Source organism: Nannobrachium achirus, assembly GCF_963921795.1.
Source record: "Nannobrachium achirus genome assembly, chromosome: 14".
Classification (NCBI taxonomy): domain Eukaryota; kingdom Metazoa; phylum Chordata; class Actinopteri; order Myctophiformes; family Myctophidae; genus Nannobrachium; species Nannobrachium achirus.
In genome coordinates this window covers 63,319,408-63,391,496 of record NC_137821.1, presented here as the reverse complement: position 1 = coordinate 63,391,496, position 72,089 = coordinate 63,319,408, and the positions used below count along the sequence as shown (strand labels likewise).

The 72,089-nt window shown below is 41.9% G+C and overlaps 1 protein-coding gene across 1 annotated transcript; it reads right to left on the bottom strand.

Moving 5' to 3' along the window:
• Positions 1-16,261: 16,261 nt before the first annotated feature.
• LOC308298177 (uncharacterized protein) lies at positions 16,262-28,440 on the bottom strand (the record flags this gene model as incomplete). The annotated part of the gene is made up of 5 exons (XM_080741733.1): positions 28,206-28,440; positions 25,164-25,261; positions 18,331-18,535; positions 17,175-17,824; positions 16,262-16,777 (listed from the first exon to the last, which is right to left on the bottom strand). Exons 1-5 carry the CDS (start codon positions 28,411-28,413, stop codon positions 16,262-16,264), a joined length of 1,677 nt encoding a protein of 558 aa, XP_080597859.1. The 5' UTR covers positions 28,414-28,440.
• Positions 28,441-72,089: the final 43,649 nt, after the last annotated feature.

Sequence of the window (72,089 nt, the reverse complement as noted above, 5' to 3'; positions counted from 1 at the left end):
CTCGGCCTCAGGTGGTCTAGGTTAAGATTTGTACTATATTTGTTTTGTTACTGTAGTAGCATTTTACCCTCTCTTCATTCAACACTTTGTCTAATATTGAAGCATAAAGCTATTAATATACTATTGTACTGAATAATATTTGGAACTCCAGGCTCCTATTCAAGGGGTGAGTGAGGTAAGGTTAATGATGGTTTAATAAAAGGCAAACTAAGTTACAAATTAGTGTAATAAATATGGTATGGGTAAAACCATTCAAACGAGACAGATGCTGTAGTAGCAAAGGTTGTAGTAACAGAAATGTGATCGGAGCACCCCTAATTTCTGGAGGACACAGAGACAATACAGACCCATCTCATAACATTTGAATATTGTGTAAAAGTAAATTTTCTTCTGTAATATAATTTTCTTTAATATATATTTAGATTCAATGTGAATGCAGTGAAATCCTTTTTTGTTTTAATTTAGATTTTTATGGCATACAGCTCATGAAAATCTAAAAATCCATATGTCAAAATATTTATTCCACACGACCACTCAAAAGAAGGATTTATAATACAGACATGTCAAACTTCTGAAATGTTATGTTAATTCATGCACTCAGTACTTGGTATGGAATAGTTTTTAACTTTTTAATGAATGTCAATGGGGTGTGGCATGAATTTGATCAGTCTGTGGTACTGCTGAGGTGTTATGGAAGCTTTGATAGGCCTTAAAGTGATAGTTCGCCTATTTTATAAACGCAGCTGTGTGGAGTACTCACCAGTAATGGACTTGTTCCGAGGGCATGAATTGGTCAGCAGAATGCAGTGGACAGAACTGTGGTCATTTTTGTGCTGAATTAAAAGTAGTTCCATTGAGATGCTAACACCCAATTCTTGTAATAAACTAATCCACAAACCCGCCGTCATTATTATTGTTGACATATTTCTACTTCATGGAGAAATGCTCGTTCAACTTTGACCCCTCTGTAACATGGTACTATTTCTTCTCTGAGTAGATCACTGCGCCGCATTCAACTCAACGGGCGCATCCCGCGGCAGCCGGAGCACACGCCCCCAAAACAGTCTGAACTGATAGCTGCCTGGTCGCTCCTGAAAGCTGAAATCTCGACTTGGGTCCTAACTATTAGCTGGGGACCCCCTTATATTCCCTCAAAGACCCTGCCCTGGGGGTCCCCGGATCCCACTTTGAGAACCAATGGTACAGACGATATATTTTATTAGTCCAGTGTTGTTTTACCCTCGGAAATCGGTAGCTCTGGTCCATAGCGTAGCGCTTTGTCACTGATGAGCCCTTGCGCTGTAGGAAAGCCTGCGCACCCTCTCCTCTGTAGTAAAAATACAAAGTACAGTTTCGCTTCTCACCAAAACAAAGACATCTCCATAGAGTAAAAAGCCTACTTTCAGAAGTGGGGGCAATCTGTCTAAATGTCACGTATAAAATGCACTTTTTGCCATAAAAGAAAAGATATTTCACCCGAAAGCAAAATCTGGTCAATGGACTTTTCTATTGACAAAATCTGTAGAGGGCGGTGTGGAGTAGCTAAAACTTCCAGTGAAATATTTTCTTTTCTGGACCAAATGTGTATTTTAGACGTGAGATGGGGGGCTACGAGTGTTGCCACTAAGGACAGTAGGCTTTCGACATCTTAGAACCGCCTTTTTTTGGGTGAGTAGTGAAAGTGTATATTTTATTTTATTTTTACACTGCGGCAGCCTGTGCTGCCGCGGCTCTGCGCAAGTGCTCACGAGTGACATAGCGTAGTGTTAGATATGGGACCAGAGGGGAAAACTCGCTGGCTGTCTTTATCCTTGGGGAAACGGTGAAGAAGTTTTTTTCTGTTACCCAGAAATGCGTGGATATATCTCCCTTGTGTTAACAATGGCAGATAAAGGTTAGCTAAGTTGCTATTCAAGGCTAGTTAGTATGAGCGATCAGCAGCGACCACACAACAAATAAACAGCGTGTGCTACAGCAGCTCACAGAAGCACAGAGCCTACGCCGTGAGTGATGCGGCGCCATAGAGTTATAGTGCGGCGCAGTGATCTACTCAGAGAAGAAATAGTACCATGTTAAAGAGGGGTCAAAGTTGAACGAGCATTTCTCCATGAAGTAGAAATATGTCAACAATAATAATGACGGCGGGTTTGTGGATTAGTTTATTACAAGAATTGGGTGTTAGCATCTCAATGGAACTACTTTTAATTCAGCACAAAAATGACCACAGTTCTGTCCACTGCATTCTGCTGACCAATTCATGCCCTCGGAACAAGTCCATTACTGGTGAGTACTCCACACAGCTGCGTTTATAAAATAGGCGAACTATCACTTGCTCATCTGTGTGGTTGAGTCTGGTGTCTCTCATCTTCCTCTTGACAACACAACACAGATTCTGTGGGGTTCAGGTCAGGCAAGTTGGCTGGTCAGTTAAACCCAGTAATACCATGGTCAGTACACCAGTTACAGTACTAGTAGTTTTGGCTCTGTGGGCAAGTGCCATGTGCTACTGGCTAAAGGAAATCAAGATCTCCATAAAGCTTGTCAATATACAGAAGCACAAAGTGCTCTAAAATCCCATGGTAGATGGCTGTGTTGACTCTGAACTTGTTAAAACACAGTGGACCAACACCAGCAAAACAACGCAATGCTGATATTGCCCACACTGTCTTTTCTCAAGTTCAGAGTCAACACAGCCATCTACCCAGGGATTTTAGAGCACTTTGTGCTTCCGTAGGTTGACAAGCTTTATTGAGATGATGCACCTGCCCACAGAGCCAAAACTACTAGTAACTGGCAGGGCCGGATCTAGCCTTTAGCACTAGGTGGGGCAGGAAGAAATGATAGGGGGGGTCACCTCCAGCCCATGCCGCGAAGTGGGGAAAAAATGGGCGGACAAATCCCCTAAAACACCCAAAATGCATAGAAAACTAAGCATTTTGGCACACTTAAAACTATTAACACGCAATACAAACAACAGGTCTTAGACCTATCTATCTCTCTCTCTCTCTCAAATATCTTATCAGTGTATTTATCCATCTACCTAGTTGTAGCATAACATTTCAAATAGTTTAATATTTTTGAAATCTTACATTTTTGCATGCCATCATGTTTGGTGGGGCAGACAGGGCATTTCGGGGGGCATTGCCCCCCTTGCCTATGCCTAGATCCGGCCCTGGTAACTGGTGTACTGGGTTTAACTGACCAGCAAACTGCCCTGACGTCAACCGCACAAGAGAATCTGTGTTGTGTAGAGGAAGATGAGAAACACCAGAATCAACCACACAGATGAGCTTAAGGCCTCTATCAAAGCAAACCTGGGCTTCCATAACATCTCAGCAGTACCACAGGCTGATCACCTTCATGCCACGCCCCAAAGATGAAGACTTTTGTTAAAAAGTATTCCATACCAAATACTGAGTGCATGAAGTAACATAACCTTTCAGAAGTTTGACATTTCTGTATTATAAATCCTTCTTTTGAGTGGTCGTGTGGAATATTCTAATATTTTGAGATATGGATTTTTGCATGCCATAAAAATCTAAAATTTCACTGCATGCACATTGAATCTAAAATATATGAAAGTTTTAAAAAAGTAATTATATTATAGAAGAAAATGAACTTTTACACAATATTCAAATTTTATGAGATGGATCTGTATATTACAAACGCTTACAGGTGTGTTTATGTGTGTGCGTGCGTGCGTGCTTGCGTGTGTGCGTGCGTGTGTGCGCGTGTGTCTGTGTGTGTGTGCACCTATCTACATACGCATATGACGAAATATTTAGTTGATGAAACAAAATCAAACATTCCTTGTTTGCGAGAATATACTTGGAATAACTGATGTGAAGTTGACGTGTGAAAACATGTAAGAATTACACTCTGATCTGGAAGCTCAATGTGGGAATTGTGAGGTTATGGCATCAATTCATGTATTTACATAACATAATTAGTGTGATTATGGCTGGCAACATACCGGTACATCATGGTTTACTCAATCATGTTTCTCTATAAATACTAGAGATAAAACAGCAGATCTACAAGCTCAAAGTGTGATTAATTGTCAGCTTGCAGATGAACAAGGATCCCTGGCACTCACTTGACTACACAGCCTTTATTTTAAAAGGCCCAAATGCTTTTTATTTTTTTTACAAGCTCACAATGCGTCGCGGTGCCTTGTGAGCTTGTAGATCTGCGATTTTCGAATACATTTTTAACTTGTGAAATGGGACATTGTGCACAATGATCCTTTTACTTTTGGTATTTGTAAGTATATTTTGATGCTGATACTTTTACTCAAGTACATCTTCAATGTGGGACTTCTACTTGTAACAGAGTATTTCTACATTGCAGTATTGATACTTTTACTTAAGTAAAACGTGCGAGTACACTACCTCTTCTATCACTGCTTGCTGCTATCGCCTTACACAACTCAACCACCTTGATGACCGCATTCCCCATCACTCATCGCACATATTATGGCAACTTAAGCCCCTTTTCCACTGACATGGCCCAACACCACACCACTCCACACCGCCCACTTGTGCCAGGTTTTCCACTACAAGGACTTGGGTAGAGTGGTGTGAAAGTGGTACTAAACATGGTACTAAAACGTATCCAATCTAGAGTAGGTCTGAGCTAGGCCAAACAGGGCCAAACACTTCATAATGACTAATCACTGACTGACTTTTCATTTAGACCACCAGGATATAGTTGTAATACATGATATTAGATTATATTGTGTTACAACCACTATTATATTCTATTATAGTGTATCATAGTAATACATGAATACTTTATAGTGCATTATAATCACAGTTATAATCCATTATAGTATATTATAATTAGGATAGTTGTAATACAAATTGATATTGTGGGTCAATTTGTTTCTTACAGATAGGGGTACTTTTGGTAATGAACAATGTAGATATTTGTATGTGGTGCGGTGTGGTGCGGTATAGTGTCATGTTTGGTGCTTAAACTGCAGTCGAAAAGGGGCTTAAATGAATGGCATGAACCGCTTAACACATAATTCACCGTAACACATCCCCATTATATTGTTCCAATACAAACAATTACACGATACAATGATAAAAAAGCAAATATGAGCCATTGAGGGCCACTTGAGTGTGTGTGTGTGTGTGTGTTGTGTGTTGTGTGTGTGTGTGTGTGTGTGTGTGTGTGTGTGTGTGTGTGTGTGTGTGTGTGTGTGTGTGCGTGCGTGTGTGCGTGCGTGTGTGTGTGCTTCAAGCAATAGTTAGAGGGGGTATGGAGTGACACCTAGTGGGTTAACTACAGCATTGGTTCTCAACCTGTTAAAGAAATGTTCATTTAAAAAATAATGGAAATCTACAAGTTCTGGAAATCAAATGAAATGTGATCGGGGGTTATCCCTTTAAGGGAATGAATATGTTCACATACTACCAGGGTAAAAGGACTGACATTTTCTCTGATATAATTTTCTTGTGATATTATTCTACAGGTGCTCGATCTCAAGTGAACATCAGACCATGGCAATCAGCACTGCAGGAACACTGCCGACCGACAGCGAAAGTGCGTCTCTTTCAGCTGACGAGGAGGAAATAATCATCAACGAGTACTGGCAGCCTAATAAGGAAGACATTTTACAATATGTAAGGCTGAACGAGAAATCCACAAACACGGCGCTGTTCTCTTTTCTGGCCCTGCTCAACGCGTACGTTCCCGAGTCCTACCTTCTGCCCTCTGAGTGCCAAGAGGTCCTTGGACCTCCAGATCCGATCCACGGGGGTCCCCCGTTTGAAGAAAGAATGCAGCCGTTCACAGCTTTGATCCACACATCGACCCCCGAAACAGGTCAAGATGACAAACGGGTGCAGTTGATTCATCCAGCCGTTGCGCAGATGTCCGTGCAGGAGCTGGGATTTTCCAGGAGCGCCCTGGTGAAGAACTTAATGACCCATTTTTCAGGAGATCATCATGCCATTCAGTTCATCAAAGATCTGCTAACGAAGAGGGAATTGGGAGAGAATGGTCAAAGTACGTTCTCAAGGCTGATCGTGGAGATAGGGGAGAACGAGAGCACATCTGTTTTGTCGATTGCGTCAGAGAAATTTAAAACATTCCCAGTGTTCCCACAAACCCTTGCTCGTCTCTACTACATCAAAGGCAGCCGACCCAGCCGTTATGACCAAGCTGAAAGGTGGGCAACGGTGGCCATTCAGAGAGCACCAGAAAACTCCTATGTGGCCGACACCCTTGGGCAAGTGCACAAGAACCACTTAAGGATGTTAGGGAATGCCTCGGATGATGCTGTCTTAGACATGGCGAATAGGGCAATGCAAGCATTCAAAGCAGTATGTGAGAAAGCAGAGAAAGAGGTTGGGCCAGAAATGGAGGACACGGGAGTGGCAAGCCTTTCAAATAGCTTCAACAACAGAGGTCTCTTTGGATGCATTCAAGTGGCGAAGATCATCTTTGACAAACTCACCAGTGGGGCATGGAGAAACACCCTCGTCGGAGATGCCACTAGTTATCCCCCAGAACCATCTAGTTTACAAAGGCACCGCGGTCTCATCTCCAGCCTAAAAGCTGAAGTTAAAGACAAGTACCACTTTTTTGAATGGTTCCTCACTTACTCCAGGCCTGATAGTGAAAGCTTGGAACCATCGTACTTCTGGAAGGATGTTGTGCATTGTTATCAAAAGTACACAAACGAAACTCAATCAACTAGCTTCCCGGCTATTTTTGATAGTCTATGTCATGGTCTGTACACTGCAAAAACCGCAGCCGATTTAGAAACCATGCTAAATGATTTGGAAAGTTCTCACAAGGCAAGCACTACGGACGTCGCAATAGCCGAGAGATACATCCTATCCAACATCATCTTGAGCAACAAGGTACTACATTCTCCCAAGCTCACCCCAATCAAAGACCTCTTAATGCTAATATGCAATTTCTTGGCTGAAGAACTGAGGCCCAGAAGCCCTGAGTTTTACCTATTGGCGCTGTTGCTTTTTTGGCCAGAGAATCAGCAATTGTCAGTACACCATGAAGAAGAGAGTGGGAAAGAGGAAGAGGAAGCTACAAAGGCTGGACCAAACAAAACATGGGAGGATGAAGAGTCAAACGGCAGCGACACAGAGCAGCAAACACAGGAAGATCTAGTGCAACCTTTGTCACTCGACTCAGTGATGAACCGTGACCTCAACGACTACGTTTCATTCATGGAAAACTCATTCCAGGGAAAATATGCCAAGTACCTTCGCGGCCGCTACCTTTTGCCGTTGTTTTTTCTGGGCAAGGGCGACGGATTAAGCAGATGGGTTCACAGATCAAGGCTAGACGTAATCTTGGGAGAACAGGCAAGGATTCAAGAGGAACGTGACAAGAGAGAAAACAACATGAACCAGAGAAAGACTCCACAGAACAGAATCGATGAGATGTGGAACAAGAGACACGTGTGGCAAATCCGGGAGGTCCAGGACATTCTTCTGCCCGTCCAAGGAGAGCTCGCATCTCAGACGGCGATGTCTGCACAAAACGAAGTGTTCGCCTGCACCGGAGGGAAGAGAATCAGAGTTCAAATGCAGGATGATCCCTCGGCCGCCACACCCAACTCAAGATTCTTCTTTTACCTTGGTTTCACCATCCAAGGCCCTGTGGGCTTCAACATGGGACCCCCATGCTAATTATGACTGACTATGATAATACAAATAGATTTCATTGCAGCAGGGTTTTGGCAACCTTTTTAACATGAAGTTCCATGTTCTCATTATCTTGATAGTCACGGCAACATTACGTTTAATTATGACACATCAACATGTAATATCTCCATCTGACTTTGATTGTCTATAGTAGGGGTCTTCAACAGGGGGTCCAGGACCCCTAGGGGATCCTCAGTTACTACAGGGGGTCCTCCAAATCTTTGTTATTTTTTATATTAACCACTTGAACCCTAGTGTCCGGAAAACTTTAGCCAAAAATAGCAGATCTACAAGCTCACAGCGCCTCGCAGCGTGAGGCGTTATGAGCTTGTAGATCTTCCATTTTTGAGCTTGTAGATTGGCTATTTTTGGCAAAGAGGTTTGGTGTAGAGGGGGAAAAGAGCAGACTAAGTACAGAGTGAAAGGTCAAGTTTATTAAGTATTGACGGTTCAAGTGGTTAACTATCTGAAAACACAAATTGACATGAATTCAAAATACGACCTTTGATGATTGTGCTGTTAAACAATAAAACTGTGGAATCTAGGAAAAGGTTGTGGGGGTCCCTGCTTAATCTCTCTCAACTAAGGGGTCCTTGACCTGAAAACGTTGAAGACCCCTGGTCTATAGGCTAGAACAACATATTTAGAAATAGTTTCTCAGTTTTTTTCTCAGGATGTAATGATCATTAGACTCAAAGAGCAATAACTCCCCTCCAGACTCCCTTCCCAGGCAGAGTTAGGAGTTTGAATGCTGAACTATGTGCAGGAATTTGTATAGATGTGAGGGGACTTAATTTAACTAACTTCACCTTTTTGAATATTTAAATTGAAGAAAACAAAAAAGAAAAACCTCTCACACTTATGCCAGGGTGCCACTGATCTAAGGTTGCCTACCCCTGCATTACAGCTTTTGACTTATTGCAGAGGCAAAACACTTAATACAAATTAAATACGCTTTACTACAGAGTGCCTTCGGTTTTATTAATCAATTTTGCATTCAGATTTCTGAGTCAGATGATACACCAACAAAACATGAAGTGCCAATAAATATACAGCAGAACACTTTGTCAGCCTTGAAATAATTTACTGAAAATAAAAGTACTGATTTCAGTTTGTGTGCATGTTTTAATTGCTTGCCTAATGTTAAATTATAGTTTCACATTACACTCTGAAAAGACAGGTTTCTTGTTTGCGTTGAAACAAAATCTTATGGGGCAAAAACCCCACCATAAACCAAAGACATTAGAACAAACATGTCATCATGGTCATTTCAACCAAAACTGATTTGAATGAGAGGCACAGAAACTTATTGAATGGGCAGGTACTTGCTATGGCATGAGCCCCATTTCCACTGTAGGGCTGACCCAGAACTAGAACTTTCCAGAACCTGTGGCGTTTCGGGACCAAGTTCTGCTTACGTTTCCATGTATCCAGACCTAACCAGGAAGAAAAAAAAAAGAGAGTAGTAGCGCTGCTGTCCTCGTCAAACCTCGCCTACCAGGCTTTCTGGGAGAAAGCCTGGTGTTCGTTCCCCCCGTTTGTTTCCCCAATCCCAATTCCCGTATCGATCCCGTCTTTCCAGTCGCTAGGGGTTGGACTAAAAGATGCATATACTAAACTAATTTTTCAAAAGCAAAACTACTCCTACGCATCAAGGAGTTTATTAGGTAGGCCCTAAAAGTATGTCCTTGAGCGCAGGGGAATTATTTAGTGTTAAAACTGTTTCCGGTGGATAGTTCCGGCCAAATCGTAGTCTTTGCTACAACATGATGTGTTGTGGTTTCCGCTCCAGACCGGTTACAAGCCCGAAAAGTTAAGTGATCCCAGACTAGTCCTCGTCCATAGGTTCCCAGAACTCAAGTTTAGTTCTACCTCAGGAGCAGGACCTTAAACAAAAAAAAATAAAAAATGCTCCTGGAACCTCTTCTGTGCGCAATGGAAACAAAACCAGAACCAAAAAGAATAGGTCCAGGTTCTGGAAAGTTCTGGTTTCACCTTACAGTGGAGAGGGGGCTATACTCTCTTAGCTCCAATGCAGTACATCTATTGTAATATACATACCATAGCTAATGGATTAAATTACACATGTGTAACCACTTTAACCATTACTTTATACTTTTGCTATTCAAAAATAGCAGATATACAAGCTCATAGTGTGTCACTTCATGCCACACTATGAGCTTGTAGATCTTCCATCTTTAAAAAAAATAAATAATAAATCACACAAACATCAGAAACGTAACTAAACAAAATAACTGCATCGCTATACGGAGATAATGTGTGCCTGTTTGTTTGTCACACACCATTTTCACTATTTAATACACATAATAAAAAAAAATATCACAATAATCGTTTGAGATTTAAATTTATCGTGAAATGTATCAGTCATACACTAGGATCAATTAGCTTTTGTTGAGCTGCAAATTCAGTACCCCTTAAACCTCAATATTAGCAGATCTACAAGCTCAGTCACAGGGCTATTTTTGGCGAACGTTCTCCCAATAATAGCGATTCTGGGGGTTCAAGTGGTCAACGAAAACACAATTTTCCTTGTTAAGCATAATTATTTTATGGCGACAATATCGTTGATCGCAGTAGTTTTTGCATCAATAATCGTGACATGTCATTTTCATATCCCTAAAGGGGACCAAAGAGTGAAAGGCTGCTCCTTCTGTTAATGGACAACATGATCACAAACAATGGGTCAGGACACATTATTATTTAACTAAATTATTCTTTTGATACAAATAAGATGTCACAACTTATTCAAAGGTTTCTGGGAAAAAAGTCAATAAAAAGACCCGACCTGCAAATGAGGTTTCACAAAATAAGATATCACATAATCTTCTTCACATCATTCAAAAGTTGCTCAATAGTAACTAGTGCATTAATATATTTTGGCACCAGGTGCCACCATGCTTCCACCTCAACCTGGTTTCGAGCAGACAGACAATTTGCCATGTCAGTCAGGCTAAACAAACGTTCAGATTTAAAAAATAAAGTGCTTACTGAAGGCTCACAGGTGTCGGAATACGTGCCGCTCAACCAGAATTACCGGCATCTTCCGCTTTGTTTAATAAAAAGCATTTTAATCTGGTCGTTCTCTGTCTTTACTTGTATTTCCTGCTTTTTTTAAGCGACAAAATCTACAGTTGATTTACGAGGCCTTTATGGCATCGTAAAGACTTATTTTACACTTGGTTGTGTGCTGAAAATAGCAGATCTACAAGCTCACAACGCGTCACAACTGCGACACGTTGTGAGCTTGTAGATCGGCTATTTTCAGCACGCAACACCTGAGAGCAACCAAACATAAAATGACTCTCTTCTCCACTAGTCCCTCCCTAACGTTTTAGTCTAGTTTTTATTTTGTTGACGAAATTGTCAATATATTTAGTCTTAGTCATCACAGCTTAGTTTTTATTTTTATTTTGTTTTTGTCAGTGAAAAAAAATCTACACACATTTTTTGACAGTTTTAGTCGACAAAATCAACACGGGTCCCGAGGTCTTTCAGTGCAGCTAAGCACATTGGACGGATAAACCGATAGACGGGGCTGATGCGCATGAGGAAAAGCAGGAAATACAAGGAAAAACTGAAAATGATCGGATTGAAATGCTTTTTATTAAACAAAGCGGAAGATGCGGGTAATTCTGGTTGAGTGGCACGTATTCTGACACCCGTGAGTCTTCAGTAAGCACTTCATTTTTGAAATCTGAACGTGTGTTTAGCACAGTGGTTCTCAACCTTTTCAGGCCGGCGACCGACAAAATAATCATATTTTAACCGGGGACCCCCCCACCCTGAAGAGCACCAAGAGTTGAGGAATTACATTTTGTAATTGGTTCTTCTATTGTGAAAACTAGAGGTTCGCGGCCCTTCGGGCCGCTCACATCTAGAGATCGCGCCTGCTTCGCAGGCGCTCACAGCTACGTTGCAGCAGTGATCCACCCACATCCATCCATCCATCCATCCACATCCATCCATCCACATCCATCCATCCATCCACACATCCATCCATCCATCCACATCCATCAATCCACATCCATCCATCCATCCATCCATCCATCCATCCATCCACACATCCATCCATCCACATCCATCCATCCATCCATCCATCCACATCCATCCATCCATCCATCCACATCCATCCATCCATCCATCCATGCATCCAACCACATCCATCCATCCATCCATCCACATCCATCCATCCATGCATCCATCCATCCACATCCACCCATCCACATCCATCCATCCATCCACATCCATCCACATCCATCCATGCATCCATCCATCCACATCCATCCATCCATCCACATCCATCCATCCATCTGTCTCTCTGTCTGTCTGTCCATCCATCCATCCATCCATCCACATCCATCCATCCACATCCATCCACATCCATCCATCCATCCATCCACATCCATCCACCCATCCACATCCATCCATCCACATCCATCCATTCGCATCCATCCATCCATCCATCCATGCATCCATCCATCCATCCATCCATCCACATCCATGCATCGATCCATCCATCCATCCATCGATCCATCCATCCACATCCATCCATCCATCCATCCATCCATCCATCCATCCATCCATGCATCCATCCACATCCATCCATCCACTTACTGTACTGTACTTTACTGTACTCTACTGTACTGTACTTTACTGTACTCTACTGTACTCTACTGTACCTTACTGTACTTTAATGTACTCTACTGTACCTTACTGTACTGTACTTTAATGTACTCTACTGTACCTTACTGTACTGTACTTTAATGTACTCTACTGTACCTTACTGTACTGTACTCTACTGTACCTTACTGTATTGTACTTTGTACATTAATGTACTTTAATGTACTCTACTGTACTCTACTTTACCTTACTGTCCTGTACTTTAATGTACTCTACTGTACCTTACTTTACCTTACTGTACTTTAATGTACTCTACTGTACTCTACTTTACCTTACTGTACTGTACTTTAATGTACTCTACTGTACTCTACTTTACCTTACTGTCCTGTACTCTACTGTGCTCTACTTTACCTTACTGTACTTTGCTGTACTCTACTGTACTCTACTTTACCTTACTGCACTTTGCTGTACTCTACTGTACTCTACTTTACCTTACTGTACTTTGCTGTACACTACTGTACCTGACTGTACCGTATTGTACTGTACTGTACTTTGCTGTACTGTACTGTACTGTACTGTACCGTATTGCACTGTACTCTACTTTACCTTACTGTACTTTGCTTTACTCTACTGTACCTGACTGTACCGTATTGTACTGTACTGTACTTTGCTGTACTGTACTGTACTGTACTGTACTGTACTGTACCGTATTGCACTGTACTCTACTTTACCTTACTGTACTTTGCTTTACTCTACTGTACCTGACTGTACCGTATTGTACTGTACTTTGCTGTACTCTACTGTACCTTGCTGTACCGTATTGTACTGTACTTTGCTGTACTCTACTGTACCTTGCTGTACCGTATTGTACTGTACTATGCTGTACCTTGCTGTACTGTATCTTACTGTACTGTAATCTACTGTATCTTACTGTACCGTATTGTACTGTACTCTACTTTACCTTACCTTACTGTACTTTGCTTTACTCTACTGTACCTGACTGTACCGTATTGTACTGTACTGTACTTTGCTGTACTCTACTGTACCTTGCTGTACCGTATTGTACTGTACTTTGCTGTACTCTACTGTACCTTGCTGTACCGTACTGTACTATGCTGTACCTTGCTGTACTGTATCTTACTGTACTGTAATCTACTGTATCTTACTCTACTGTACCTGACTGTACCGTATTGTACTGTACTTTGCTGTACTCTACTGTACCTTGCTGTACCGTATTGTACTGTACTTTGCTGTACTCTACTGTACCTTGCTGTACCGTATTGTACTGTACTATGCTGTACCTTGCTGTACTGTATCTTACTGTACTGTAATCTACTGTATCTTACTGTACCTCTCTCTCTCTCTCTCTCTCTCTTTCTCTCTCTCTCTCTTCTCTCTCTCCTCTCTCTCTCTCTCTAACCCCCCCCTTCCCTCTTGAAACCCGATACTCTTGTGACCATGATGACAAACTCACTCTACAGAGGATTGCGCAATAGGTATTGCGAAATAAGCATACAAACACAAACTGTACGGTAAATATGCATTTTGAAAAGATGACACTAAGTGGATTACGTTCAGCATAGCATGCAGTATATATTTCTGTAATAATGGTGACTTCCAACACGACCGAATGTCGGGAACCGCCGAACAGAATCCGTCTTTGGCCGTTTTGAGTTGGTGTGGCTGAGATAGCAGATCTACATGCTCATGAGCATGTAGATCTGCTATTTTCACAATTCCTACATCTAATATTTGACAATTTGGCCAATGGCTAATTAGTCATATTAAAAAAGCCCTTCAATTGTCACTTTAGAAATGTGCATACAGTATACACTCTATACACTTAAACTTTATGTTGGTTTGTGTTTTAGTCAGAAAACAATGTTGCACATTAAGTTAATCATCTGGGGACCCCCAAAAATAATTTGGGGACCCACCTGGGGGCCCCGACCCACAGGTTGAGAACCACTAGTTTAGCATGCCGTGGCAAATCGTCTGTCTGCTCTGCACCAGTTTGATGGGTGGATGCATGGCAGCCGCTTCATGCGACCGCCATGTTTCGGGGTGCATACCCCAAGTGTTTCAACATGTGCTTCACCAGGTTCTTCTTCAACCTGTAGCGTTTCCTCCGGCAGAAGATGCAGAAGATTCAGTACCCCTTAAACCTCAATATTAGCAGATCTACAAGCTCAGTCACAGGGCTATTTTTGGCGAACGTTCTCCCAATAATAGCGATTCTGGGGGTTCAAGTGGTCAACGAAAACACAATTTTCCTTGTTAAGCATAATTATTTTATGGCGACAATATCGTTGATCGCAGTAGTTTTTGCATCAATAATCGTGACATGTCATTTTCATATCCCTAAAGGGGACCAAAGAGTGAAAGGCTGCTCCTTCTGTTAATGGACAACATGATCACAAACAATGGGTCAGGACACATTATTATTTAACTAAATTATTCTTTTGATACAAATAAGATGTCACAACTTATTCAAAGGTTTCTGGGAAAAAAGTCAATAAAAAGACCCGACCTGCAAATGAGGTTTCACAAAATAAGATATCACATAATCTTCTTCACATCATTCAAAAGTTGCTCAATAGTAACTAGTGCATTAATATATTTTGGCACCAGGTGCCACCATGCTTCCACCTCAACCTGGTTTCGAGCAGACAGACAATTTGCCATGTCAGTCAGGCTAAACAAACGTTCAGATTTAAAAAATAAAGTGCTTACTGAAGGCTCACAGGTGTCGGAATACGTGCCGCTCAACCAGAATTACCGGCATCTTCCGCTTTGTTTAATAAAAAGCATTTTAATCTGGTCGTTCTCTGTCTTTACTTGTATTTCCTGCTTTTTTTAAGCGACAAAATCTACAGTTGATTTACGAGGCCTTTATGGCATCGTAAAGACTTATTTTACACTTGGTTGTGTGCTGAAAATAGCAGATCTACAAGCTCACAACGCGTCACAACTGCGACACGTTGTGAGCTTGTAGATCGGCTATTTTCAGCACGCAACACCTGAGAGCAACCAAACATAAAATGACTCTCTTCTCCACTAGTCCCTCCCTAACGTTTTAGTCTAGTTTTTATTTTGTTGACGAAATTGTCAATATATTTAGTCTTAGTCATCACAGCTTAGTTTTTATTTTTATTTTGTTTTTGTCAGTGAAAAAAAATCTACACACATTTTTTGACAGTTTTAGTCGACGAAATCAACACGGGTCCCGAGGTCTTTCAGTGCAGCTAAGCACATTGGACGGATAAACCGATAGACGGGGCTGATGCGCATGAGGAAAAGCAGGAAATACAAGGAAAAACTGAAAATGATCGGATTGAAATGCTTTTTATTAAACAAAGCGGAAGATGCGGGTAATTCTGGTTGAGTGGCACGTATTCTGACACCCGTGAGTCTTCAGTAAGCACTTCATTTTTGAAATCTGAACGTGTGTTTAGCACAGTGGTTCTCAACCTTTTCAGGCCGGCGACCGACAAAATAATCATATTTTAACCGGGGACCCCCCCACCCTGAAGAGCACCAAGAGTTGAGGAATTACATTTTGTAATTGGTTCTTCTATTGTGAAAATAGCAGATCTACATGCTCATGAGCATGTAGATCTGCTATTTTCACAATTCCTACATCTAATATTTGACAATTTGGCCAATGGCTAATTAGTCATATTAAAAAAGCCCTTCAATTGTCACTTTAGAAATGTGCATACAGTATACACTCTATACACTTAAACTTTATGTTGGTTTGTGTTTTAGTCAGAAAACAATGTTGCACATTAAGTTAATCATCTGGGGACCCCCAAAAATAATTTGGGGACCCACCTGGGGGCCCCGACCCACAGGTTGAGAACCACTAGTTTAGCATGCCGTGGCAAATCGTCTGTCTGCTCTGCACCAGTTTGATGGGTGGATGCATGGCAGCCGCGTCATGCGACCGCCATGTTTCGGGGTGCATACCCCAAGTGTTTCAACATGTGCTTCACCAGGTTCTTCTTCAACCTGTAGCGTTTCCTCCGGCAGAAGATGCAACGGTGGGGCTTCTCGCCCGTGTGGACCCGGACGTGGACCGAGAGCTTGCTCTTGCTGCAGAACTGCTTCGTGCACTGCTCGCAGTAGAACGGCGGAGACCCCTCCACGCCACCGTGCACCGTGTCGTGGTGCTTCTTCAAGTTCGACTTGAGCGCGAAAGAGCGGTCGCACCGCTTGCACGCGTGGGGCTTTTCTCCCGTGTGGAGGCGCAGGTGCCTGCGCAGAGCGCGCCGCAGCATGAACGTCTTGCGGCAAAAGTGGCACGTGAGGGGATTCACTTTCACAAGCTCGATGACGCATGACTTCAAGCGCTTGGTGGCGAGCTCCTCCGACGTCCGATCGGTGTCTGCGCTCTCTTCTTTTAAGGCAGAGGAGGGTCCGGGAAGCTCGTCGTCCTCCTCCACGTTGTCCGGCTGTTAGGGATGCAAATGATCGATTAATTCATGGATTGATAGTTGATAACCTTAGCGATCGATTAACGATTAATTGATAATTTCGATTTATAGGGCCAAATGGAAAATGAGAAACACAATTGCCTATATGTATATAACGTTAATGAGTGTCAACAAGCTTTAGCTGGACACACACACACACACACACACACACACACACACACACTTCCCCTTTGCAGTGCTCAAATGGAGTCTAATTTCTCTCCAAAAGCCCTTGAATATGATGGAATATGATTAAAAATTACTGTGATTTTGTTAAGATCACATTTGACGCACACACCATACCTGTAACTTTGACTAAGCAAAAAAAACGTAAAAATGAATTAATTGATTTTAGATTAATTGTTAACATCCCTACCGGCTGTTCTTCATCCGACACGTCCTTGAAGGGAACATTCCACTGGCGTACTTCCAAGTTTGAGGAGTCCCCACTGGGTTCTGAGGCCACACTGGGTTCTGATGATGCCTGGGTCACGGACGCGGACGCCAAACAGGACATTTGGGACACCTGGGACGTTTCATCTGGATTCATTTCGGTTCCGTTTCTATGCGGGTTACAGCCCGATTTCTTTTTCGGTATATACCCAGGACGCCTGGGTACGCTGCGAGCTCTCAGTACCAACTGTTCACGTGTCTCCGGCCGGGTAGCAGCAACTCTGTGTACGCTGCGAGCTCTCAGTACCAATGGTTCAAATGTCTCCGGGTGGGTAGCAGCAACTCTTTGTTGGGAATCTTCCCTGGAAACGACTTGATCCTGATCGTCAGTGTCTGCGTTCCCTTGTTTTGAGGCAGAGGAGGCTCCATCCTCCTCCTCCATGTTGGCCGCCTGTCGTCCGTCTGATTCGTTCTCGTCAGGAACGTTCCCCTCGGCTGCTTCCGACAAGGTGGAGGAGGGCCCACCAAGTTCCGCCTGGGGAAGGTCATCGCGGCGACATTTCTCAGGTCTGAGCTCGCTGGTCAGCTTTCCGGGATGATCAGCTGCAGCAGCAGGTTGGTTTAACTGCTCCACTGGTGTGCATGGAATAGAGCAAAAATAAATCCCATGACTGAAATATCCATTTTTTTGTCTGGCTGTCATTTGTGAAACAGCACACTAGTGCTCCGTTTCCTAAACAATTATTAGTACACCATAAGACACCACTAGGATTTTAAGGAAAGATGCTTCTGAAAATGGATTCTATCGTTGCGTTTGACCATTTCAAGTCTTCACTGACCACTTCCAAATCTTTCATCTTAAAATGATTAAAAATAGTAGATCTGAAAGATATGATATTTAGTTTTTTTTTATATTATTGTTTGTCTTTAAATGATTAATTGAATAATACTCAGGGCCTTAATGGAAACAAGCCCTGAAGGCTTATCTGGGTTATTGTTTTAGCATTCTTTTGTATAAATCTGTGACAACGTACCTTGTTTTTGCAAACTGTCAATATAGTATTCAATCAAATCAAATGATTTGATTGAAATGAGCTGGCGAATGAGAACTAGTACTGTAATCCACGTGTGTCGCTCACCTGGAACCTCTGCCTGGTCTTGGTCGATCGGCGACGCGCCAATGAGAACTTCCAACAGTTCCTTTTTCATAGGTGCGGCGGACTTGGGATGTTGTGGTTGAAGGGAGGAACTGCCCGTCTGCGTGTACGCATCCCTTCTGGCCAGAGAGGTTACGTGGACAATGGTAGGATGTTGGACGGGGCGGTGGGGTTCACTCACCAATCCCTGTAGTGGAGAGAGAAAATGAAATGGTGAGAGAAAGACAAGAGAAGAGTCAGAAGACGGCTTTGAAACGTCTCAACACATAAGCCCTTGTTTTACAGTACACGTCATTGTGCAAAGCAAAATGGCTGATCTACAAGCTCATAATGCATACTGATCACTTTTTTTGTGGCTATAATGACCAAAAGGATGATTTAAATAAATATTTGATTTATTTTACTGATAAACTGATTACTTTAACTGTTGCGCTTACACAAGGAATATGAGGAAGTTATATGATATTAGTCAGGCCCCAAGCAATGCCATGATCATGCATTTTTTGAGAGGTAACAACATTTTAGATGCAGCGTTTTAGTACTAACCGACCCACACTTGGAATTCAGAGTTAACAATTTAATTCTTGTGATAAACTTTGTTGTCTGCTCTCTCACACACACACACACACACACACACACACACACACACACACACACACACACACACACACCAGGGTTTCCTGCAGGAAAAAGTCTTGACCAGGGGGGGATCTCGCGCGGGCGCCGAATTTTTTTGATAATTAATTAATTAATTCCAGTAATTAATTCACTTAATTTTTAATATTAATTCTTATTTTTGCCCTCAAAATAATAAGAGAACATTTATCATTTTTGGCCTAAAGAAGTAAAGAGAAGTGTCTTAATTATTTTCAAGGTATTTGTACTTTACTTGTCTATTTCCAGTTTTCAGTATTTTGATTCCTTCTACTCCACCACAATTTCGGATCCAAATATTGTACCTTTACTCCACTACAAAAACATACATTTTATTTGCATAGACCTGATTGCTTGTTTCTCTCACAAACAAAACATGGCAACGCTGAGCAAAGTTAGACGGTCGGAGTTGGAGATGTGTTTATCTTAACACACAAACACTTGCAAGCAGGCTGGACACACATGCAGCTCAGTAACATGTGGATATGTGTCGCTGTTGGGAGGAAACGTCGGAAAAGCAGTGTTGATCACCAGCCCAGGAGTTTGTTCTGACTCTTTGAAAACAGACACACACGCGCCTCTCTACCTAGCGCTACTCCTGTGCCTGTTTTGGGGGATTGAGAAAACTCACAGCTAAAGACTAGTTTCTCCATAACAGTCACTTCATGTTCGCACAATGAGGCATGGCGCTTTACGGGTTGCATTGCGCGATTTTGAATTAGTTGCAGGCAGTTGAGCGCTCATCGCGTCCGGATGCACGTCTTTTTTTTGCATAATGTGAGCCTGTAGATTAGCGGTTTTCATCAAGCTCACACGCCAGCAAGCCTGCACTGCACAACGTTCGTACGGGAGGGACTGGGGGGGAGAGAGAGAGAGAGCGAGCGAGAGAGAGAAACGGAACACTATTGCCCCGTTCAAGTAGGCTAAAGAAACATATCCAATGTTAATGCAGGCAGCATGTAGGATCCGCATTTGCAAACTGTTGACTCGCTGGGAGGTGAAGATGATGAAAACTTTTTGTTGTGGTTCTCATCTGGCATCGCGTCCCATCGGACACATAGCGGCACTGTTAGCATGTCGGCTAATAATATAGCTCTCCCTCTCTCTGCAAGTGTGTGTGTGTGTGTGTGTGTGTGTGTGTGTGTGTGTGTGTGTGTGTGTGTGTGTGTCTAATGACGACGACGTGAAGTCTCTTTGCAAAAAAGGGGTATGGTGTATGCTCTGCACGCTGCAGCCATACAGCACAGCACAAAAGAATAAAAAATAACAACTATGTAACACAAATCTATCTGGTGTTAATGTGCGCTGATAGACAGCGCAGCGAGGCAGGATGCATGCACATTCTTGAACACATTCCAGAGCCGTGTCGCCTGCCTGTACGCTTTTAGGAGGAATTTTGCATCATTTTCCCTGGACGTCTGGCCGGGCGGGGGCGATATCAGACCGGGCGGGGCGCCCGGCCTATATAACGGTGGCGGAAACCCTGCACACACACACACACACACACACACACACACACACACACACACACACACACACACACACACACACACACACACACACACACACACACACACACACACACACACTTTTAGCCATATAAATATTGCAACATAGGTTTTTCAAGACTACTCTTAGAATTGAACTGTACTGTCATGAATAGGCCTGGGGCGGTATGGACATTTTGTTACCGCGATTACCGTCTTCCCATTTACCGCCGGTACTGCGGTAATTACCGCACCCCCATATCTATTAATTAAGCTTTGGCGATAAGCCAAAATATTGCAATCATCTTCCCAAAAGTCGCCTCTCCACAGTGGAGAGGAGACACAGCCTGACTGCCCGAGTTATACTTCTCTGTACAGCACAGCGGGTCTGGCTTTCAAAGGAGCAGATCTACAAGCTCACAACACATCGCATCCGCGACGCGTTCTGAGCTTTTAGTTCTGCACTGTCGGGTTACCATAGTAACGTAGGCTAGCTACTTGGGCTTTTCAGACACGAACAGCTGTGTGAACAAACCAGAAGAGGAAGGGTAGTCAGATGATCAGATCGTGTACAGTGATTCTGTAAACTCACGTCACGTCTCAACTCTCAAATAGCAGTGATTGAGTGCTGCTATATACAGGTTTTAGTTACAAGACTTGACAGAAAAGGTTATAAAATCGCCTACGCGCCGTACGGGGCACAACGTGCGACGCGGTGGAGAAAGTAAAATAGTTTCATTTTCGGTTTTACTCCACGCGGCCCGTGCTCCGCCAGTAATCCGTATGAATAAAAAAAGATATGCCACAACACAAGGTATGTATTAACATCCTTGTGTCGAGTGGATTACAGAGAAAGTGTATGCTACCCAGTCATAGAGTTGTGCTCCGTACCCTGCTCTGTGCACTGTGTGCAGGGCGTGATTCCTAAACCCACCAGGATTGAGTTAAGACCCGCCTCACTCCTGGAAGTCCTCGCGTTTCCACGAGGCGGGTCTTAACTCAAGCCTGGTGGGTTTAGGAATCACGCGTGTGCAGGTCTGTGTCTGAGTGACGTATGTGGCTTCCAACGTGTGGTACACGGCCCAGAGCAGAGCTGCATGGAGCGCATGCGGTCCTCGCTTCTCCCCCGTTTTAAAACTCGCTTGTTTTCCAATAAAAAATAGACCTTTTTTTTTGTCTTTTTACCGCGGTAAGCACAATGACACCGCGGTAGACCTCGGTATACCGCGGTACGGCGGTACGGCGGTTACCGCCTCCAACCCTAGTCATGAAACTGTACCTTTTAACACTTCAATCAATCAAAATAGCACATACTGATACAAGCTTGAATATCTGCTATTTTTGTTGGCACAAAATATTTTCAGATTGGGGTCTGTGGCCAAATATACATATCAGGGTTCCCCAATTAGTTTTCCCCAAGGGCCAAATTATGTCTAGGGTACCAAGCCGAGGGCCACAGCATTGCAGGGGGCGGTGGCGGCGTTCCCGCTACTCCAGCGACAAAAACATTATAAATAAATAAAAAGTAGTCACGATTTAAGGACTTTTAAAACCTGTTTAACTCAGTCGGTGCCATATTTAAAGTGGGACCTCTTATATTGCCGTTTCGCCAACAAAGGGTTAAAAAAAACAGTGTGCACGCTGGTGCACACATTCGTGCACAGATCATGCACTATGCATGTGCATGCTTTTCACAGCTTTCAAACAAAAAAAATCCGCTTGGAAATCCGTTCAGGCATTCAGGAGAAGGCAGTAGGGCTGTCACGATATGACATTTTACATGACGATTAATTGTCACTCAAATAATTGGCCATTAACGATTTAATTGTGTTTTTGTCGTTGATAATTACATTTCTGTTTGGCTTTTAGGCTTTGAAGTTGTACATGGTAGATATGACACATAACCTAAATATACAAAGAAATTACTGACATATTTGACAACTTACTACTTAAAAAATAACTTTGATAGTGGAAATAGCCGATCTACAAGCTCACAACGTGTCGCGATGCGACGCGTTGTGAGCTTGTAGATCTGCTATTTCCACAATTTTTGACCTAATATATGAACATTTTTCAACATGGAAACGATTATGACGATTATGAAAAATAATCACGATTATGTAAAAAAAAAAATCACGATTAGACGATTATGTAATAATTGTGACAGCCCTAGAAGGCAGCCCTTATGTTTTCTTCAAATGTAAACAAACATGGCTGCCATGTTTGAAAGATGGGGTTGGTATGGGGGTTAAACATGCAATTTCGCGATCGCGATCATGGCTAGTACACTGTTGGAGGTCCAAAGAATTTTTTTTTCAAAAAATATTTTTGAAAAAAAAAAAATATATATATATATATATATATATATATATATATATGTTACGGTTAGTTTGGGTAACTCGGTTAGACTGTGGTAAGAGCGCTTGTTTTGTCGTTCACCACACACCAATCACCACCAGATGGCGACGACAGCCATTCACTAGTGAAGGCGCTGACGTCACTCGTTTGCGACTCTCTTTCTTTATTTACTAGCCTAGCCTAGCCTAGGTCCGCTGGCCTTCACGCCGCTTGCAATGTCGTGGACAATCGAGCGGCTCCGCCTGGAGGACGTTGTTGTGGCGACCGCTTGTTCCGCCCTGTGCCACACGGCGAGCGCTCCGTTTCTCTATCTAACCGTTTCTCTATCTAACCGTGACATATATATATATATATATATTTTTTTTTTTTTTTTTAAGACGTCCAAAAGACATCTGGCAGGGAAGGCCATAGTTAAAAAGACGTTTTTATTATAGAAAACGTCTTTTTTGGCAGGGTATGTTAATACCTCAAGAAAGAAAGTAAAATAGACCATTACTGCATCAAAAATAATCAACAAACTATATAAAAACAGGTAAAACATTGGCCAAATTGTAAAATAATATAAGAAAAAGGCATACATTTGAAAATAGCCACACACATCATATATCTAGGTGTGCCCTGGGATCTTTTGGCTATGAAAAGTGCGACCTGGCATAAAAAATAAAGTTGAGAAACACTGTACTAGTGTTGTTGCTGCTCTTATACCACCATTATTATTATAATTATTATGAGAAATGCACTCCTTAAAGTTGAAACAAAATAAGTTAAAAAACAATTAACCAGTCTGCTTGAAAAGTATGTGTTAGCTGAGCTGCTAGTTCGAGACATAATTGCCTTCCTTTGATTCATTAACGAGGGGCTGTCAACTACCTATTGGCATCAGCTGCCGGCTAGTGGACACAGACACATACAAACCGTCTCATTTCTCCAAAAGCCCTTGAATATGATTGAACATGATTAAGGATTACTGTGATTATGGTAAGCTTACGTTTCATATCACACTCACCATACCTGTAACTTTCACTACTCCCCGAAAATATATATATATATTTTTTGACTGGGGTTGGTGGGGGCCGGACAGAACCCCCCCGCGGGCCGCAAATGGCCCGCGGGCCGCCTATTGGGGAACCCTGATGTATATCAATATGGGGGTCCTTGGCACAACAAAACTAATGATTTAGAAGTGCAGTAGATTAGAGATTATCATGATTGATTATGTGTGACGTTATAGAGTAGATCATGTGTTCATTGATTATATTAATATCTAGCTCTTATGATACATCATTGATACTGGATAGCTTGTAAGAGTCTAGATGTCTCACTAGGACTGAGTAACTATTGTTTTGTTAAAGCCCATCTTGTTATGGTACAGCTCGTCCCAGAAGCCTTGGAGCCACACAGTATAACTCTAGCATCTGACCATTCATTCTTCTTGGCAGAACTACTTTGCCACTAAACTGTACTTCTTTTTTTTTTTTTTTTTTTTTATCCCACAATTTTGTAACCCATTTTTTCACCCAGTGCTAATTGCCTATGTAATCCTGGGCTCTGCTCTCCCTCTGCCGCGCCTGGGGAGACAACGGACTGACCTCATGCTTCCTTCTATGCATGAGTAGTCCAAGTTGCTTCTTTTCACCTGACAGTGGAGATTTCCCTGGTTTGGACGTAGCGCGTGGAAGGAACACGTTATTCCAACCAGTTCCTTTCCCCTCCATCAGGCGCCCCGGCTGGCCAGGGGGAGGCATTATTGAGACCAGGATTACGTGCATGTTTTTGTGAGGGTATCAACCCTAGGAGACACGGGGAGAACATGCAAACTCCACACAGAAAGGCCCTATCGCCAACCCCACCTAGGGTGTGGGCGCTGATGACGCGGAGGAGGAACACGCCGCCAGCGCCCACAGCGTCCCCCGGCGGGAATCGAACCCAGGACCTTCTAGCTGTGAGGCGAAGCGCTAACCACTGCGCCACCGTGCCCCTACTAAACTGTACTTCTGTCCATGATATCATGTTTACATAAAGCATAACTACCACCACCTAATACATTGTCTTGTCTCCTCATTTTCTCATTGGTTATTGATTGATCTGAATTCCACCACAGAAGCCATTTGTAGAAATGGGCCTCAGGTGTAAATGGGTTAATGAACTCAGTATTTCAGTTAGTTTTCGTGTTTTTAAAAAGCTTAGTTTGTATTTTTATTTCAGTTAACTAAAATGTTTTTTCCATTCTAGTTTTCGTTTTTTAGTTAGTTTTCATTTACTATAATAACCTTGTAATGAACAAACATGGATGAAGAGGTTGCTGTTACATCTCACCTCTGCTTTGAGTGGGACATCAGGTGATATGGCTCTGTGTGGGGGTGGTGGTGATGCTGGGTCTTCAGGGGCAGGGCTGGGAGTCTTGCAAGATGGCGCTGCATCTGGAAAGCACATATGGACGAATACAATCGTATTTTATTTAGTTATGCATCCCAGATAAGTGAAGTGACAATTTAAGGACTTTTTAATGCCTATTAAAAAAAAAAAAAAAAAGCATCCGTGGGGCTAGCCCCTCCCCGGTCCCTAGTTTTTCCCCACCCCTATACAAAAAAGGTAACTAGGGTCCCCAGAGGGGCTACAGTGAGACATTTGATTGAAGATTGAAGAATTTTCCATATTAGAAGTTTGCAATAGGTACACGCGGGTCCCCACTACCCAGTTAAATTTGCAAACTTGAAAAGGTTGAGAACCACTACTGGTCTATGCCTTTCTTTTATAACTCTTTGAATGGTTGAAGTGTTATTTAGAAGTTTTTGCAAAGGAAAAGATACAGTTTCATGACAGTACAGTTCACTGATACAAGGTCTACTAAAAGGAAACTCGGGTAAGGCAAGGCTTAATTCCATTGAGATCCTTCTCTTTAACTCATTATGATCCATCTGCTGCTGGGCTCACTGACGGCTAAACGAAACACACTCACCCCGTAATTGTATTCAGCTGGGTGTACCATAGGGGTGTACCAGTCTCTGCAGCATGTAGCATCATGCAACAGGAGGAGAGCTCAAGCACACACGTGCAACATTAGCTCTGGTCCATCGCTTTCACCTCCCGCATTGCTCCCGGTGAAGCTCTGACAGACCGGTCGGGAAACGCATGGACTCGAGATTGTCGGCCCCGCCGAGCGCTCAATACTAGTGAAAATAAACAAAACCGTTTCACTACTCACCAAACCAAAGGTAGTTTTGCGTTGTTGAAAGTCTATTCTCCACGGTGGTAAACCTCTCAGCACCCCACCTACTCTGTAAAATACATTATTTTTGTCATGAAATAAAACGCACACACCTCAGGCCACCTAGCCTAGCGGCCACCGCAGATACAATGGTTCACAACCCGGAAATAAGCGGCGGTCGAGTTGGATGCACTTTATTTCATGCCAAAAATAATGTATTTTACAGAGTGGGTGGGGTGCTGAGGGGTTCACCACCGCGGAGAATAGACTTTCAACAGCGCAAAACGACCTTTGGTTTGGTGAGTAGTGAAACGGTTTTGTTTATTTTCACTAGTATTGAGCGCTCGGCGGGGCCGACAATCTCGAGTCCATGCGTTTCCCGACCGGTCTGTCAGAGCTTCACCGGGAGCAATGCGGGAGGTGAAAGCGATGGACCAGAGCTAGTGCAACATGTGCCTCTCTACAGTCTCTAGCAGGCTTGCCAACACTCCTGGATTTGGCAGGAGTCTCCTGGATTTACCCCATCTCCTGCCATGCTCCCCGCTTGGGGTGTGTGGGCAAAGCATGCAAGATCAGGGGCGTCACAAGGGGTAGGAAAGTGGGACTGAGTTACTAGGGCCCAAGGTGTTGGAGGGGCCTTAATTATTTTATACTTTAGCTATTGAAAAATAGCAGATATACAAGCTCACAGCGCGGCACCGAGTGCCGCGCTGCGAGCTTGTAGATCTGCCATTTTTGAAAAGTCGTGAAAATGTGCGCAAAACTTTGAATATATGTATTTTTTAAGCGAACATTTGCAACTCAAATTTTGCTTCTGTGGGGTCCCTGGAACTAAATATTTTGAGATGGGGGTCCGTGGCCAAATACATACCATTTTGGGGGTCCTGCACATGAAAAGGTTTGAGCTCCACTGACATCGAAACATAGGTTTTAAAAAAAAAAAAAAAACCTTAGAAGGATTTGAAATATTCAAAGATTTTCATGATTTTTCAAAAATAGCAGATCTACAAGCTCGCAGCGCGGCACTCGGTGCCGCGCTGTGAGCTTGTATATCTGCTATTTTTCAATAGTTAAAGCACAGGGGCCCCACAGTGAATCCTTGTACCCAGGGCCCAGAACTTGGTGCGACACCCCTGTGCAAGATCATAAAGATATTCACTTTCAGTAATGACTTAAAGATGAGAAGTCAATATTAAATATGTCTTACATTGGTCTAGCTAAAGATGTCTTACTTTGTCATCGAATCTGTACACCTACATTTGGCATTTTAAAGGGATCCCTGGTTAATACGACAAATATGCCTTAATACATTATAATTATCCTCTATAACTACACCTTAAAAACACCTTAAATATTTAATTTCTTCTAGAAATAGCTAATCTTTCACTCAATAGGGGGAATGCCCGTCACAAGTTGATGATGTCATAAATGTAATTTGTGATCTATCCCTATGTAATTTTCCCTATTGAGGGAATGATTAGCTATTTCTAGAATAAATACAATATTTAAGGTGTTTTTTAATTTTACATTGTAGTTATAGAGGACAATTATAATGTATTAAGGCATGTTTGTCGTATTAGCCAGGCCCAGGGATCCTTTTAAGGCTGAAATTGTACCCGTGCTAGTAAAGCAAGCCTGATAAAAGACACGCAAAAATAATTCTACACAACACAGGAAAATATAGGCCTATATCTTTTAAGAAGTTTTGGGGGAAGGATCCCCAGACCCCCGTTGTGGAGTTCCACCCTAACCCTAACCCTAACCAAAAAAGAAATCTCCTGAATTCTGACCAATGTTAGAAACATTGCCATTCAGAAGACTGACTTCCATTATTCTAAATAGAGGTGTCACCTAAACCTAACCTTAACCCTAACCTCAGTGGGGGTATTTCTGAATGGGGATGTTTCTAAGTGGGGGTGTTTCTGAATGGAGGTCTGCCCCCAATGTTGGCAACCCTGGTCTCTAGCCTCTTGCATGGACCCAAACGAGGTTTCAAAATGAGCCAAAACTAAGCAATTGTGTGCACTTATTAGTTATGGAACGGGGGTCCTTGCAATTAAAAGGTTGGAGATGACCACTATGTCTAGCTGTGCTGTACAAGACATTTTCGGACGTCTTGGGGACAAATTTTGTTGTTTGTTGAAACTTACACGACTTGTGTTGTGGCGAAGAACCGTCCTCCTCCTCCATAGTAGCGACAACAGTCGTGTCAACGTAGACTTGCGTTATCTCCGTAACGGCATTGTTCAGCAGTTGTTCCAGTAGTTTCCCCATCACAGACTTTAGCTGTGCGTGGAACGCAGACACGCGTGGGTCTTCCACGGCCACCATGACGGACATTATGCTGTCCTCCTGCATAAAGATATGGCAGTTATAGCAGCAGCTGCGACTAACCGTGTAATTGTATATAATCTACTACCACACGGGGCCGCCACCATACCGCCACGGGTCTATTGTAGAGCTGGGAGTATGTTGAAAAAGGAACGGTCATGTGTCACTATGTCAAGCCTCCCCGAGGCTAAGTACAGTATGAGGTTAAGTAAAACTATGCCTAAACCTAACCCTAACCCTTAGTCGAACTAACTAAACGTAGAAATATCGAGATTTCCCCGATACAGCACTGTTTCCCAAACAGTGGGTCGGGACACATTTGTGGAACGTGGACACATTTGTATGGGTCCCTTTATTTAATTTTGTAATTATTATTATTAAAAAAAAGAAAAGTAATTTCATGGAGAAACCACATAACATTCCATGAATTACAACCCAAATGTTAGAGACGTAGTGAAAATAGCAGATCTACAAGCTAACAACGTGGCGCGAAGCGAGATCATTTGCTGTTTTCACTATTATATTTGGGTCCCGGGGAAAAGTCTTTTTCTCTTGGGTCTTGAGCTAAAGGTTTGTGAACCACTGGGATACAGGATAGGGACATAAGACATAAGGATACAATCAGTGGTGCTTTGGGATTTTTTTTTCTGGGCGGACGGTCATTTATTGACGTCACGTGCACGCGCGTGCACGCGCCTCTAGAGGCTATTAGATAGAAAGGATGTCAGCAGATCTAATGGTGGGAAAACAATAGTTTTCTAGTCTTAATTACATTTGCATAATTGTTACTTAAGATTTTATGTTCTACTTTCTTTTAATTCATTTAGAAAATACAGCGCTGCAGTAGGCCTAGGATAGAGAAACTTAGGGGGTCTTTATACCAGGACGATTGGAAACGCTGCCGGTCTCGTTTTGGATTTATTACCCAAAAAACGTCGCGTTTACACCTTGTTGTTGGTTCGTTTTTCTGTGTTTATACTACAAGTTGACAACGCATGAATTCAAGCAAAATGTGTCATGTTCCCAGCCTACATAGGCCTATACTGTGTATTTACCCTTCAACTATAAAATATATATTGTTTTTAATGAGACATGCTTTGTAATTAGGCTATGCTCCCAAATCCATATTATTATCGTCTGTTCGCATATTCAATGAGTCCCGCAAAAGGAGGTTTTTAGCGAGGTGAAGTGAAACACCAACAAAAGTCACCTGGAAGATGAAGGTCGGAACATTTATAGCCTATGGAGCATATTTCTGGACATTATCTACGGGGATGGGCTATATTAAGTGAGTTCTGTCTTCTATCTGCAACACAGAAGTAGGCTATAACGCACCATGCGAGGCAGCTAACGGAGTAGCCTACAGAGGCACATATGGGTATGGTAGTCTACCATACCTTGATTACAAGGGAAAATAATAAAATGTAGCCTACTTCTTAAAATAAATTCATCATGCCTGTTGCTAAGTATTGGCAACATGACTGTCTTGCATGCGTGCCTTGCACGTGCAAGACCAGACAACAGTCATGTTGCCATACCTTAGCTCTTACTGAACTGACGCACTGCACTGGGATGCGGCGCAATGGAGGATGATGTGCCGTCGCCGTCGCAAAATAAACTAACGGAATAAATTAATGAACTGACGCCATACGCCACTGGCAGTCTGTTATTTCACTGGAAGTCACAATCATAGCCTTCCGTTATGGCTTTAAGTAAATTGCCTAGTTTGGAAGCAACATGCGTGCCTTAAGAGGAGGCTAGACGCACTGGAGAGAAAAAGCGACATGATTTCTTTGACTGGAGGAGAGGGAGCGAGGATATGGAGGAAGTTTTTGTGATGGTCTCTGACTGACTGGACAGTTATGTTTATTCTGTCTGTCTGTCTGTCTGTCTGTCTGTCTGTCTGTCTGTCTGTCTGTCTGTCTGTCAGCAAGACTCAGCATATTACAATAACTCACTCATTACCTGAAGTCCGCTGCGTCTGTGATGTGGCGCGGTGCATGAAGAATTAATCCAGTATTTTTTGGTGAGAAGTTGAAAAAGGGGAACGCAAAATAGTCATTAATCATTGGTTTGCTTTGCTTAGAATGGAATACCATAGCCTAATGGTTTAATTTAACTTTGCGGAGAGGAGAGCTGTTGCAACTCCGACAGGCCAGCTAGGGTACCAGCCCAGGTGCGACGACTTGTGCGTAATTAGACATTTTTAAAAGGCTTTCATATAGACTACTCCTGACATTCTTCAAATGAGGTTTGTGCTAATAGATCACTGGGCTATTTTCTGGGTTTTAATTAGGCCTACAACAACACAAATAATAATAATACATTTTCGGTTAGTCTGACAGACTGACACTTTATGCAGAAGGGGAAGGGGAGCAGAGGAGGGGGTGCTATGACATCATCGCACTCTCCCTCACGGCCGAATTCCGATATTACACCGTTGCGAAACTGATGCGAAACCGCAGAAATGCACTTTCAGAGCCGAATTCCGAAAAGTATCGGTTAGGGTCATGAAACCGCGTCTCCGTGTGTCAAAATGGCCGAATCAATAGTAAAAACTATCGTCTACAAAAAAATCGACCTCATGTAATGACCCCCAAAGTTTGGCTTGAACGAATCTCAAACACTAAATACCACAGTAATGGATGAGGACACAGACACATCACTGCGGTCACGCCATCTACTCTTCAGGAAAAGCTGGTCGCGCTATCCTCACTTCAAAATATGTTGCGCTTCTACACGGCTGTTTACGGTTTGACAAGGGGATGGTGCGTTCAACGCGAGCTGGTAAATTAGAATTTCTAGACTTTCGAGACCAAGGGTGTATAAAATATGGAACTACATACTATTCAATCAACAGATGCTTTAAATTAGACCCCCCCCCCCCCCCACGTAGTGATGTCAGTAGCTCATATACTGAATGAATATGATGCATAGTAGTGATGTCTGTAGCTCATATACTGAATGAATATGATGTATAGAATAGTGATGTCTGTAGCTCATACACTGAATGAATATGATGTATAGAGTAGTGATGTCTGTAGCTCATATACTGAATGAATATGATGTATAGAATAGTGATGTCTGTAGCTCATACACTGAATGAATATGATGTATAGAGTAGTGATGTCTGTAGCTCATATACTGAATGAATATGATGCATAGAGTAGTGATGTCTGTAGCTCATATACTGAATGAATATGATGCATAGAGTAGTGATGTCTGTAGCTCATATACTGAATGAATATGATGGCATAGAGTAGTGATGTCTGTAGCTCATATACTGAATGAATATGATGTATAGTGATGTCTGTAGCTCATATACTGAATGAATATGATGTATAGTGATGTCTGTAGCTCATATACTGAATGAATATGATGTATATAGTAGTGATGTCTGTAGCTCATATACTGAATGAATATGATGTATAGAGTAGTGATGTCTGTAGCTCATATACTGAATGAATATGATGTATAGAGTAGTGATGTCTGTAGCTCATATACTGAATGAATATGATGTAGTGATGTCTGTAGCTCATATACTGAATGAATATGATGCATAGAGTAGTGATGTCTATAGCTCATATACTGAATGAATATGATGCATAGAGTAGTGATGTCTGTAGCTCATATACTGAATGAATATGATATAGTGATGTCTGTAGCTCATATACTGAATGAATATGATGCATATAGTAGTGATGTCTGTAGCTCATATACTGAATGAATATGATGCATAGAGTAGTGATGTCTGAAGCTCATATACTGAATGAATATGATGCAAAGAGTAGTGATGTCTGTAGCTCATATACTGAATGAATATGATGCAAAGAGTAGTGATTTCTGTAGCTCATATACTGAATGAATATGATGTATAGAGTAGTGATGTCTGTAGCTCATATACTGAATGAATATGATGTAGTGATGTCTGTAGCTCATATACTGAATGAATATGATGTATAGTGATGTCTGTAGCTCATATACTGAATGAATATGATGTATAGTGATGTCTGTAGCTCATATACTGAATGAATATGATGTATAGAGTAGTGATGTCTGTAGCTCATATACTGAATGAATATGATGTATAGAGTAGTGATGTCTGTAGCTCATATACTGAATGAATATGATGCATAGAGTAGTGATGTCTGTAGCTCATCTACTGAATGAATATGATGTATTGTGATGTCTGTAGCTCATATACTGAATGAATATAATGTATAGAGTACTGATGTTGTCTGTAGCTCATATACTGAATGAATATGATGTATAGTGATGTCTGTAGCTCATATACTGAATGAATATGATGTACAGAGTACTGATGTCTGTAGCTCATATACAGAATGAATATGATGTATAGTGATGTCTGTAGCTCATATATCTTGAGTGGGACTTGGAATCACAATGTCTGGCTTTTGTGGGGCCTTCGCAGCTCCACTCGCATCCGACCAAGGGGCCTCCGCCTCGGACTACAGAGTGGCAGACCCTTCACCCAGGGACCACCTCCAGGGACCCCTGGCGATATACCAGCGCCCCTGGGGATATAGAGACTGAGAACCGGGTGGCGAGGGGCCGACGCCGCTCCTTCTCGCATCCGACCGAGGTGCCTCGGCCGAGGGACCAACCGGGGACCCCCTGGAGCTCCGGGGACCCCCTCGCGCCGCGCCGATTTTTGGACCTCCAATGTTAACTATGATCGGACACATTTTTTTTCGGGACTTTGACTTCGTAGACCCCCTCGCTATACAGCTAAAAGTATAAAATCTGATAAAAATTAAGAAGATTTGTTACCATAAAACAACTATGTCACCTTGTTCATGATGTTTCTAAGTACCTCTAAAAAATATTCCCAACCTGTTTTACTGTGCCAATAATTTATAATAAATTCGACAAATATTACCATAAACCTTTGCTATACAGCAAAAACTATAAAAACTGATAAAAATTAAGAAGATTTGTTACCATAAAACAACTATGTCACCTTGTTCATGATGTTCCTAAGTACCTCTAAAAAATATTCCCAAACTGTTTTACTGTGCCAATAATTTATAATAAATTCGACAAATATTACCATAAACCTTTGCTATACAGCAAAAACTATAAAAACTCATAAAAATTAAGAAGATTTGTTACCATAAAACAACTATGTCACCTTGTTCATGATGTTCCTAAGTACCTCTAAAAAATATTCCCAAACTGTTTTACTGTGCCAATAATTTATAATAAATTCGACAAATATTACCATAAACCTTCGCTATACAGCTAAAAGTATAAAATCTGATAAAAATTAAGAAGATTTGTTACCATAAAACAACTATGTCACCGTGTTCATGATGTTCCTAAGTACCTCTAAAAATATTCCCAACCTGTTTTACTGTGCCAAGAATTTATAATAAATTCGACAAATATTACCATAAACCTTCGCTATACAGCTAAAAGTATAAAATCTGATAAAATTAAGAAAATTTGTTACCATAAAACAACTATGTCACCTTGTTCATGATGTTCCTAAGTACCTCTAAAAATATTCCCAAACTGTTTTACTGTGCCAATAATTTATAATAAATTCGACAAATATTACCATAAACCTTTGCTATACAGCAAAAACTATAAAAACTGATAAAAAGTAAGAAGATTTGTTACCATAAAACAACTATGTCACCTTGTTCATGATGTTCCTAAGTACCTCCAAAAAATATTCCCAAACTGTTTTACTGTGCCAATAATTTATAATAAATTCTACAAATATTACCATAAACCTTTGCTATACAGCAAAAACTATAAAAACTGATAAAAAGTAAGAAGATTTGTTACCATAAAACAACTATGTCACCTTGTTCATGATGTACCTAAATACCCCTGAAAATATTCCCAAACTGTTTTACTGTGCCAATAATTTATAATAAATTCCATAAATATTACCATAAACCATTCGCTATAGAGCAAAAAGTATAAAATCAGATAAAAATCAAGAAGATTTGTTACCATAAAACAACTATATCCCCTTGTTCATGATGTATCTAAGTACCTCTAAAAATATTCCCGACCTGTTTTACTGTGCCAATAATTTATAATAAATTCTACAAATATTACCATAATCCATCCGCTATAGAGCAAAAAGTATAAAATCAGATAAAAATCAAAAAGATTTGTTACCATAAAACAACTATATCACCTTGTTCATGATGTACCTAAATACCCCTGAAAATATTCCCAAACTGTTTTACTGTGCCAATAATTTATAATAAATTCCATAAATATTACCATAAACCATTCGCTATAGAGCAAAAAGTATAAAATCAGATAAAAATCAAGAAGATTTGTTACCATAAAACAACTATATCCCCTTGTTCATGATGTATCTAAGTACCTCTAAAAATATTCCCGACCTGTTTTACTGTGCCAATAATTTATAATAAATTCTACAAATATTACCATAATCCATCCGCTATAGAGCAAAAAGTATAAAATCAGATAAAAATCAAAAAGATTTGTTACCATAAAACAACTATATCACCTTGTTCATGATGTACCTAAATACCCCTGAAAATATTCCCAAACTGTTTTACTGTGCCAATAATTTATAATAAATTCCATAAATATTACCATAAACCATTCGCTATAGAGCAAAAAGTATAAAATCAGATAAAAATCAAGAAGATTTGTTACCATAAAACAACTATATCCCCTTGTTCATGATGTATCTAAGTACCTCTAAAAATATTCCCGACCTGTTTTACTGTGCCAATAATTTATAATAAATTCTACAAATATTACCATAATCCATCCGCTATAGAGCAAAAAGTATAAAATCAGATAAAAATCAAGAACATTTGTTACCATAAAACAACTATATCCCCTTGTTTATGATGTATCTAAGTACCTCTAAAAATATTCCCGACCTGTTTTACTGTGCCAATAATTTATAATAAATGCTACAAATATTACCATAATCCATCCGCTATAGAGCAAAAAGTATAAAATCAGATAAAAATCAAGAAGATTTGTTACCATAAAACAACTATATCCCCTTGTTCATGATGTATCTAAGTACCTCTAAAAATATTCCCGACCTGTTTTACTGTGCCAATAATTTATAATAAATTCTACAAATATTACCATAATCCATCCGCTATAGAGCAAAAAGTATAAAATCAGATAAAAATCAAGATTTGTTACCATAAAACAACTATATCACCTCGTTCATGATGTACCTAAATACCTCTGAAAATATTCCCAAACTGTTTTACTGTGCCAATAATTTATAATAAATTCTACAAATATTACCATATTTCTCCCCTCACCCCCTCCCCCTTCCCCCCAAGTCCCCCCTCGACCTCGAACCCGGAACGACGCCGGGACATAAACTCCCAAAACGCGTGGGGGCCGCCGTTCGCCCCATGGCGCCGCCGAGTGGGTTCATCCCAAACCCCGACCCCCCGATACCCCACCCCGAACCGGGACCGACGCCGAGACACAAACCCCGAAAACGCGTCGGCGCCGCCCGCCCGCGTCTCGAACTCCCGATCCCGCACGCACGCCGGAACACGCCTGCCGCTCCGAGACCGCCGCCGGGACCACGGGACGACGGCGCCGCCCGAAACCGAAAAACGCGCGGGTGCCCTCACCCGGCCCGCGACACCGCCTAGCCGGGCCACCCCCATCCCCCAACAACCGACCCCGCACCTCCAAACCGGGCCGACGCCGAGGCCACGACTCCGGAAAAACGCGCGGGTGCCGGCGCTCTCCCTACGAAGTCGCCGAGCCATACCGTTCCGGTCCCGAATCCCCCCCTCCGACTTCCAACCCGGACCGAAGCCGGGGCGCAAACTCCCCCCTAACCAAACGCGTGGGCGCCGTCGCTCTCCCCACGGCGCCGCCGAGCCGTACCGTCCCAGTTCCCTAAATCCCCCCCTCCCACTTCGAACCCGAACCGACGACGGGGCTCAAACTCCCCCTTAACAAAACGCGTGGCTGGCGCCGTTCGCCCAACGACGCCGCTAAGCCGGACCGTTACAGTCCCCAATCCCCAACCTCCCGCTTCGAACCCGGACCGATGCTGAGACCTAACACTCCCCCCCACCGAAACGCGTGGGTGCCGTCGACCGCCCCAAGACTCCACCGAGCAAAATCATCCCGATCTCCGATTCCCAACCCCCTACCGACAACCCCCCAACCCCAAAACCCATCGCCAGGAAGTCCACGGCCGAGTAGGTGGCTGTCAGGGAGAGCGCACTCTCCGGGTGTCCGAGGCGGTGCTACACTGTTTTTTTCCCCTTCCAATTTTTCCGTTTTTCCTTTTTTCTTTTCGGTGGGCACGCTGAGGCACCAGGGAGCCCCCTCACATAAGAAAAATATTTTCATGGGTACTTAGGTACATCATGAACAAGGTGACATAGTTGTTTTATGGTAACAAACTTCTTAATTTTTATCTGATTTTATAGTATTTGCTGTATAGCGAATGGATGGTATTATTTGTCGAATTTATTATAAATTATTGGCACAGTAAAACAGGTTGGGAATATTTTTTAGAGGTACTTAGGAACATCATGAACAAGGTGACATAGTTGTTTTATGGTAACAAATCTTCTTAATTTTTATCAGTTTTTATAGTTTTTGCTGTATAGCAAAGGTTTATGGTAATATTTGTCGAATTTATTATAAATTATTGGCACAGTAAAACAGTTTGGGAATATTTTTTAAAGGTACTTAGGAACATCATGAACACGGTGACATAGTTGTTTTATGGTAACAAATCTTCTTAATTTTTATCAGTTTTTATAGTTTTTGCTGTATAGCAAAGGTTTATGGTAATATTTGTAGAATTTATTATAAATTATTGGCACAGTAAAACAGTTTGGGAATATTTTTTGGAGGTACTTAGGAACATCATGAACAAGGTGACATAGTTGTTTTATGGTAACAAATCTTCTTAATTTTTATCAGTTTTTATAGTTTTTGCTGTATAGCAAAGGTTTATGGTAATATTTGTCGAATTTATTATAAATTATTGGCACAGTAAAACAGGTTGGGAATATTTTTTGGAGGTACTTAGGAACATCATGAACAAGGTGACATAGTTGTTTTATGGTAACAAATCTTCTTAATTTTTATCAGATTTTATACTTTTAGCTGTATAGCGAAGGTTTATGGTAATATTTGTCGAATTTATTATAAATTATTGGCACAGTAAAACAGTTTGGGAATATTTTTTGGAGGTACTTAGGAACATCATGAACAAGGTGACATAGTGTTTTTATGGTAACAAATCTTCTTAATTTTTATCAGTTTTTATAGTTTTTGCTGTATAGCAAAGGTTTATGGTAATATTTGTCGAATTTATTATAAATTATTGGCACAGTAAAACAGTTTGGGAATATGTTTTAGAGGTACTTAGGAACATCATGAACAAGGTGACATAGTTGTTTTATGGTAACAAATCTTCTTAATTTTTATCAGATTTTATACTTTTAGCTGTATAGCGAGGGGGTCTACGAAGTCAAAGTCCCGAATTTCTCAAAAAAAATGTGTCCGATCATAGTTAACATTGGAGGTCCAAAAATCGGCGCGGCGCGAGGGGGTCCCCGGAGCTCCAGGGGGTCCCCGGTTCGTCCCTCGGCCGAGGCACCTCGGTCGGATGCGAGAAGGAGCGGCGTCGGCCCCTCGCCACCCGGTTCTCAGTCTCTATATCCCCAGGGGCGCTGGTATATCGCCAGGGGTCCCTGGAGGTGGTCCCCGGGTGAAGGGTCTGCCACTCTGTAGTCCGAGGCGGAGGCCCCTTGGTCGGATGCGAGTGGAGCTGCGAAGGCCCCACAAAAGCCAGACATTGTGATTCCAAGTCCCACTCAAGATATATGAGCTACAGACATCACTATACATCATATTCATTCTGTATATGAGCTACAGACATCAGTACTCTGTACATCATATTCATTCAGTATATGAGCTACAGACATCACTATACATCATATTCATTCAGTATATGAGCTACAGACAACATCAGTACTCTATACATTATATTCATTCAGTATATGAGCTACAGACATCACTATACATCATATTCGTTCAGTATATGAGCTACAGACATCACTATACATCATATTCATTCAGTAGATGAGCTACAGACATCACTACTCTATGCATCATATTCATTCAGTATATGAGCTACAGACATCACTACTCTATACATCATATTCATTCAGTATATGAGCTACAGACATCACTACTCTATACATCATATTCATTCAGTATATGAGCTACAGACATCACTACTCTATACATCATATTCATTCAGTATATGAGCTACAGACATCACTATACATCATATTCATTCAGTATATGAGCTACAGACATCACTATACATCATATTCATTCAGTATATGAGCTACAGACATCACTACATCATATTCATTCAGTATATGAGCTACAGACATCACTACTCTATGCATCATATTCTTTCAGTATATGAGCTACAGACATCACTACTCTTTGCATCATATTCATTCAGTATATGAGCTTCAGACATCACTACTCTATGCATCATATTCATTCAGTATATGAGCTACAGACATCACTACTATATGCATCATATTCATTCAGTATATGAGCTACAGACATCACTACATCATATTCATTCAGTATATGAGCTACAGACATCACTACTCTATGCATCATATTCATTCAGTATATGAGCTACAGACATCACTACTCTATGCATCATATTCATTCAGTATATGAGCTACAGACATCACTACATCATATTCATTCAGTATATGAGCTACAGACATCACTACTCTATACATCATATTCATTCAGTATATGAGCTACAGACATCACTACTCTATACATCATATTCATTCAGTATATGAGCTACAGACATCACTACTATATACATCATATTCATTCAGTATATGAGCTACAGACATCACTATACATCATATTAATTCAGTATATGAGCTACAGACATCACTATACATCATATTCATTCAGTATATGAGCTACAGACATCACTATACATCATATTCATTCAGTATATGAGCTACAGACATCACTATACATCATATTCATTCAGTATATGAGCTACAGACATCACTACTCTATGCCATCATATTCATTCAGTATATGAGCTACAGACATCACTACTCTATGCATCATATTCATTCAGTATATGAGCTACAGACATCACTACTCTATGCATCATATTCATTCAGTATATGAGCTACAGACATCACTACTCTATACATCATATTCATTCAGTGTATGAGCTACAGACATCACTATTCTATACATCATATTCATTCAGTATATGAGCTACAGACATCACTACTCTATACATCATATTCATTCAGTGTATGAGCTACATACATCACTATTCTATACATCATATTCATTCAGTATATGAGCTACAGACATCACTACTATGCATCATATTCATTCAGTATATGAGCTACTGACATCACTACGTGGGGGGGGGGGGGGGGGGGTCTAATTTAAAGCATCTGTTGATTGAATAGTATGTAGTTCCATATTTTATACACCCTTGGTCTCGAAAGTCTAGAAATTCTAATTTACCAGCTCGCGTTGAACGCACCATCCCCTTGTCAAACCGTAAACAGCCGTGTAGAAGCGCAACATATTTTGAAGTGAGGATAGCGCGACCAGCTTTTCCTGAAGAGTAGATGGCGTGACCGCAGTCACACATCGACACATGCACATGCAGTCACAGCTGGAAACCTAGGTGTTAGGCTATCCATATGAATAGAGGCTTGAGGACGCAGCCGACGCACACACATTCACCACTAGAAACCTGTTATGCAAGTAGCCACTGATTAAAGTATTGCTTGTAGTTATCGCGGATTCGCGGGGTGGGGGGGTTGTCGCGGCTCTCGCGGGGGGGTATGCATGCGTTTACACGGTCGTGCACCGTTGACGCTTCGGTGCCGTCAGTGCGCGTGCATGTGGGGAAATATTTCCGGCCACACGGCGCCCGGTCCCGTCCGGCCCCCAAAGCACTACTGGATACAATTGGCTGTTTTGTCCAAAAGTTAATACATGTAAATTATACATTCTTGTTTACGCCCCAAAATGACTGGATGTACATGATGTGTTGTAGCAATTTGTAGCAATTGCAGACCTTAATTGTCGAATGTTTAAGCTAAACCTTTACTTATAAATGTTAAAATAGATAGCCAGTCTTTTGCGGGAGAAATATAAAACAGTGCGCGTGTATCTAAAATATTTTCCCCTTTTTTTCCTGACTATATCTACTGCATAGTACTGTGTTCTATCCGTCTGTCATTCAATGTTATATGAGATACTTCAATGGTTTCCTATGGAAATAAGCGCTCTTTTCTAGGATCTCCTTTTAGTAGACCTTGTACCAGTGAACTGTACCGTCATGAAACTGTACCTTTTCCTATGCAAACTTCTAATAAAGTCTTCAATCAATCAATCAATCAATCAATATGCGGTGTGTGAGCGTGGCCGCTCCTTCTTCTTCACTTCTATCAGCAGCAGTCCGTGGAAGTGACGTCAGTAATTCCCGCGCATAGGGTAATTTTGTTTCCCTTATTCATAAAAAACAACAACATTTGCTATGCATGCAAAAATGGCACGTTTTGATCTTAGGAAAAACTATTTGGTTTCACATCACAACACATAGGTCTATAATACATAAACAATTGGATTTGGATAGAATTTATGTTTGGTTAATGGCTAAGAGCCTTACAGCTATGGTTCCCAAACTGTTTAGCTCAAAGTCAAGACCTAAAAGAAATTAGATGTTTGCCTGGGACCAAAATGACTAATGAGTGAAAATATATAGTATATAGGCCTATAAATTATTTTAAATTTAGGAAAAGAAATTTGAAATTTTACAGGAGTCGTGAGTTTGGGAAACAGTGCCTTACGGGATAATTTGAGGCAGAAACCTACCCTAAGCATGTCCCCTCCCTCATCCCTGCCTGCTGCATCAACCTGCTCTCACACACACATAGACAGACAGACAGACAGACGTACAGTCTACTCTGTGGTAGAAAAAGCTACACTGATTTCTCACAATACTCTCGTGTTCCCGGTGGAAACCTCCAGCAGAACAAACCCTACAAACAGATGGTCGGAGATATTCTCCAGCTTCCAGAAGGCGACAGATAGGTGAAGCAGAGGCTGACCCAAATCAATCTGAATCGAGAGTCGTGACATCAAAAAAAGCAAGGTAAATTAATTGGTATTCGGACTGATGTTAGCCTACCACAACACAGGTGCATCGCACCTTTTAGACATATGTTATTTAATCTACTCTGATTGATAGTAATAATAGGCTATATCTCTACTTGTGAGTGAGATGTGATTCATAATAATAGTACTGTCAGGTGTGATTCCCATTCACAATAACCTATCTTAGCCTTGGACCAGGACCATCAGAGATGTATTTGATCGAGTCCGACATTTGTGAGACAGATCCACAATCACAGTAATTGATCAAATACATCTCACTCTTGACAGTCTTGGTCCAAGGCTATCATAGTATCATATCCTGTGATGTGTGATTGATTATAATACCCTGTCTAGTAGCACTGCTATGTGTGATTCATATATAATAATATACACTATCTGACACTGTCAAGATGTGTTTGATTATAAATAATTGGGCCTCATCTGTCGATGGGGTAGGAGAAATGCTCAAACAAACAAACAAACAAACAAACAACTGTCTGGCTAATACTAGCCTGGTGAATACTACTGGAGTCAGGAGTAACAGGTGAATCCGGACACTGGCACACATTGCCTGTGCCTGATTATACAGGGGTCAGTTATTGTGATGGACATTTCATCCATATTTTCTTGCCACAGCCATACAAAATAAGTGATCAAGATGTATTTTTAATTGTTAATGGAAATTCACTATGAACTTCTAATATTCCATAGTGTCTGTCTATGACAGGGTTTCTCAAAGTGTCTATGGTGCCGTGACATAGTCCTCATAGTACTCACGTAAAGGGATAATGTGAAGTTGAATTGCACCTACTGCATAAATGCATACCTCTGAAGTTGAATACATTAATCTGTTGCACATAGAACACACTGTGAAGATGTTTACAAAAGTTAAGTACAGTACAGTAGCAACTACTGGAAAAAATATGCTGTTGGTGTATAGAATATGCCAAACCTTTTGCACATGTACATCTGAGGATGCTCTTTTCTTTTCCCGTTGCTCTTTTGCCTTTTGCACTCCTTTATTTTTTCATCTTTTTTTTTTACATCTTAGCCTACTATTATTTACACCTTTTTAGATTATTATTATTATTTTTAGATGTGGTTTGCTGTTATTATATTGTTTTTTTGATATATAACTGCATTGTCTGAAGGATGCCAAACAAAAACAAATTTTACTCTTATGTACCTGTACAAAAGACGTAACAATAACCTTGAACCTTGATAGTCCAGGGATGCCTCAGAATACTTTAATAATAATAAAGTAATATTTGGAATGTATCAATATTCAGTTTAACTACTTAAACCCTCTATACTTGGTAATAGCCAACTACAAGCTCACAACGCATCACTTTGTGGCGCCTTGAATTGTAGACCCCCAGAATAGGGTGCTGGGGTTCAAGTGGTTAAATGTCAAGTATGAAGTTAATTGCAATCTGTTGTAATGGAAACTACTATTCCTGCAGTTGTCCTTGTGACACATACTGTATCTATCTTAGGGGGAAAGATTTACATATTTATTTTTATTTATATGACTTAAGGTTCTATAGGCTAAAGTAACAATGTAATTCAGAGGTGCCTTGGAAGAAAAAGGCATTAAATGTGTCATGGTGAAAGTGTATTCCGTCTTTAGGATTTCAATAATAGGGTCTTAAAAATGCAGTTGATGCTTCCATCGCACGTTACATGAACAAAGGGCCGTTTAGGTGCAGATGCAGAAGTGAGGATGCGTGTCATATGGTTGTTAAGATCGCTGGCTTTTCAGAGGACAGTGTTGCTTGAGGTCAGGATGAGATCAAGGTCTACCAGCTCTACCTTTTATTGAATGCTTTAACCAGTGAAAAATAGCAGATATACAAGCTCGCAGCGCGGCACCGAGTGCCGCGCTGCGAGCTTGTAGATCTGCTATTTTTGAAAAAGTCGTGAAAATGTGTGCAAATCTTTGAATATGTGTATTTTCAAAGCGGACGTTTGTAGCGAAGATTTTGCTTCTGGGTGGTCCCTGGAACTAAATATTTTGAGATGCGCAAATACATGTCATTTTGGGGGTCCTTCACATGAAAAGGTTTGCGAACCACTGACATAGTAGTCTCTCCAGAACAGACTAACTGAGCTCCAGTTGAGTGGCTGGCCAGATTGCTGAAATAGAAACATAGGTTTTTCAAAAAAAAAACAATCGGGTAAAAATTCTAAATTTCACGATTAAAAAAAAATAGCAGATCTACAAGCTCACAGCGCAGCACTCGGTGCCGCGCTGTGAGCTTGTATATCTGCTATTTTTCAATAGTTAAAGCATAAAATAATGATACACTATAATGTGTACCCATTGCTTGAGGTCAGGATGAGATCAAGTTCTACCAGCTCTAATAACAAACCAAAACTATTTTTTGGTACGTGACGAGTGGTTAGATAATGATATGGGCATGACAGGATTTAAAGGAATGCAGTGCCACAACTAGTTTCATGCAAGGGCTCCTAACCTTGATCACAGGTGAACAGACTTGTAAGCTGGAGGTCTGAATCTGATGGTGATTGTGGACCCCCCCCCCCCCCCCCCCCCCAAGCTGTGTGGATCAAGGATTCCATGGATTATGATTGTGTAGGCCTGTCACAATTATCACATACTCGTCTAATCATAATTATTTGAGATAATCGCAATTATTTGGCATAATCGTCATAATCGTTTTACATTTTGAGAAATGTTTATATAGTTTCAAACACTTTCAAAAAGTAGTGGAAATAGCAGATCTACAAGCTCACAACAACACGTCGCATCGGGGCTCGTAGTCCTGCTATTTCCACTATCAATGTTCTTTTTTAAGTATAAAGTTGTCAAATATGTCAGTAATTTCTTTATTTAGGTTATGTGTCATATCTGCCATGTGCCACTTCAAAGCCTAAAAGCCAAACAGAAATGTAATTGTCAACGACAAAAACACATTGTTAATCAGAATTATTTGAGTCACAATTAATCATCATGTAAAATGTCATAATCGTGACAGCCTTGTGATTGTGGTCAACAAAGGATGGAAGTTCAACACACACATTTTGCTATTTTCAGGGAATTGAGTCAGATAATATCAAATATTGTAGAGTGTCTAGAGTAGACTTTCATCCTCTCATCTATTCCAAAGCGTACCAGCATTTTAGGCAATATCGTCAGGATTCGTCAGCTTTTCCGTCCGATACACTAGGACTGGATATTGCCTACAACCTCACGATATATTCATATCACGATACAGAGGCCACAATATGATATGTATCGCGATATGTGTTGATTTTGAAAATGTATCTTTGTACAGAGAGCAAGACTCTGAACCCCTAGTTGCTCCCGGTGAGCTTTGCATGGTTTCCTCTGCCATCAGTGTATCGTGTATGTGTGAATGGGTGAATGTAATGAACAATATATGTAAAGCGCCTTGAATAAAGGCGCTATAGAAATGCACCTAGGCCTGTCACAATTATTACATAATCGTCTAATCGCAATTATTTGAGGTAATCGCAAATATTTTGCATAATCGCCATAACCGTTTCCATGTTGAGAAATGTTAATATAGGGTTAGGGTTCTACAAGCTCACAACACGTCGCGATGTGATGCGTTGTGAGCTTGTAGATTGGCTATTTCCACTATCAATGTTCTTTTTAAAGTAGTCAAATATGTTAGTAATTTCTTTGTATGTTTAGGTTATGTGTCATATCTGCCATGTGCAACTTCAAAGCCTAAAAGCTAAACAGAAATGTAATTGTCAACGACAGAAACACAATTAAATCGTTAATCACAATCATTTGAGTGACAATATTAATCGTCATCGTGTAAAATGTCACAATCGTGAAATGCGCCATTTACTAGGGATGGTCCGATCAGGTTTTTTGGAACCGATCACCGAGCACCGATCACAAAAGTTTGATCACCCGATACCGATCAATCACCGATCCGATCAAGTTATTATTTATATATTATTTATATTTTCTAAATGTTAATGTTTTAACTTTAATTAATTAATTCACTCATGGATTCATTTATATATTTGCCTTATAGTTATTTACCAGCATTACTATGTATTTATTATCATAGCAGTAACTAATTATTCCTTCAGCACTGTGGAAATCAATACCCCAAAATGGCCTCAAGTGGGCATACTGAACGGCTGGTTGATCGGATGCACCGATCGGATCGGATCGGTGAATTTACCTTTTGATCTAAACCACCGATTATCGCCGATCACGCGTTGATCGGCCCGATCCGATCCATTGCCGATTGATCGGTAACATCTCTACCATTTACCATTTTACCATTGTTCTTATCACCAGTCTGAACGACCACCCCTCCCTCCCTTCCCTCCTCCCTCCCCTACCTACCTACCCGCCTGCCTGCCCGCCCGCCCCAGTGCCCACCATGGCCTCTGCCCCCCTGCCGCCCGACGATCAGTCCAGCGTGCTGAAGGAGGAGCTGACGTGTCCCGTGTGCCTGGACGTGTACCGCGACCCGCACCTGCTGCCCTGCGGCCACAACTTCTGCCTGGCCTGCCTGCGCCGCCTCAAGCGCCAGGCGGACCGCGGCCGCTTCCGCTGCCCCGAGTGCCGCGAGGGCTACCGCTGCACCACCTCCCTCCAGAAGAACTTCAAGGTTAGGGCTGTCACAATTATTACATAATCGTCTAAATCGTGATTTTTTGACATAATCGTGATTATTTTTCATAATCGTCATAATCGTTTCCATGTTGAAAAATGTTCATATATTTAAAAAAAAAAGTCAAAAATAGTGGAAATAGCAGATCTACAAGCTCACAACGCGTCGCGATGCGACGCGTTGTGAGCTTGTAGTTCGGCTATATCCACTATCAATGTTCTTTTTTAAGTATAAAGTTGTCAAATATGTCAGTAATTTCTTTGTATATTTAGGTTATGTGTCATATCTACCATGTGCAACTTCAAAGCCTAAAAGCCAAACAGAAATGTAATTATCAACGACAAAAACACAATTAAATCGTTAATCGCCAATTATTTGAGTGACAATTAATCGTCATGTAAAATGTCATATCGTGACAGCCCTACTTCAAGGCAAGGAGGAAGCTAGTGTAGTGTGTCTAACTGGGAGAGTGTTTTCTGCAGGTGTTTCAGTCCGAGTGTATCAAAGGGTGTGTTCGGAAATGCGCACCGGGTGTGTGCTCAGTGTAGTGAGTGCCTAAACCTAACCCTAATCCTAACCCTAACCTCAGTAAAACTATGCCTAAACCAAACCCCTAACCCTAACCACACCCGGTGCACATTTCCGAACGCACCCTTTGATACACTCGGACTGAAAAACCTGCAGAAAACACTCTCCCGTGTATAACTCAGGGGTCTTCAACAGGGGGTCCGGGACCCCTAAGGGGTCCTCAGAGTTACTACAGGGGGTCCTCCAAATCTTTGTGAGATGTATTAACCACGTGAACCCTAACGTCCATATTCTGAGAACTTTAGCCAAAAATAGCGCGAGGCGCTGTGAGCTTGTAGATCGGCTATTTTCGGCGAAGAGGTTTGGCGTAGAGGGGGAAAAAGAGCACACCATGGCCTGATTTACACTGCCACCCAAATCCAGCCTGAATCAGATCTGTGTCACATCAAAAGTGGAATCTGATTTGTTTAAAATAGTCTAAATGCAGACAGGTCACATGCAGGTCACATGAAATCCGATTTTGAAAAACCACATCCAGAGGTGGTTTCAAATCCGATTCAGATCGGATTTCAGGACATCTGTCTCAGTCTGAAAGCAGTAACCAGATGCACCCCATAGAGTTATACGCAAGTCACATCAAACTGTCCAAACGTCACTTGCTGCGCGACCCGAATGCGGAGCTCCACTGTAATCACGTCATTACAGAGCGCGAGTATTTACTATTTGATTAAAGCGCGCTGAGCACATGAGAAAAACAAGAGAAGAGAGAAAACACGTGAGCTAAATATATAAAACCAGAGAGAAGAGCGAAACACAAAAGTAAAGAAAAGAAGAGAGAAAAACAATATTGCAACGTGTTGTTGTCGCTTGTCTGCGCATTTCCTGAATGTAATCAACTAGCGTCAACGTTGTGACGTAACGTCATGACGCCTACTTCATTACCACGGTAATCAAATCAGATATGTCGACGCAGGGCAGCTTTTGGCTGACGCTGTTAAAATCGGTCTGAACGCACAGATCTGATCTGATCACTTGCATATGCAGTGTGAAGAATGGGGACAAAATTTGAGAACCAAATCGGATTTGGGCTGGATTTGACTGCAGTGTAAATCTGGCCTAAGTACAGAGTGAAAGGTCAAGTTTATTAGGCCTAAGTATTGACTGTTCAAGTGATTAAATATCTGAAAACACACATTGACATGAATCCAAAATACACTGATGATTGTGCTGTCAAACAATGAAACTATATGGAATCTATGAAAATGTTGTGGGGGTCCTGCTTCATCTTTCTCTCAACTAAGGGGTCCTGGTCTAACTCATTATCTGCCATGATAGTGTTTTGTTTTCACCAACCTTTGAAAAATCGCGGAATATTCTGCTTCGCTCCGTTCCGTGCATGGGAGCATTCAGAAGACGCTCACGGGTTTGCTAGATTCGGAGAATAATCCTTGTCCATGCGCGACGATCCACTCCAGAGATATAGACTTCCGAGTCAACCTTGCGCCCAGCCCCTCTCAACTACACATACATTATTACAGGGGTCTTCAACGTTTTCAGGCCAAGGACGCCTTAGTTGAGAGAGAGATGAAGCAGGGACCCCCACAACCTGTTCATAGATTCCATATACTGCATACATTGTTTGACAGCACAATCATCAGTGTATTTTGGATTCATTTCAATTTGTGTTTTCAGATATTTAACCACTTGAACCGTCAATACCTAATAAACTTGACCTTTCACTTTGTACTTAGTCTGCTCTTTTTCCCCTCTAGACACCAAAGCTCTTTGCCGAAAATAGACGATCTACAAGCTCTCAACGCCTCGCGCTGCGAGGCGTTGTGAGCTTGTAGATCTGCTATTTTTGGCTAAAGTTCTCAGAATATGGACACTACGGTTCAAGTGGTTCACATAAAAAAGGAGGAATAAAAGTTTCTATCACACAAAGATTTTGAGGACCCCCTGTAGTAACTCTGAGGACGCCCTAGGGGTCCCGGACCCCCTGTTGAAGACCCCTGCATTATTATATTGTTCCGGTTACGTCATCATGTTTCAGGTGACGTCCAGTAGAATCTGAAAATATTTGGTGAGCCATAGCTTAGCAAACGGCTTGATCCAGCGTCAAAACAACAAAACTCATCAAACTCGTTACGTGGCAGAGATTGAGTTGTAATTAGGCCTGTCACAGTTATCACATAATCTTCTAATCGCAATTATTTGACAATCTCATTATTTTGTCATAATCCTCATAATCGTTTCCATGTTGGAAAATGTTCATATATTTTCAAACATTTTCAAAAATAGCAGCTCTACAAGCTCACAACGTGTCGCGATGCAACGTGTTGTGAGCTTGTAGATCTGCTATTTCCACTATCAATGTTCTTTTTTTAAGCATAAAGTTGTCAAATTTGTCAGTAATGTCTTTGTATATTTAGGTTATGTGCAACTTCAAAACCTAAAAGCCAAACAGATAGGAAGGGAATATCTTAAAAAGTCCTGGAATAAATTCCTTACCAAAAAAATGTTCTTCACCAATGTGTTTGAAAAGGTGTCTAGTAACACATCTCACAAAGACTGAAATTCAGTTTCCCTAGGAGAATCCGTTACAGCTGCTGAAAGTTGGGGTTCCATTAAATTAACTATACAGGATAAAACACACCAAAATAAATATGCTTTAAAGCTATACTGTGTAAGTTGCTCAACTAGTGGTCAGTAGCGTCCGCGTCTTTCGGCCGAGATCTATCTTTAGAGGGGTCCCTGGTTCCTGTGCGTTCAGGCATTCCGGAGAAACGGAGTGTTTCACCCGAGTATAGATAGAGACACACGGGCGCCTACAAATATGGCCGCCCTATTGTGATAGCTAGCGACCCCACTTCAAGATGCGCTGTGATTGGCCGGCAGTGTATAACCCTCGCTGTGATTGGCCGGTAGTGTATGATGACGTAATTTTTGCGCGAAAACCGGACCCCGGTCAGGATCATAGGAAACATATAAAGAGAAGGCTTCAGAAGCTGAAAATAACGGAGTGGGTGTTCTAAAACTTTAGCGATTTAAGAGTTAGGACAATTTTAAGATTTGTTTTATAAAAAAAGTTACATGGTACAACTTTAAGTAGCATGTGAGGGGTCAAACTAGGGTTTTTTCATGATTCTGAATCCATTGCAGGTTTTTGTTTTGCACAAAAAAACATTCCTTGGGGTGAAGGTGGCTCCCACAAAACTGTGAAAAGTGATTCAGAATCATGAAAAACCCCTAGTTTGACCCCTCACATGCTACTTAAAGCATATTTACTTTGGTGTGTTTTATCCTGTATAGTTAATTTAGTGGGACCCCAACTTTCAGCAGCTGTCAAGGATTCTCCTAGGGAAACTACATTTCAGTCTTTGTGAGATGTGTTACTAGACACCTTTACAAACACATTGGTGAAGAATTTTTTTGGTAAGGAATTTATTCCAGGATATGACACTATTTCCGAAGATATTCCCTTCCTAAGAAATGTAATTGTCAACGACAAAAACACAATTAAATCGCTAATCACTGTTATTTGAGTGACAATTAATGGTCATGTAAAACGTCATAATCGTCACAGCCCTAGTTGTAATAACATGCTTTCCCTTTCAAAGCTGGCCAACATCGCGGAGGATTACCGGCAGAGGGGCCGGGCTGCGGCGGCAGCCGCGGCCGCATTAGCGGCCGCTTCGTCCTCCTCCTCCGCCCCCAGCTCCACACAAAGGGGAGGGCCCTCTGTCTCCTCCTCCTCGTCCCATTGGGTACAGCAGCTGTCAGTCAGGGCCGCGTCGGCGGTGCTGTGTGACTACTGCTCACCGCCAGCCGCCGCGGCGGCCGAGCCCCAGCAGGCGGCCGAGGCACGGGAAGGAGAGGCCGCCTCATCCTCCTCTTCCGGGGACGGGTAAGGTCCAGTCTCTTGTCGGGGGGTGTCACACCAAATTCTGGGCCCTGGGTACAAGCATTCACTTCACATTTTGTGCTTTAACTATTGAAAAATAGCAGATATACAAGCTCACAGTGCGCGCTGCGAGCTTGTATATCTGCTATTTTTTTTAAATCTTGGAAAGTCTTTGAATATTTCAAATCCTTCTAGGTTTTCAACTTTTCAAAAATAGCAGATCTACAAGCTTGCAGTGCCTTGCTGTGAGCTTGTATATCTGCTATTTTTCAATAGCTAAAGTATAAAATAATTAGGGCCCCTAGTAACTCAGTCCCAAATAGCAGATCTACAAGCTCACAACGCATCGCATCGCGACGCGTTGTGAGCTTATAGATCGGCTATTTCCACTATCAATGTTATTTTTTAAGTACTAAGTTGTCAAATATGTCAGTCATTTCTTTGTTTATTTAGGTTATGTGTCATATCTGCCATGTGCAACTTCAAAGCCTAAAAGCCAAACAGAAATGTAATTCAGTAGCGAAGTGTGATGTCACTTCCGTGAAATGGCGTGAAATGTCGCCCTCTACGGGGTTCATGCTGGTATTGTCTTGCATTCAAATCGCCATAGGGGATTCTGCAAACGCCGCATACAAGGTCTGTGTTAAAAATATAAACACACCATGCTCTCGGATTGACCCAAATGGATATGAAGCATCGACTAAGGTGGAAATGTACAGATTTACCCAAAGAGTAACACAATAAACGCTAGAAACGAGTTACAACAGGCTATATCAGATATGAATGAATATCATAAACTATGCAGAACCCCCCCGCTGACAGAAACGCGCACATGGTGTGTTTATATTTTTAACACAGACCTTATATGCGGCGTTCGCAGAATCCCCTATGGCAATCTGAATACAAAACAATACCAGCATGAACCCCCCAGAGGGCGACATTACGCACAAATGACGACATGGCTTCGTTTCTCTATTGTCGCAGACAAAAACACAATGAAATCATTAATCGCAATTATTTGAGTGACAAATAATCGTCATGTAAAATGTGACTGAGGCTGGAGGAAAGGTCCATATGTAGGCAATAGTGTCCAGCAAATTAATTGTTGGTGTTTATCCTTTTTTTTCCATATTATCTAAGAGTGGATGTTTGAGAACCTTCTCATTGTAACAGATATCTATTTTAGAATCATTAAATAGCTTAAATTAGTTTGTAAACAGAGCTGTGTTTTTGTGTTTCCTTACACCCTTCTAGGGGGTGGAGACACACATTAACATGTCAAAGCCAACATTTACATCTGCAGTTTCTGTTAATGTGTGGTTGTTGTTCTCAGGTTTCAGCTGCAGATCACCACCAATAGGTTAGGACGGGTGAGGGGTGGAATCAACAATCCATGTTCACACCCCTTAAGGGCCATTTATAGTTACATAAATGTAACTATACGTACGGTAACTGCGGCCCCATGCATAGTAGACATGCACATTATTTATGTGCCGACCCGCTCTCCGCTCCAATTCTGCTCCCGTTGGGGCCGCACGCCACATGGTGGGGGTCTTCTGCACAGCACACACGTGTTATTAACCGAAGCATTTTTAGACAAAATATGTAGAACCACAGAATTTCTTGACCCGACGACCGACGTGATGTTTTGTAACAGTCTGGAGTCTGGACTGGTTCTGCAGCTGCTGTCTATCGGCAACATTATCGCGGTAAATGCGAGGGTACAGATTTAACCACCCGGACTGAGTAATAATAATAAAACACAGTGCACTGCACCCATCTCGCTTTTGGAGGAGAGGCGACGTGATGTTATAAGTGGTAACAGTCTGGACTGCAGGTTCTGCTGTCTGTCGGAAAAGTTGTTTCGCGGATTCGCGGTAAATGTAAAACTCCGCGAGGGTACAGATTTAACCACATGGATCAGGACTGGGAGTGATTATAACAAAACACACCCGCATATAATTCCCAAGTATATGATGAGCCGCTGAGCTAATAATCAGCTCTTCTTGTGTGTTTCGTCTTGTTGGCATCTGTTGGAGGAGGATAGGCTGTGTGTGTGTGTGTGTGTGTGTGTGTGTGTGTGTGTGTGTGTGTGTGTGTGTGTGTGTGTGTGTGTGTGTGTGTGTGTGTGTGTGTGTGTGTGTGTGTGTGTGTGTGTGTGTGTGTGTGTGTGTGTGTGTGTGTGTGTGTGTGTGTGTGTGTCAAGCCGTCCTGTTGCGACGTTCATTTTTTACCGTTTCTTGATACAATATATTTCTCATTGGGACACATAGTTTGAGAACCGCTGTCATAGAGCAGAGGAAAAGTACATTTCCTCACTACTGCGCCTATGTTTGACAACGGTGGCCGTGGGTACTTCTTGCTACGGATACATCGTGTACGGATACTGTACGTTGTGTCCGTCCAGTTGGGTGCTGTCCGTAAGGGTCCGTATACGGAGATAAATCATCCGGAGTGTTACGTACTGGGAGTCAAACCGGACGAAACGGAGTAAAGTTCTCTCACCCTCCGTTGCTTGTGTATTCCTGCGGTCCTTATGTACTACTATGCATGGTACTTTACCTGACTGCCAGAAGTGTGACAAACTTTGAGAGCCCATTACTCAGATTCTTGGTTTGAGGTTTAACTACATTCAAATAAGCATATCTTCTTCAAATATATTCAGATTTCAATGAATGACGCGTCGTCTGAAAGCTTATATTCTGTACTTTCAGGATCTGCAAAAAGCTGAAAAAAGCCTACATAAGGATCTTTTTCTCCAGCCTCGGTCACAAATGTCATAATCGTGACAACCCTAACATGTCATGAACATAACCCTTAGGGACGTGGTGATTACGGGGGCGCCTGCCGTCGCGGTGGCTTCCGCATCCGCCGCGGCATCCGATGCAGACCGCCGTCCGCTGGCGGTGAAGATGTGCCTGAAGTGCGAGGTGTCCATGTGCCAGGAGCACGTCAGGCCGCACCTGGAGCTGCCGGCCTTCCGCGAGCACCTGCTCACCGACCCCATGCACCACGACGACTTCCGCCGGAGGAAGTGCCCGGATCACGACGAGATCTACAGGTAAGTGGTGGGAAAAGTACTCATGTTTTTTGGAGCTGTGTGGAACAGAGCTCCCCATAGGCAGCAATGTGTGTCTGTCCACACAAGTCTGTGTCTGTCCAGTCAAGTCTGAGAACGGTCTGCGCACGCACGCACGCACACACACACACACACACGGCTCGAACGGCTCGAACGAACACATGGAGAGGAGAACGTGGCAATTAGCAAATCTACAAGCTCACAGACTTTACCACACACCCGCGCACACACACACGGCTCGAACGACCGAACACACAGAGAACGTAGCAATTAGCAATCTACAAGTTCACAATGAGTCGCATCCCGGCCGAAATTGTGTTCACACGGAGTGAGTGCAGCCTGTGTCGGCAAGCCAAGCGCATCTCTCACTCTCCCCAAGCCTGCCCTGCATTCCTCCCCCCCCCCCCCCCCCACACACACACACACACACACACGCGCGAACGATGAACGAACACACGGAGAGGAGAACGTAGCACATCTACAAGCTCACAATGCGTCGCACTCGCATCCCAGCCGAAACTAGCGACATGATCACATCACAAGCCATGACACTTTATGAATGTAGTTTAGGTTCCCAAATCAAAGTGAAAAATGGTTTGGTTTGTTGCAACAATGTCTAGTTATCTAAAGTATGGTAATAGTGTGAAGTAGAGGGAAGATTAATGTCTTTTGTTGGAGTGTCTCATATAGCCAGTGCTGCTGCAGATTTCATGTGCAACCTCTTCCAGAAAAACCCAAATAATAACAATAACTGTTACAATTATTGTATAATAATATACATATAATATACAATTAAATTGTATAATATCCCATCATCTATCTAGTAGGCATACAAAAATAACAATCTAGCTATCACGATATGTTTCAGTCACAGTAGGCTATTATTAATATTGTTTAGTGAACTCCCAAAATGTTCACAGGATCGTAGGCTATAGGCCTACTGATGTTGTTGGAGCGGTGAAACCCGGCTCCCTATAAACAGCTATGTCCATGGCTATGTGGCACCACACATACCCACAGATCTAGAACACATGGAATGTAAAAATATAGATCTAGAACACATAGAATCAATCTAGAAAAATATAGAACTAGAACACAATCATAATTTATAGATCTAGAACAAATATAATTTATATATATAGAACACTTAGAGATCATAGATCTAAAACACATAGAATCAAAAACATAGATCTGGAACTGCTCAAATTCACAGCTCCACTTCCAACCGAGGTTTGATTTTTTACTTAAGTTAAAGCAGGCGTCTTCAATGTTTTCAGGCCAAGGACCCCTTAGTTGAGAGAGAGATGAAGCAGGGACCCCCACAACCTTTTCAGAGATTCCATAGTTTCATTGTTTGACAGCACACTCATCAGTGTATTTTGAATTCATGTCAATTTCAGATATTCAACCACTTGAACCGTCAATACTTAATTAACTTGGCCTTTCACACTGTACTTAGTCTGCTCTTTTTCCCCTCTACACCAAACATCTTTGTCAAAAATAGCCGATTTACAAGCTCACAGCGCGAGGCGTTGTGAGCTTGTAGATTTGCTATTTTTGGCTAAAGTTCTCAGAATATGGATGCTAGGGTTCAAGTGGTTCATATAAAAAAAAGCAAGCAAAGTTGACTCTAGCCTAGGTGTGCTCTTTTCCCTCTAGTCCATACATGGGCAACTGGCAGCCCGGGGGCCACATGCGGCCCCCACCTTCACTTAATGCGGCCCACAGGTTAATACTGGAATACTGATATATTATTGATTTCAGCTGTTACAATTCCAAACATAACCTGCTTTAATTCTGTCTATATTAGTAGCGTAATGACTAGTACAGTATAGTAGTATTAAAATGTATGTCCAATGTAGTTATTTGTATTTAGGTTCATAAAGTTAACATGAGTATATAACTAAATGCGTTTGAAATTAAATAAAAATGTTACATTTCAGGATTCCAGTAAAAAAAAGAACACACAATAATTCAGGATTCCAATTCAAAAGAAGCAAAAATAGCAGATCTACAAGCTCAAAACGCATCGCAGTGCGATGCGTTTTGAGCTTTTGAGCTATTTTTTGCTTCTTTTGTATGAGGTACTAGAATGACAAAGTAGGACGTAGCAATATGCAATGTGGCCCTCTGGAGTGAAGGTGGGAATATAGTGGCCCTCTCCATCATCAAAGTTGCCCACCCCTGTTCTAGTCTATCTCTTCTAAAGCCCTCCTTATGCATGCCCCAACCCACTGAAATCAAAATACTTAAATCGAGACGCAGTTACACATTGCGTGTACCTATCGGTTTAGCTTGCATTGGATCCACCGCCACGCTTGAATCTACTCTGGAGCAAAGCCATGTTGTGTTGATAATAGGAAGGAGTAGGACAGACATACAGGCTTGTGTTGCGGTGCAAAGATGAGCGCACGCAAGTACACACAGCACACACTCACACACGCAGAGCACACTTACGGCTCAGATGAGCGTGCGCACGTACATACACAAACACACTTCCCAAAACAGAGAGCCACTGCACGGCGCAGCCGATCAAAGGCATTCAAGACGCATTCGTATTTTAAGGGAGTCGCTCGATCCAAACATGCACGTTCCTCGTAAATGTCTGCGCGCGGTACATTTCGAGTTGCATGCATGCATTTGCAGGGACTCGCCGAGGGGAGGGGAGGCTGCTCAAATTAACGGCTTGTAGTTGTCCCATAGACTAGGAGCGAGAGGTTTATTCTATAGGCTGGGAGGTTCACCATGGCGACGGCTAGCGAATGAGCGGGCGGCTCAGTACGGCCGTATGTCCTACCTACGGCCTAGAATAAAAGGAGAAGGATATCACACTGGGCGTGTCCCAGCCGTACAAGTTAAGACATATGCTTCAAAGTACAGGATTATATAAAAGCATCCCTCTGAAGAACAATTATTTCCCACAATTGATTGATTTAAAACTTTATTAGAAGTTTGCATAGGAAAAGGTAGTTTCATAACAGATGGTACAAGGTCAACTAAAAGGATAAACACCTCCAAAGAGCCTTGGGCTTGTTTCAATTGGGGTCCTTTAAAAAAAATAAAACACAGCACTATGAAGAAAACCTGCAGCTGTTTTGGTGATGAGTGGAGAGAGAACAAAACAAACAAACACACACCTCGCTCTACTGAGAACGGATCATGATCTTTTTTATCTAGTGCCTCTGCTGGAACACTCCACCATGGCAGTTCCTGTTAACACTGCGCATGTGCAATACCCCGGTACCACGCTGGGACACGCCCAGTGTGATATCCTTCTCTTTTTATTCTAGCCTACGGCCTGAATGAGTTGAAGTGGATGCGAAGTGGGCGTGAATGGGTTTGGAAGTGGGATGCGGCTTTTAATCAATTGCATATAAGATCATTTGAAAATGGTAGATCTACAAGCTCACAATGCGTCGCACCACATTGTCCCGTGACCTGAAAGAAAAATCAGATTTTCGCCCAGGACCCAAACTAGTGAAAACAGCAGATCTACAAGCTCACAATGCGTCGCTTCGTGCCATGTTGTGAGCTTGTAGATCGTCTATTTTCACTACTTCTTAGACATAGGTTTTCTAATTTCTTTGTTTTTTTTCCCTTTTATTTATTCATGAAATTACTTACATTGGATTTCTTTTTTTTTATAATCTTAGATTTTTTGGTAATGTTTTTGGAAAATGTTTTCAAATAAATAATAATTAAATGTAGGAAAAAAAATAAAATAAAATAGGGGATCCATAAAAATGTGTCCCTGACCCACAAATGGGTCCCGATCCACGATAAGGGGAACCGTTAAGGAATACTAAAGGATCTGTTGTGGAATTCTGGATCAATTAGCAATCGATGAGGCAAATGGAAGTCAAGACAATATGCTAGGTGGTGATGGTTATTATGTACATGATATAATGGTTATGCTTTATGTTACATCAGAGGTCTTCAACAGGGGGTCCTGGATCCCTAGGGGGCCCTCAGAGTTCCTACAGGGGGTCCTCCAAATCTTTGTGTGATCATTGATCACTTGAACGCTAGCATCCCTATTCTTAGTGGAACATTAGCCAAAAAATGGTTGATCTACATGGTTGACGTCACAAACGGCAGCAAATCTGGACAGCCTGTTTTGAGAACCCGTGGGATGCTTTTAACCTCCACCTTCCCAAAACCAGAGAAAGACACAACGGTCTGAAATGGGACTTTGTGAGGATAGAAGGTGCTAGTGGGACCCCAAAAAACCCTAGGAAAAGTGAATTTTCATGGTGTATCACCTTTAATCTGCAACTATACGATACGTAGTGGGGGTCCCTGCTTCATCTCTCTCTCAAATAAGTGGTCCTTTGCCTGAAAACGTTGAAGACCCCTGTGTTACATGATATCATGGGGAGAAGTACAATCACACTCATGTCGGTGCTAATGGTAGTTCTGCCAAGAGACCCAAGACAGAGATCATAGTTATACTCTAGCTGCTTCAAGGACAGGCTGAACCATAACATGATAGGCTGTAACATAAACAACAGCTCTCAGGCCTAGCGAAAACATGTATTCTATTAAAAGCTACCAAGTATCACAAGGTATTGTAGAAGTATATAAGGCTGGATTTAGACTGCAGTCATATCTATCCTAAATCTGATTTCATCCTCAAATCTCATCTTTTGGCCCCACTGTTCACACAATAGGGATGGGACGATATGAAAATATCACGATTATTGTGACAAAAGAAATCGCGATTTACGATATTATCACGATAATCAAAATGATCAAAATCCATTTTCCTGGGACGGAACATTTGCCAAAAAATAGCAGATCTACAAGCTCACAACGCGTCACGTTGTGACGCGTTGTGAGCTTGTAGATCGGCTATTTTTTGGCAAAGACATTTGATAGAGTTGAAAAAAAGACTGTATCAATTACGTATATTATAAGTACTTTTTTACCAGTTATAGAGGGTTTAAGTGGTACTGGATATGCAGCTCGGCAAATAAAAGGTGAATTGATCCCAGTGCATGACGGAGGACGATATCACGATAAATTAAATCTCCACGATACGGTAATCGTGAGTGTTTTTTTTATCACGATAAACGATAATATCGCGTATCGTCCCATCCCTATCACACAGCATCCAAGTGACACAGATCTGATCTGTGTGTTTTTGACTGATTTTAACAATGTCAACCCAAAGCCGCCCTGTGTCGACATATCTGCTTTGGTTACCATGGTAACGACGTAGGCATCATGACTTTTCTCTTTTTTTTTTCTTTTTTAAATGTCACCTGTCATTGCAGATACAGTAGGAGCTTGTGTCTTCATATATTGCCTTCATTGTTCCTGTACTTTTCTCATGTACTGAGGCATCCCCCCAAACTCTAGGAGACGTTAAAATGTCTCCCTCTGTCCACTGGATGCTGCTCTGCATTTATTCTGCTGTGTAAAACATATGCTGAACCAGGTCTGGAATTTCGTTGTTTTAGGGCCGGGGTTCCCACACTTTTTTGTCTCAGGGCACCCCATAAATATATATTTTTTTAATCCGAGGCACCCCTACATTATAATTTTCACTCCCAGCACCTTAAATTTATAGCATATCGTCGTTGTCGGGTGGAAACCTTGTATGTCCGAAACCGTTCGTTTTGTATTTATCATCTATAAAATGTACTAAACTAGTGAAAACAGCCGATCTACAAGCACACAACGCCTCGCGATGCAAGGCGTTGTGTGCTTGTAGATCGGCTGTTTTCACTAGTTTTGTCCGACAGTCTTGTATGATGAAGCAGGGCTTTGCTTTACCAAAAGATGTACACATTTGAAACTTGGAGATACGAGGTTTCTGCCCCGACAGTGACGATATTTGAATGATTATGTTGCGAGGAAAACTTTGAGATAATTGCCATTTTGGTTAGAACTGACTGAAAATAACTTTGTACTTCAAGTTTAAAATGATACTAAATATTTTTTCAAGTGTCCTAATAAATTCCAAATATTATCAAATTATCTCGCGGCACCCCTGGACTGCCGTCACGGCACCCCAGGGTGCCGCCACTTGGATGACAACCTAATCTGCAGTGAAATAGATAAATGATGGTATTTACAATCTGATCCATGCTCAGCCCTGCACCAAACAAAGTCACTGGATTGGTTTAAAGATGGGGACTCAGGAGAGTTAAGATTTCAGAATCAACAAAAGACACTGGTGACTACATGACCAGAAAGAGACACTGGTGTCTACTGTCTACATATTGACCAGAAAGAGACTGTCTACATATTGACCAGAAAGAGACACTGGTGTCTACTGTCTACATATTGACCAGAAAGAGACACTGGTGTCTACTGTCTACATATTGACCAGAAAGAGACACTGGTGTCTACTGTCTACATATTGACCAGAAAGAGACACTGGTGTCTACTGTCTACATATTGACCAGAAAGAGACACTGGTGTCTACTGTCTACATATTGACCAGAAAGAGACACTGGTGTCTACTGTCTACATATTGACCAGAAAGAGACAGAGCAGAAAGTGGTACAGTCAGCTGGGGCATTAAGGCCACATGGCCTCAGGTCATGCCATTGGTTTGAGGGGCACAAGGCCAAACTGAGGGGCAACGGCGGCCATGGCCTTCATGAAATTCCTGTCCTGTGCTGAACTATTGTTTTAATTTCATTACACCCACAAAATGCAATTCTCGCACTCTGTAACAACATCGGTGGCGCTCGAGTTAAAGGTAAAATGACATTCTGTTTTTACCAATCATAAAAGTCTTTGCCCTGGTCCTAAAAACATGTTTTAAAATGTTTAAACTTGAAAATCCACTCCATGGAGCTGTAATATCTCTCTTTTATGGGCCCTGTTGAAAAAAGGTCTGTCACCTGAAATACTCTATATTCACCACCAGGGGCTCCCCTGGTGGTGAATAATGAATCTCTCTCCCACTCATTCTAACAAATTAGTATGGTGCAGTAACTAGGCTACATGTACTTGAGTACAATTTTGAGTATTTGTACTTTACTTGAGTATTTCCAATTTTCAATTCTTATACTTCTACTCCACTATACATCTATACACTATACGCACGCGCATGCACGCACTTACAGATCTGCGGCCGCCCCTTCAACACACTGAGAGATGCGTGCTTCAGACTCAATGTGGATCGCCTGCGTGCTCCCTGCTCGCATTTTCGTTGCTTTCGCACAAGACACAGGACACAGACACACACAGAACCAATACGAGCCGAGCCCGAGGCGCGGGTGTTTTTTCTTACCCCGGGGACGATACATTACCGGAGCCTTGTGGTTACATATGTACCTTCTCGGAGTTCAATTTAGACCGTCCGCGCCGCGATAAAGTTCCTCCGCTCCGCTATGCAGAAAGATTTCACGGTCCTTTGCCTCAGTTTAGAGAACCACATTGTCCACATATTGCTTGTGTTTATCATAGCGTTTTACTCTCTGCTCGCTGGCCCGTGCCATTGGGTGTGTGTGCGCTGTGCACGGTCACAGCAAACTGAGCAAAGACATAGCCTAGTGTCGGTAAGAGAGGAACGTTCCACTGAGCTGAGCTTTACCCGGGGAGCAGTGCAATGTTCTCGGACACAGAGGAGGGAGCTTCCACGCCACGGAGCTCTGTAACCCGGTCAGCAGTGCGCAAATACAATGCGATACAATAGCGATTTTAATTATTTCACTAAAGCATAAACAGACTACTTGATATGAAGGATATTGATGTAAATAAGATATTTGAATGGACACATGTATTTTATATGCCCATATTTACAATTAAAGGACAATATAATGTAGAGATTACTTCCTCAAAACTTGGGCTGTGGAGAAATACAGACAGGCCAGGGAGAGAGTAGAGCCCAGGAGGAGGAGGGGGGGGGGGGGGGTGCACTAACTGCTAGTGACGACACTGTCCGAGAGCCAATGATCAGAGCATCAGAGCCTCATTATGCAGAAATCGTCAAAAAACCACAGATAACAGGGGAACGACTGCAAGTTAAAAGTTGGCGTTTTTTTTGTGTAATTGAGGCCAGGAAACATTAAAAAAAGCATAAAAAACTCAAAATGTATTTTTGGATGTCACCACCCCTTTAAGCTGCAAGCGACGTTTTGGACAGTTTCATTTGTGACTTGGCTCGTTAGGTCAGGTTACTGCGTTCAGTTTGACCAATTATAGAGGGCTTAAGTGGTACCGGATATGCAGCTCGGCCAATAAAAGGTGAATTGATCCCAGTGCATGACGGAGGATGATATCACCATAAATTAAATCTCCACGACACAATTATTGTGAGTGTTTTCTATCACGATAAACGATAAGATCGCTCATCATAAGCCATTTAGGCCTAGAATTATTGAAGGCTTTAACTATTGAAAAATAGCAATATACAGGCTCGCAGCTGTGAGCTTGTAGATCTGCTATCTTTGAAAAGTTGTGAAAATGTGTGCAAATCTTTGAAAATTTGTATTTTTAAAGCGAACGTTTGTAACTCAAATGTTGCTTCTGGGTGGTCCCTCGAACTAGATATTTTGAGATGGGGGTCCGTGGCCAAATAGATATCATTTTGGGGGTCCTTTACCTGAAAAGGTTTGAGCACCGCCGACATAGAAACATATATTTTTCAAAAAAATCAGGTCAAAATCGGGTCAAAATTCAATTGTTCATGATTTTTCAAAAATAGCAGGTGTACAAGCTCGCAGTGTGGTACTCGGTGCCGCGCTGTGAGCTTGTATATCTGCTATTTTTCAATAGCTAAAGCATAAAATGATACACAGTAATGCGCACCCGGTCTAACTGGGTTTGCTCCACTTGTCACCACAGCTACTACTGCATGGATGAGAAGATGTTGGTGTGCAACGCCTGTGTCATCGAAGGAGGCCACAAGGAGCACACCATCAAGACCCTGAGGAACACCATGAAAGATCTCAAGGTGCACATGCACACACACACACACACACACACACACACACACATAGAGATACTGTGTTAGCCTGATTTCAGACTCAGCTCACGCTTTAGTCTGAAACTGTGCTCCATTCTGAGCGATTTACGGGGGACTTTTTTGCGAGCGTGCACGCGCGTGATCGCGACGCACGGTGATCGAGACGCACGGTGGACGCGACGCACCGTCGGGGAGTGTGTGTGTGATTGTGTGTGTGTCTCTGTCTGTGCCAGTGACTGCTTCCACACAGAACTGCGACCAGAAACTTGTAATCAACATTAAACAGCTTGGTGAAATCAGTGCGCTCGTGCGTGTGTGTGTGTGTGCCTTCCTCTGTGTGTGTGAACTTCGTTTGAATCGTTTCAACTGCTGCGCGGATTGGATATTCGTTAGACCCACCCCACCCCCACCCCCACCCCGCGCGCTCATTGGACAGCCGAAAATAAAAACCGATTCATGTACTAAGCTCCAGACCAGAGAAAGAGTCCACTCTGAGAGTGGGCGGGGTCTCTGGTCTGGAAGCAGGCTAATACTGTGTAGTGATTTGCGTGATTTTAGGGCCAAATCTGTAGGAGTAGTGTCCAAAAATGTGTTTTAAAAACTCGGCCTGAAGGTGGCGCTATATGGGACAGATCCATGTTGACGACATGAGTGTAGACATACTGTGTAGCTATTTGCCTGATTTTAGGGCCAAATCTGTAGGAGTAGTGTCCAAAAAATGTGTTTTAAAAAATCGGCCTGAAGGTGGCGCTAAATGGGACAGATCCATGTTGATGAGATGAGCATACTGTGTACTGTGTCGCAACCAGACCCCTGCATGATAGTCAACAATGTGATGTCAGAACATGCCCATATATGGGGCATTAGCAAATATTGGCATTCCCAGATATGCGCTTAACACAATCTCTGCCCAAAAATAAAACCCTTTGTAGTGCTTCTCCGCAGGGCCCGAGGAACCCGAGGATTTAATAAGCTTTAATTAAAAGAAAATATTTTATCGCAGCGAAACTAAAATAGGCCGGAACTAATCCTCCGCGATCGGTTTCAACACGGACCCATTATGTGGACAGGCCGATTAACATTGATGCCGAAACCGGAAGCAGGATGGTCCGTCCTCTATTCCGGCCGTTAGCTTTCTGTGTAAACACCACGGCTTACAAAAAGGCAATTTTCGAAGCTGATGAAATACCCCAACACGCACAATGCATAGTCTGTGTCCGATCGCGCACAATGGAAACTCTAGCGCCCACGTTAAAAGGTAAAGGGCTCTCCATACTTCGACCAAAACCGGAGATTTCAGTCAAAAGGTCCTTTCGACCATAAAATTATATTTCTTGTGACTTCTGAAAAGCATTAGACCGAATGAGAGTTCGGAAATTTGCACGTCGGAAAACACAACTCACCGAACATTTCGGTCGAAGTATAGACAGGCCTTTAGAGAAGCCAGGCAGTGAAAGACATAGCTACATTTTCGGGTTGCTCGGCTGGTCCAGTCAATGAGTTAATATTGATGACATCGGGACAGGGATCTCCATATATGGGCATAAAACGGACAAGGACGTAACTAATTTGCAAGTGTGACTCGTGATGACATCAGCGATCTCATATATGGGCATAAACGGGACATCAAGCCAGAGTGTGATGTCAGAGCGGCGAACCCATTCTGTTAAGAGTGGCTCCCCTGACATCAAAGTGAATTCAGAGCATGATGTCAGAGCGACAAACCCATAGAACCATAGACAACCCCATAGAACCACAGATAAACCCATAGAACCACAGACAACCCCATAGAACGACAAACAAATCCATAGAACCACAGACAACCCCATAGAACGACAAACAAACCTATAGAACCACAGACAACCCCATAGAACCACAGACAAACCCATAGAACCACAGACAAACCCATAGAACCACAGACAAACCCATAGAACCACAGTGTCAGGCGTGACAGAGACACACAGACAAGCTGTGACCGTTTTCATAGTAAACCTGCAACCCACAGTCGCAATTACAAAACATGCATTACGATCTAAGCTCTTGATGTGACACATTGTGAGCTTGTAGATCTGCTAATTTCAAAATATTTTCATACATTTGAAAACCTGTGATTCCACCTATGAGGGAGGGTTCTGCCAATGTAATTCATTTGGAATGGAGCGGTTTGCTGCCATTTGTGGATTTCTTCCACAGGCGGGTCCCCAAATTATTTTGGGGGGTCCCCAGATGATAAGCTTAAAGGAGTAGTTCACCCCCAAAATGACTTTCTTTCCAATGATTACTCATGCCATGGAGACTTGAGTTCAATGATATTTTTTTGTATTTGTCACATTCCTAAGACACGATTTGGATTTTAGTGAGTTTATCCCCATTGATTCCGGATGGGGATCCAAATGCATTCGGGTCCCCATCCGGAATCAATGTGTGTAAATGTATTGTAATCAAGTATTGTCTTAGGAATGAGACAAAAAACTACAAATATTATTGAACTCAAGTCTCCATGGCATTATATGATTATTACTTCTATTGAGTAATCAATAGAAAAAAAGTCATTTGGGGGGTGAACTACTCCTTTAATGTGAAACACTGTTTTCTCACTCAAACCAACATAAAGTGTATAGTGTATAGACTGGGTATCTGCACATTTCTAAATGCACAATTTAAGGACTTTTTAATACCTCAAATTACGGTAAACATTGGCCAAATTGTCAAATATTAGAGGCAGAAATTGTGAAAATAGCAGATCTACATGATTCGTCATAATAGAACAGTGTTATACAAAATGTAATGTCTCAACTCTTAGTGCTTGTCAGGGTGGGGTGAGGGGTCCCCAGTTCAAATGTGATTCTTTGGGGGTCGCGGCCTGAAAAGGTTGAGAACCAATGCCCTAACAGAGTATTCCTACATTGCAGTGTTGATAATTTTGTGTTGGAAAAAGGAGTACTTTTCCCACCACTGACAGTAAGGGAACACTGGGTCATTTAGGCTTACTGCTCCGTTGTTCTCTGGGTCCGTCAGGTGACCCCAGGTTTTCATTGTTCAGCTTTTACACAATGACCGCTGATGGCTCTGGCATCTGCATGAATGACTGGTGTGTGTCAATGCCTAGTAACTGTGTGTAGGCCTGTCACAATTATGACATAATCGTCTAATCGCAATTATTTGATATTATCACAATTATTTTGTCAAAATCGACTCCATGTTGATTTTTTTTTTCTTTTCAAACATTTAAAGAAAAATCACACCCGTGTGAACTGAGCCGTGGGGGGGGGGGGGGGGTGCCTGTGTGTGTGGGGTGGATGTGTGTGTGTGTGTGTGTGTCTGGCCTGGCCTGAAAACAGCGCCCCTCCCTTAACATGTGTGGTCAAAAAAGGTACTTCAGGCTACATACAGACACACACGCACACACACACGCACGCATACACACACGGCCACGTATAGGAGACGGTGTAACCACCGCTCAAAAAGAGTGGAAATAGCAGATGTACAAGCTCACAACACATTGCGATGCGACGCGTTGTGAGCTTGTAGATCGGCTATTTCCACTATCAATGTTCTTTTTTTTAAAGTAAAAAGCTGTCAAACATGTCAGTAATTTCTTTGTATATTTAGGTTATGTGTCATATCTGCCATGTGCAACTTCAAAGCCTACAAGCCACACAGAAATGTAATTGCCAACGACAAAAACAAACAATTATAATCGTCATGTAAAATGTCCTAATCGTGGCAGCCCTAACTATGTGAGAGAGGGAGAGGAAGAGTGACGGACGGTCATGATATCATGGTTCTCCCGGTAGGAGTTGAGCCTGTTTTTGTGGTTCCACAGATGGAAAGCCCACGCATTTTCTCCATAGACATTTCTGAAAATATTGATATGAATTACTTTAAGCCTGGAACCAAGCCATCCAGGCTCCTGGTGAATCATGACCATAAAATGTTATCTTTGTCTTTTTTTTTATTTTTATTTTATATATATATTTCACAAAATTTCAAAAATAGCAGATGTGCAAGCTCACAATGCGCCGCAGCACAGCGCTGTGTGAGCTTGCTGATCTGCTCTTTTCAAATATCCGAGGTATACATTAGGGTTAAAGTGGTTTAACTGTTCCTAATATTTCTGGGGGGGCCCCTTGGACCCTTGGGGGTTCCACCCAGAGCCACTGATGCAGTGCATCCCTCTCTCTCTCTGCTTATATTCATGTCTTCCCCTCCATCACCAGCAGGGGGTGCTGGACAGGCAGCTGAACAAGGTGGAGAGAAAGTACAACTGGGCAGAGAGGAAGCTTCAGGAGCAGAAGGAGAAGGAGAGGCAGAACAGAGTAAGAAGAGCTCATTTAACACACTATTTTTGAAAAAAAGTCGTGAAGATTTGTGCAAATCTCTAAATATTTTGGGGGTCCTTCACATGAAAAGGTTTGAGAACCACTGACATAGTAGTCTCTCAAGAACAGACCAACTGAGCTCCAGTTAAGTGAAAAGGACCTTTTCTTTGACGATGGCTGGCCAGATTGCTGACAAAGAAACATAGGTTTTTAAAAAAAAAAAAAAAACTTTGGATTCAAAAGATACTATAGAATCAGGTCAAAATTGGGTCAAAAGTCAAATGTTCGCTATTTTTTAAAAATAGCAGATCTACAAGCTCACAGCCGCGCTGTGAGCTTGTATATGTGCTATTTTTCAATAGTTAAAGCATAAAATAATAATACGCAATAATGCGTCCCAGGTCTAAATGGATTAAACCCATTTAGACCTGGGACGCATTATTACGTATTATTACTTCAACCCTTGTTTGATGCTTTTGCCTAACTATAAAAACATAGTAGATATACAAGCTCACAGCACATCACCGAGTGCCGCGCTGCAACCTTGTACAGTAGATCTGCTATTTTTTGAAAAATCATAACAATTTGAGCAAGTCTTTGAATATATTGACCCCGATTCTAGAGTGAAAAAATATGTATATTTTATGTACCTTTTACCAATTATAGAGAGTTTAAATGGTACCGGATATGCAGCTCGGCAAATAAAAGGTGAATTGATCCCAGTGCATGACAGAGGACGATATCACAATAAATGAAATCTCCACGATACGATTATCGTGAGTGTTTTTTATCACGATAAACGATAATATCGCGTATCATCCCATCCCTATCCCTAACCAGTGTTAATTTTTTCAGCAAATTTTGATTCAGTCTTAGTCTTTAGAATAACACACCATTCAGTCTTAGTCTTCTGAAATAGTTTTAGTCTAGTCTAGTCTTAGTTGGCTAAATATCAAAATATTTTAGTCTTTTGGGATTAGTCTTAGTCGTTGTCTTTTAGGATACATTTTTTAGGCTAAATATAACCACATAACTCTGAACAAGTCATTGTCTTCTACTGCCTGTCACTTGGTCAAAATAAACCATACATAAAAGATGTGACTTAGATTTAGTCTTAGTCCAAACCATACATACAAGATGTATTTGGCTTTAATTTCATTGCAGTTACAGACCAGTGTTAATTTTTACAGCCATTAGTCTTAGACTTACTGTAGATTTAGTATTAGTCTTTTGAATAACACACACAATAGTCTTAGTCTTCTGAAATTGTTTTAGTCTAGTCTCATCGACAAAATATCAAAATCTTGTATTCTTTAAATTCCCATTTAGAACGGGAACACATTATTGTGTATCATTATTTTATTCTTTAACTATTGAAAAATAGCAGATATACAAGCTCACAGCGCAGCACCGAGTGCCGCGCTGCGAGCTTGTAGATCTGCTATTTTTGAAAAATCGATTCTATAAGTGTCTTTTGAATCCTTCTAAGATTTTTTGAAAAACCTATGTTTCTATGTCAGCAATCTGGCTTAGCCATCGTCAAAGAAAAGGTCCTTTTCACTTAACTTGAGCTCAGTTAGTCTGTTCTTGAGACACTACTATGTCAGTGGTTCTCAAACCTTTTCATGTGAAGGACCCCCAAAATTATATTTATTTCCCCCCATCTTGAAATATTTAGTTCCAGGGACCACCCAGAAGCAAAATTTGAGTTACAAACATTCGCTTTGAAAATACATAATTATATTCAAAGATTTGCACACATTTTTACGCCTTTTTCAAAAATAGCAGATCTACAAGCTTGCAGCGCGGTATCTTGTATATCTGCTATTTTTCACTGGTTAAAGCATTCAATAATTCTAGGCCTTAAATGGGTTAAGACTGTCCCTAACTATACCTCCCGACTGTTTGTTGGCAGAAATTCATGCAGGACTCGGAGGAGTGCATGGGGCGGCTGCGCGAGGAGCTGCAGGTGGCCGTGGACGGCTTCGTGCTGCGGCTGCAGCAGTGGACGCAGCTCCACTGCGACGCCAACGGGCCCGCCATCCTCAAGAACATCTCCCGCATCTGCCAGGACGAGGCGCGCCTCCAGGAGGTCCGCGTCGGCGTCGAGGCCCTCATGAGCGAGAACGACCCCTTTCGCTTCATCGAGGCAAGTTAACACATCTGGTGCCAACCCCGAGTTTCCCGAGTTTGTATTTGCTAGGCCCCTGTGCCAACCCCGAGTTTCCCGAGTTTGGGCCGTTTTTGAAGATTTTTTTTTTTTTGACCCCCAGAAATGTATTCGGCATGATCGCGATCGCGAAATTGCATGTTTAACCCCCATACCAACCCATTCTTTCAAACATGGCAGTCATGTTTGTTTACATCTGAAGAAAACATAATGGCTGCTAAATCATGATTATTTTTTGTTTGAAAGCTGTGAACAGCCTGCACACACATGGTGCATGATCTAGGCATGGGCGTGCACAATCCGTGCACTATGAATTACATGGAAGTCTATGGAGACCATGGCATCGCGGATCGTGTTAATAAAAATGAAATGTATTTACACGGAGAAGTACTTTAGTGAGAACGACCCCTTTCGCTTCATCGAGGCAAGTTAAAAAAAAAAAAAAAAGGATTTACACAGAGAACTACTTTAACCCGCACATGGCCCTATATAAGTCACGCAAGGCATGTGGTTACCTGTATTTTATAACGGCTGAGAGGGAGGGGGCAGCCCTCTATTCAGAAACGCCCCTATTCAGAAATACCCCAACTGGGGTTAGGGTTGGGGTTTAGGTTAGGGTTAGGTGACACCTCTATTTAGAATAATGGAAGTCAATCTTCTGAATAGAGGTGTTTCTGAATAGAGGTGTGTAACCCTGAGAGGGTCGGAGACACTCTGCTTAGCCTCGTGTCTCACCACGCCTCTCAGCCGTTATAAAATACCAGTTAACCGCATGCCTCTTGTGGCTTATTGCTTCAATTTAAACGGATAATTACTGCATGGGATCAATGAAGTGACACACGTCTCGTTTCTTCTTTTAGGCATACAAGACGACAGGAAAACAGTAAGTAGTTTTATTTGTCTTAATGTCCATATTATTCCAATAAAATGGGAGTATTTGGCAACAAGTAAAACAACTGACAATTGAACAAAATGAGGGGGTAGTGCATTAACAATTTAACAGTTTAAAAATGACTAGTTTGTGGTTTACAGACCTGTAATTAATGTGCTTGATACAGTATTTTCTTCACTCTCTAGCAAATCTCTTTGCCCCAAAAAATAGCCCATCTACAAGTTCACTTGTGAGCTTGATGATCTGCTATTTTTTGGCAAATGTTCTGCCCCAGGATAATGGATGTTTGGGGATATTTTGATTATGGCGATAATATTGTAAATCGCGATTTCTTTGGTCACAGCTATCGCAATATGAAATGTTCATATTATCGTCCCATCCCTATTGTCCAATCCTTTAGGTGCCGCCGGCAGCTACGGAAGACCATGTTCTACCCTGAGTACATCAACATGGAGACGGACGTTCTTGGCGTCCAGATGGAAGAGGAGATGAGAAAACTACTGGAAGTGGAGCTCCACTCCCCCATCATCGCTGCCATCGATTCACTGTGTAAGAAGACCAACACTTTGAATTCTGTCAGGGCTGCAAATCAGGGCTGCAAAGTGCAAAACTATCACTTATTTCCTTTCATAAAAGGAAATCTTTATATTAAAGGTAGGGTAAGTGATTTCACTTAAAGGCCCGCTGACACGCCCCGGAATTATAATAGTGTGATACAGTAGGTCACGTGGTCTCTCTGAAAACGCTCTGAAATAGTCTGAAACTCATGTCACAGTGTAATCTGCCCCTCGCCCCCCAACAACAGCTGACCAGTAGCCTACAGTAAGTAGTCTAAGTACAGTAAATTAATTTGATTGGCTTTCCCACAATGACATCATAAAATTATTAACTCATATTTTAACTCATACAGTGCCTATCCCGAACTAGTTCGGGATAATTTGGGCCGTATTAACGTCCTGAGTGCCTATCCCGAACTAGTTCGGCTTTTTATTTATAAATTTTTTTTGTAAAAAAAAACCAAACACTATATTCTGTTTACACGGCCCGCGAGAGCGTCGCGCCGCCGATATTTACCATCCACTCCAATGCAATCCAGGATCTTTAGAGCTCATTTTCTCTGTTCCAAGCATATCCATGAGGTGTGCAAGGTTTAATCATGGCTAAATCGCCGAAAATAGGGCTTCTAAAATGCTTGGTAGCCAATAGCTAACTTCAAGCTAACTTCATCCTGTTCCTGTAAATGAACAGAGCAAAGTGTTCTGGTGCATCATGGCTGCGCAGGGCTTGTGCATGTACCAGTGTATCTTTATGGTGAATTCTTTGGCCACTGGGCGCCCTCTAGTGGTGAAAGCTGGCACTGATAGGGTTAAGATGACATTTAAAGTGACAGTACCCCTTTAAGTTTCAGTGTTCATGTAGGTGACAGGCGGGGGACTTCCTCCAATCATGATCAAGTGGTGGCAGGCCTTGGTAAGATCCGCCCCACTCGACCATGATTGGAGGACAACCAGTCACCACACAGTTTTTGAAACTGCTTTTTTCTTCTCACAGGGGATAAGTCCAAATATGGACCAAACACTCTAGTCTATAGTAACTAGTACTATCAGAACATAGACCCATTTAATATTATTTGAAATAAATCACTTACCCTACCTTTAAGAGTTTTATTTTCTTTAAGCCCGGAATCAAACCAGCCAGGCTCCTGGGGAATCATGGCGATAAAATATATATACCAGTAAGACGCCCTAAGGGCAAGAAGTGACCGTCAGGGCAGGGCGGGCGGGCGGAAACAATAGACTTGTTAGAGGGTTCAACAATTACAGCTCGTCCCTATTTGTGCTCTAAGTCCAGACACCACGTTTCGAGACGGTACCATGCTGCGAACTGGAGTTATGGCTGTTTAAAGCCCAGTCAGTAGGCAGACACAGGGGGCGGGGCTTCAACAATTACAGCTCGTCCCTATCGGCGGGCAAAAGTCAAATGTCGTGTGAGTGTTTTAAAGTTAAAATCACATTGCTAGGCAAAAGTATGGCAGAGTA